Raw genomic sequence first — 72,089 nt, forward strand, 5'->3', positions numbered from 1 at the left:
AAGAAAGTATTTTGAATATAGTACAGGACTGAGCAAATGTGTTCTTGGGAACCCAGGTTTTTGGTGTGGGAGAAGAGAAGTACAAATGTCAAATGTGGGCAGGGAAGAAAAGAAAAGGCTATGGTTTTAGAACAGAATCGAGGCATCATTAGTATGAATCAAGACTCATTATTATTTCTTATTCCTGCCACAGAAAGGACCTGGAAGCAATTAAATCTCTGTACAAAGAGCACACCTAGCATCCAAATTTCAGTTTCTGAATACCATTCCCCATGACACAAGACAAATGAACTGATTACAGGGCAGAAACAGGCCAGGGTAGAAAGGAAAATCGTATACCAGAGAGTAAAGAAGTGTCCAAAAATTAGTGGGTACTATCAAAAGGACATAAGATCCCTTAACAAAGGCACTTCAAAGAGCTCCCAGGGCCAAATCTAGCATCATTTAAACCTTAAAATGAATCTTGATAGGAATAGATTATAACACTGAAGAAACGAAATCGTTCATGAACCCATGTTGATACTAGAAATTTCTTTTTAAAAGGATGAGGCAGGGTGGGGAGTTGGGGAGAGATAACATGGAGAGAAATGCCAGATACAGGTGACGGGGAGGAAGGCAGCAGAGCACACTGCCATGTGTGTACCTATGCAACAATCTTGCATGTTCTTCACATGTACCCAAAAACCCAAAATGCAATTTAAAAAAAAAAAGACTCCACAGAGTCTAAAGACCAAGAAAAAAGAAAGGATGAGGCAAAGGAAAAAGAAGGGGAAGCTCTTTCTTAGAGTAGGCTGCCAACTGACAGGTGTAGAAGCAATGATAGCAATAGATTTCTTTACAACCAGAAAAAAAAAATCAGCAAAGGATGATATAATATTGGGTAGGAGATTGTTGGGAAGCAGAATATTAAGAAATCTGACAGACACCCACTTTAACCAACTGACCAAACTTAGCATTACTAACAGTAGGGCCAACTGTGTCTCACACACACCTATTATACCACACTGAGAAGGACAGAACATTACCTATCTGTGTAATACTCCTGCCAAAAAGGCATACCTAGACCTAATCAGGAAATGGCAAAGCATCAGACAAATCCAAATAGAAGGATATCTATAAAACTGAAATGGATTTTAAACACACACACACACACACACACACACACACACACACACAGAGAGAGAGAGAGAGAGAGAGAGAGAGAGAGAGAATGACATGAAAAACTTTTTAAAAAAGAAAAATAAATGAAAAGGGGCTGGGGACCTTCCCACGTTACAGGAGGCTAAAAGTAAATGAAATGCAGTTCATGACATTTGGTTGGATCCTGGGTGGCGGGATATTTATAAAAATCCTTATTGGGACAACTGGGGAAATCTGAATATGGACTGTATATTAGATGACAGTATTGTGTCAGTGTGAAAACGTTAGAATGGATAGTTTAACTGTGGTAAGAAAAATGTTCCTAACAGTCAACTCTCCTTTAGTTCATAAAACTACATATGTATATGTATATATATATTTATGAAGCTTATGTATATCTATGCATTTATGATACACATATTAATGTAGAGAGAATGGGTAAAATGTCAACAATTGGTGAATCTAATTGGTGCTTACTATACTAGCAAATTTTCTATAGATTTAAATTTTTAAAAATATAACTTTTATACAAAATATAATTTAACTGAAAAGTAATTTAACTGAAATGTTTATCCATTTAAAAAACAAAGATTATTATTTTTAAAATCCAACTATATGCAGTTGATAAGACACTTTTTTTTTTTTTTTTTTGACACAGAGTCTCAATCTGTCACCCAGGCTGTAGTTCAGTGGTGCAATCTCAGCTCACTGCAACCTCCGCCTCCCGGGTCCAAGCGATTCTCCTGCCTCAGGCTCCTAAGTTGCTGGGACTACAGGCACAAGCCACCACACCCGGCTAATTTTTGTATTTTTAGTGGAGATGGGTGTCACCATATTGGTGAGGTTGGTCTCAAACCCCTGACCTTGTGATCTGCCCACCTCAGCCTCCCAAAGTGCTGAGATGACAGGCATAAGCCACTGCACCTGACCTGACAAGAACCACTTTTAAGCCTAAAGATGCAAAAAGATTGACAATAAAGATGATTTTTTAAAAAGAATGCTGAAGTGGCTCTATCAGTGTCAAACGAGAGATTTTTACACAAAAAGCATCACCAGAGAAAGACGACCATTTCAATGATTTTTCAAAAAGTTCAAATCACCAAGTGACTTATAAAAAGATCTACAGTTACATATGTTTAATAAAATGTTTGTTTTTCAACAGATAAAGCAAAATCAACATAACTGTGGAGAAATAGAGAAACCTACATTCATAGCAAGAGATTTCAGCCTGAATCTCGGTTAATGATAGACCAAGCAGCCAAAGTAGCATTCAAATGAGGGGAGGAAAATCCAGACATGCAAGGATCTGAAGCCTAGCATCCATGGATATTTTCTGAAATACTGTCACAGGCTGTCCTCTTGCTAAAGAAAAAATAGTGAATACAAAAGAAATACATGGAATATAAAAGCAATGGCAATCAAGAAGGCAGTAAAAATTCTCTGGAAATTCTTTATTACAGGAAAAAAAACCAGAACTAATATCTGAGATTATCTTAACATGGGAGGTGGATGAAATACAGGAAGAAAACATGCAAACATTTTATGCAAGAGGAAGGTATACATTCTATTACGGGATAGAGAAATGGTAAATACATGTCAAAAATTTAAGATTAACTACTAGAAAAAATATATTGTTTCTGAACCACTAGAGTAAAAAACAGAAACAAGAATAAAAGTAAGCAAACAAAAATCTGATCAAAGACAAAAAGGAACAAAACCAACAAGAAAACAAATAGGGTTAACTATGGAATGTCAGTCTAACATGCTAGAACAGATGGCTTATGTGAAGAGCAGTAAAGCTATGAGCTATTTATAAGAGATACCCCTAAAATAAACTATTACCTAAAAATTGAAAACAGATGGATAAAAATACAAGAAAAAAATGCTACCTAGAAGATGAGCATAATATTAATAGTCGCTTGAACTCTATTTTGTCTGCTATCACCAAAGGAAAAATAAGGGATTTTTTAAAATTATAATTCACAAAAACTGTAATAGGCACAAAGAATTGTGCATTCTCTCCAGGACTTCAAAGAACATAAAGCAAAAAGCCTTGTAAAAATATAAGGTGGAGAAAATCCATAACTACCAGGTCTAACACCCTTAGAAGCCACATGCATACTTATTCTCCAGGTTTCTCCTGATAGATATATTAGCAGTCTTGCAATTCGCTTAGTGTCTGAGTTACTACTTCTCTGATCCTAGTATAAACCTATCCCTGGAGCATGCTGAGAATTGACCTTAGTTACAGGGCTAATGGAACAAGGGATGGTAGCGGTGGGTCTTGAGAAGAACCAGCATCCCCTTCCAAAGCATCTGCCCCAAATGAGGCTATAAAGGTTTTCAAGCTAAAGAAGGTAGTCTATTCAGATAATGAAGGACAAGGGACTTTTACTGGCCAGGGAAGCTCAGCATGACTCGGGGTTGCAGAATTGTCAGTTTTATCTGAATCCAATTAGATATTCCAAGTTGCAGAATCCCATTCTTTCCAAGTCAATGCCCTACATTTTAACACAAGAAATCTTCCAACACCGAATTTAACTATCCTAATTCAACAACCCATGCAATTAAATTTTGTGTCTTATTTTCAGAAGTAGCAGTCTGTGGTAATAAGAAACAGCAATTCTTTTGGGGCTAAAATAGAAGCTCTCTGGTTCTCAGACTGTCATTTGAGCTGAAAGATGCTAAAGGACCTGATGCCACCATTTTCTCTCTGTAAATACTCTAGGAAAAGCAGGAAAATCCACTCTACATCACAGCACATGTAGTCATCATTACTGCTCCAACAGTCAGGTCAAGCAATTGCTTGTGATTCCAAGGAATGGGCTTCTTTTGATATTTCATCACAATTAAACACAGGGCTTAATTGTGATGCCACTGCATGCAATAGATTATCCACATCTCATTTCCCATTGGCAAGTAGGCTGACCACTGCACTTAGGCGCAAACAAATCCCTCAAACAACGCAAACGTGTGTGTGTGTGTGTGTGTGTGTGTGTGTGTGTGTGTGTGTGTGTGTTTGTATGCATGGAAGCTCTCAGCAGGAGCAGGAGGGATCTCCCAGTACTAATTCTCTATCAGTCAGGGTCCAGGCAGGAGACAGAAACTACTAAGTAATTTGAACAGAGAAGGTTTAACATGAAGAAATATGTATAGGACATAAAAGATGTCCTAGGGCTGAAAAGGAGTAGCTGAGGGAGGAACAAACTTGGGAGGGCAGCCCATTCACAAGACTGGGTTGCAGCCCACGGAATGGTGGGCCGGAGCTGGTCCAAACTCTGGGAGCTGAGGCTGCTTGGTGGTCAGCCTCCCACTGGGTGCCACGGGCTGAGCACACTGGCTGGGGACTAGCGCTAAAACTTTAAAGTAAAGTGCCACGTGGTGTCCGCATATTTGCTACTGCAAACCATGGAGCAAGCCGAAATAGGTGCACACTGAAAACAGGAAGAGGTCCCTTCCTCCTGCAACATTCCTCCAGCTCCCTCTACTGACAAAGTTTAACATGTGCGAGATGGCAAGGGAGAAATATTTCCAGGGCCTAGCTCCATTATCCAGGCAATGAAAGGTGGATGTGGAGTCAACTGGGAACTGTTTGCACTTTTCCTTCAACCAGCTCCACAGCTGTTCGGGGCCCTTTGCCTGGAAGAGTAACCCAAACCGTCGTTCCCAATGGGGCTGAACTCCGGGAAGTGCTGCCTGAGGAGTGTTGCTAGAGCTGTCTCTCAGCCTTTATTATGCGGCACGTTAGTCCAGGGACGGACCCCAGGGTAAGCCTTGACATCCTCCATCACGTTTCTCTGAATCTTCTTTGGGCAACAGTGACTTTTACTTTCCCTTGATAGTTTCATTGATTACTCCAGCCAACACTGGTTTTTGTTGTTCATGTTTGCCTACTTACCTAGTAGTAATTCCTGAAGATATAAATTGGCTAGGTGGTGCTTTTAATATCCAAATTCAACAGAGGTATCACTACCTCCTGGTGGAAGTGTATGTCCTTCGGGCACTAAAGCCACTAAACTAGCAAAGCCCAGATTCATGGGGACAGGAAACATTTTGTAAGTTATCACGTGACCATTAGGAGTGTAGGCAAGGTGATGGAGGAGGAAGCTGAGGCATATGGAGGTTAAATAACATACACAGCTTGCACAATTATAAACAGCCGAACTGGAATTTAAAATCAGGTTTGACTCCAAAGTCCATGTTGTTTCCAATACATGTTGCTTCTACCAAGCTACTGTGAAGTGTCGGTAATTAATTAACACAATTTCATACCACAAATATCCAGTACTCTGTCTCTCAGCGTCTAAGAGGACCACCTACATGTCACACACACAACACTGATGGTTGTGCTGAGCTTCCCGCAGCATTCCCTGCCCATTTGTGTGTTTATCATCCAAAAAGCAGCACCATATACCCAAGGATGTCAAAATCGAGTGTCCTTACCTTATCCCAAAGCTGAGACTTTTCCAAGCTTGAAAATACTGTAGCAAGAACTAGTTGATGGGTCCAGAACTTTGGCAGTTGTATGGCCACACACTTCCAACCCTGTGGTAAGTGGACCCTGTGCTAGTCTGGCTTAACTGTGGTTTTGCAGAAGGAAGGCACAGCTGTAATGAGAATGGGGAGTCAAGCCTCTGATGTAGGAACCAGCTGACCTCTAAAGTCTCCTCCAGTCTCAGCAGTTTGTTCTGTAAAACAGCAGCAGCTGTGGAAGAGCTCAGCCCTTGTAGAAAGTTAAAGATCATCAATGCCTCTTCACAATCTTGAGATATCTCTGTTTTACAATGATCTCTGTCTCCATGGAAACACGTGGCTGGGGTTTGGGGAAAACATTACCTCGGGCCTACAGTAAATGTAGAGGCCTTCTTTTGATTTTTTATTAAGGGACAGCTGGCCATAATTTAATAGGGAAAGAAATGGCCATGATGTAATTATTCTCCTTGAAGACGAAACTTCATAAAAGCATTACTTTCATTTGTATAGGTCATTGCCAAGACCAGGCTCCTACGTGGGTTTCAGAGACATGATTGAATTTGTGTAGCTATAAGTGCTCATACAGGGTCAAGTATTACTCATCTACTCATTCCATTTTCCCAATGAGTCGAATGCGGTATGGAGGCAGAATGCACCCTGGGAAATGTGAAGCGAGAAAAAGTGCCTTCAGCTGCTGCCCCATGGCAAGGTGCCTCCCATTCCTCCACGCCTCCATCCAAGATCCCTGGGCCAAGGTCTCATTCAGCTCTGCTTGGCACCGTCTGAAATCTGTTTCCTGCTTCTCTTTTTTCTTTTCTTTTTTTTTTTTTTTTTTTTTTTTTTTTTTTTAAGACAGCATTTCACCATGTTGGTAAGGCTGGTCTTGAACTCCCGACCTCAGGTGATCCGCCACCTTGGCCTCCAAAGTGCTTGGATTACAGGCATGAGCCACCATGCCCAGCCCTGTTTCCTGCTTCTCATGCTCTCAGAGTCCAGGTGTCAAATGGCCAATCTGTTTCACAAGTTGATGCACATAGGAGGAGGCAAATAGTTAGCTTCACCCTATTTAAATATTTGGAGATGAGACACTAACTTCTTCTACCAGGACAGCAGTTACCACAGTGCTTGTATTTATTTAACAAGCATGAATATGCTGGTCATCATGTGGCAGGCACTGTTGCCACCACTCCACAAATGTTCACTCATTAAGCCTCATAAATGCCAACAGGAAATATGTTCTATTATCAGCCCTGTTTTATAGACAAGAAAGCTGAGGCACAGAGAGGGTAAGGAATTTACCTAAGGTCACACAGTTAGTAAGCTAAGGCCAGATTCAAAGGTTCAGTACTTTCACCTATAAGCCATAGGGTAAATGCACCTGATAGCAATAGAATGACCCTGTATGGCAGATGCACCTGAATGTGTATTTCGAGTTAGGGAATCCAGACATGCCCAACCCGGAGATTTATTCCTTGCCTATGGCAAATATCTGAGCCCTAGGTCCATCTCATGAAACACAGACCGTACAAGGCATTGAGGCACTTAGTTACAGGTTAAATGGAGGTTGCTAGGTAGAGGTTGTTGAGAGAGTGTTAAGTGAAAATGTTACATAAACAGCGTGATGTCTGCGGGTGGTAGCAATTCTCCTGGCTGGCCCACTGCCAGTGGACTCTCCCCTGTGCGTAAGCACCTGATAAAACCCCATGTCTTATTTGTTGGTGCTGGGGCTCTTCTTTGGCCTGTTAAACTTGGTGCCTTCTCTATTGAGATTAATGGGAGTTCGATACAACATGCCCACAAATACAGGTTTGGCTTTTACCATTCCAAACGCTCGGAACGGCAAGTCTACTCTCCACTTAAAATTAGAGGAAAGGTCCCTAGTGCCGTCTCAAGAGATATGAAAGAGTTGTTTGGGAAGAACCCAAATAAGGATGTATCATTTCCTTAGAAGCTAGGCCTTTCTTAAGACTTTCTGTTCTGCTGCTCCAAACAAGCAGGGACAGCAATCTCAAACTTCCCCTGTCATCTGAAGTCGGCCAGTATGTGATGTCACCACCTCCCATTGCTTGCTAATGATAACCAGTGGAACTGACAACACCTAAGACTGTTATCTTTCCAGTTTAGCACAAACTGGAAATCTGGCCCTGCTGGGGACTGGCAGATATAGTCCATGAGATGAGACTGCTAAGAGCTGCAGGGTCAGGGTGTATGCCTCTGCCCTGGTCCCTCAGTCAGAGACACAGTCCCCAGCTCCTTTCCTATGTGTGTTCTGCAGCCACAGTGATAAGAACAGAGGGTAATTCGGGGACACTGACCCTCAGCTGAGACCTCCACACGCTGATGTAACAGACCTGTCGTCACCAAAATGTTTAACACTACTGGAAGGCTGAAAAAGTGTATTTTTAGCAAATCATAACTGTTCACCTCTTAAGTGACAAACAATTTGAATTGTTTCACTTGTTTTTTTAAATATAGGCAAATTTATGAATTATGTCTTCGTTATACTTAGAAAAGCTTTATGTACATCAAGATTAAGGAGGAAATCACCCATTACTTACATGCTATCACTCTTTACATTTAAATTTCAAACTCATTTGGAGATTTTTCTTGCATGTGGTGCGAAATATGGGTCTAATTTTATTGCATTTTCCTTTTATTTTTAGTCGGCATGTAATAATTGTACCTATTTATGGGCTACAGAGTGCTTTTCCATGCATGTATACAATGTGTAATAGTGAAATCAGGGGTAATTAGTATCTCATCACCTCAAACATTTCCCTTTTTTTTGTGCTGTGAACATTCAAAATCCTCTCTTCTAGGTTTTTGAAGATATGCACCGCATGATTGCTAGCTGCACTCACCACAGTGCTACAAAACCCTGCAACTTGTTTGTCTGTCAGTTGTAGCTTTGCATCTGTCAGCCAGGCTCTCCTCCCTCCAGCCTCTGGTCTCTAATAACCACAATTCTAAGCTTACTTCTATGAGCTCAATGGTTTTTTTAGCCCTGTGTATGAATGCGAACATCTGGTATTCACCTTCTTGTGCCTAATTTCACTTAAAACAATGTCCTTTGGACTCATTCATGTTGCCATGAATGACAGGATTTTATTCTTTTTTGAGGCTGAGTGGTGTTCCATTGTGTCTGAATACATGTTTTCTTTATCAGTTCTTTCACTGATGGACATAGGTTGCCTCCATGTCTCCACTGTTGTGAATAGAGCTGCAATAAACATGGGGGTGCAGGTATCTCTGTCATACACTGATTTACTTTCCTTTGGATAAATACCCAGTATTCACTTCTGTTTTTAACAGACCGAAAGAGGGTATGTGCCCCTGTGCAATCTGGCGGAGACAGAAGAGGTTCTTATGCCAATACCCGGGTCTAATCCCGGTGCTGAATGACTCTACAGTGAATAGATGTACTAGCCCTTCAGTGAACAATAGCAGAAATTCAAGTCAGGTACTGCCTTCAGGGCCTGCAGGATATTTTATGGGCAGACAGGATTCTTGAAACTTCTTATACTGGCTGAGCGCGGTGGCTCACACCTGTAATCCCAGCACTTTGGGAGGCTGAAGTGGGCGGATCACGAGGTCAGAAGTTCAAGACTAGCCTGGCCAGCATGATGAAACCCTGTCTCCACTAAAAATACAAAAATTAGCTGGGCGTGGTGGCAGGCGCCTATAGTCCCAGTTACTCAGGAGGCTGAGGCAGGAGAATTGCTTGAACCCAGGAAGCAGAGGTGGCATGGAGCCAAGATCACACCATTGCACTCCAGCCTGGGCAACAAAGCAAGACTCCATCTCAAAAAAAGAAACTTCTTATACTTTGCCAGGCAAAGCACATCTGCTCTATCGCTTATACGCCTAGAAAAAACATGCCTGCCATTGCCTGCCCTGTCCACGTCCCCTTCTGAGAGAAACAGCTGTAAACAGCCCTATAGGACAGGATACCACGTGATTCTACCCCATCCCTCCACCTACAGAACTTGTGAACATGTGGCCAGAGGGCAGGCAGTCCATCCAGACTTCTGGTCTGGCTCAAAAAGATGAACTTTTTAAGTCATATTATTTTTCTTGAGAATTGAAAAACTGAAAGCAGCTGGAATAGCTCGAAATCACACGGGGCCCCAGGGTCCCAAAGAAACTGAGCAGCTGCGAAGAGGCCGGCAGGAGAGAGAGGCCGATGGCTGCCCTGAGACTTTCTTCAGTCCTGGCTTCCTCTCAGCTCCAGGTTCTAGTCCAATGTGGCTTTGGTCTCTATTCTTAGATGTCCATGACATTTCCTCTTGAATCCAGACACTAGGAGAGCACCACCAGAGGACAAGCATGGTGGCCCACCAAGTAACAGCAGAACAGGAAACAAAACCTTGACCTCCAAACCAAAACTGATGTGTCTGTCCTCAAAAGCAGGTGTGATCATGAAAATACTGAACAACTAGGTGGCGCGGGCCCCACTGGTGAGAACGGAGGTCTGCCCTATGACAGGCAGGCAGTGAAAGTGCAGGTGCATCCCAGCCGCCTGCTTAAGTCAGGAACGTCATGGCACTTGGCGGAAGGCCATTGAGGACAGCTTCATGTCCTTCCCTGAATGAGACAATGCTGTGAAAGCTCACTATAAATTCTCAAGTGTGATACAATCTTCAAATTGCTCCCACCCAGGTTTGGCTCCTCAAACCTCAGTCCCCGGTGGATGATGCCTGAAAGGAATGGGTGAGGCCTTCTGAAAGACAAGGAAATGGCCCTGGTCTGCCACACAAACCAAGTCCTTAGGTGGAACCAAAGTAGTCACTTCAGATTGTGGTTCTTTATATCCACCTGAATTAGAATGGGCCAGGGCGTGGCCATCAAAGGGAAGTGGGATCTCTCTGAAGCCCTTGGGAGAGACTGTGTCGGTCTTTGTAGGTAAGGAAATGCAGTGCAGATCACCACGGTGAAAACACAGACATTCCCTTTCATGACACAGTCCTTCCAGCAGGCCCTGTTGAGTGGTTATGCCCTGCCAGGGATGTCCACGTCTTTTAGTTTGCACATTCCTACTGCATAATTTTAAGGTTGACATCTAGATTTTTCACCTTAAGCTTGAATAGCTACAAAGAATACGACATCCAGTATATAGTAAATATCATTTTAAAATAAAACTGTTTCATTACCCTCTTTAATGTAAAACCTGGAGAGGGAGATAGACCATGGGAGGGTGAGATGGAAGGAAAACTAGGATGGAAATCCTTTTTATGGAGCCGAGATTTAAATGGCCCATCATCATCCATGCAGAGTAGAAAAGGGAAGAACACTTTAGGCAGAGGGAGGAAGTGCAAAGGCCCTGAGGCAGAAACAGCCTTGACTTGTTTGAAGAAGAGGATGGCAGTGTGTCAGGAATATAGCAAATAGAGGAACGTGTGGCAGGAGAAGGGCTGTGAGGAGCAGGCAGGGCTGGATCATGAGGAACTCTGGAGGCCATTTGTGTCGACTGCCTTCCCTTTGCCTCTCCACGCTCTCTATCCTTATGCCCCCACTTCGAGCCACAGGGGCTCGCCCTGCATGGACTATATCAACAGACTCCATTGACTGCTGACTTCTAGATGTGCTTAGCCCAGGGTGCGCTCCTGCAGTTCTGAAAAGGGAAGAGGGAAAGGATGGGTTATTTATTCCCTTCATTCTCTCCTTGCAGGCCTCTCTGTTTCTGGTTACTGCCTTCTTCCCGGAGCCCGCAGCCCTTCTTGCCTCTGAGTGGTGGTACCACCTGCTGTTGCAGCCTAGGGCACTGTACTAGGGTTTCCGTGGACCCTCCCCACCTTGTGGTTTTCCGATAACCTCCCTACTCTGGTAAAATGTGCCTTTATATAACTGTCCTCCAATTATCCTAATTTGTGTGTGTCTCCTGGGATCTGTTGGTCCACCATGACAAGGTGTGTAATTTTGTTGGTAGTATTCTTAAGTCATTTGGTAATAATCTTTCATCCTGTAAATCTACAACATGGATTTATTTGTTTGTGTATTTTGAGACAGGGTCTCTCTCTGTTGCCCAGGCTGGAGTGCAGTGGTGCAACCTCAGCTCACTGAGACCTCCGCCTCCCTGGGGTAAGGTCTGACCTTGCAGAGGACGGCATGGCAGCCCCCAAAAACCACACGTACACCTCTGGAGGGCCTTCCAGAATTAGAAAACCTGAAGTAGCTGGAAAGTCATAGAAAGAGGAAGAAATGATCAACCCTTGGGCGTCTACTTAACTCTGAGACATTATCTATTGTTCCTCATTCCCGCCCTAATTGATAAGGTCATTGGACTTAGTAACCAAGCTTGGTCAACCTCATGACTCCACACTCTATGACCCCCTCTCAGCTTGCAAAAAAATTCCCTAAACTGTAACTGTCCACTGCCCACCCCAAACCTATAAAATCAACTCCTATCCCATAGCCCTTTGCTGACGCCCTTTTCAGCCTCAGCCCACCTTCACCCAGGTGAATAAACAGCCATGTTGCTCACACAAAGCCTATTTGGTGGGGGGGTCTCTTCATTCAGCACGAATTTTAACACTAGGTTCAAGCGATTCTTGTGTCTCAGCTTCCCTAGTAGTTGGGACTACAGGCAGGCACCACTACACCCAGCTTATTTTTGTAATTTTTGCAGAAACAGGGTTTCACCATGTTGGCCAGGCTGGTCTTGAACTCATGACCTCAAGAGATCCGCCCACCTCGGCCTCCCAAAGTGCTGGGATTACAAGCATGAGCCACTTCGCCTGGCCCATGGATTTCTTTTTTAAACTCTTGTTTCCAAGTGCCTAATACAGTGTTACAGGAAATGCTTAGTGACTACATACACGATTCACAACAGAGCTAAGTATACTTGAGGGACAACTGGCCCATTGAGAATGAAATGCAATTGGAGGCCACGAAGTTCAAGTCGAGAGCCGCATTCCCATGCACACACCTCTCGGGGGAATGCAGCCAGTCACTGCAAACCCCACTCCGCTCTCCAGGTTAAAAAGTTCCTCTTCACCCTGATGTTAGCTGAAAAGTTTCAGCCACAACCATATTTAGTTATATTTGGGGAGAGGGGAGTGGTGGGTCAGAGGCTAAAAAAAACCAAGAGTGTATATATATTTAAGTATATTTAAGTAGCTAACAGTTTACTCCTAACATACTTGTCTGGGAAAGCCTTCATTGGAGATCACGTGACAACAAAACAAAACACTCTTTCTCTTCATTTGAGTGGCCAACTGGTTAGTTTGGTTAAATCTCAAACCAAGAATCATCACGTAAACTTATGGCTTAGTGTCACACCGTGGAAGCCTTAAGTGGCCACAAAACTACTGCTAATGAGGGACTAGTCCAGGCTCATCACTGGGAGTCACAGCCGTCTTGATGTTGTTGTGTTTCAAAACAGGGTTTCCTGCGTCAAGATAATATAAATTTACTGATAAAATGAAATGTACAGACAGCCCAGAGGATAAGCAGGAGGTAAGAGTGAACTGCCCGGTTAAAAACAGGAACATGTGCAGAGGGGAAAGTTTCCCTGCCCTTAGAAGCTGAGCCAGGTTCCCAGTACCCTGACCAGCTGTTCCCATTTGGAAAACCCCCCGGCACAAGATACATACCAGACGTTCCGCACACGCCTCCTGAGAAAGCCAGAAAAGGCTGAGAAGTATATGGGCCCATGAAAATAAGAAGCAAAGAGGAAAGGGTGTAGAAGTTGGTTAAAAATAAAACTTATCAGATGAGAATTAGGTCCTGAGAATGTTATCTCTCCCCACAGGAGGGTGGAAAAAAAAAATAGGCATGTCAAGGAGAACACAGGCCACAGGATGAATAAGCATAAAAATAGGAGGAAACGATCCAGCTAACGTGCCAGACAGCCAGAGGACGCCTCTCATCCTAGAAGTGCTGACTTTCCAGGACTCTCGGCTTCCCCCACGGACTCCCCCAAAAGAATGAGTCAAGGCCAAAAACCCTGGCCAAGGAACTGTTTCTGGGGGAGACTTTTTTCCTCTACACCTTTTTGGACTGTTTTCATTTTTCCCCCATGTGCATATATTACCTTTAAAAAAAAAAGTAAATGGTTATGGAAACAGTTCTTGGAATATTCCTACTCCTAGCATTTTATAGCAAATAGGCTGGTCCCCTAGAGAATCTGAAAACTCCAGATAGTTGGTGAACACTTAAATCCTGCCCCAGTTCCTCCCTACTGCTCCGTGTCCACACCCAGTCCTTGCTGCAGCCGAAAGTGAAGAAGCTTGCTGGGAACCCCTATGCTCCATCCCTGTAGCTTTTCAGAGATCTGTGAACTTGATCCACTCTCTAAGCTCACTTCAAACCATGCACCCACTCATAAGGGATATGCGGTTTTCCTCAAACAAAAGGGGCAAAACAAAGACTACAAGCATACCTCATTTCACTATGCTCCACTTTCTTCTGCTTCATAGACACTTTTTGCCAATTGAGGTTTCTAGCAATGTTACATTAAGAAGACTATTGGAGGCTGGGTGCATGGCTCACGCTTGTAATCCCAGTACTTTGGGAGGCTGAGCTGGGCGGATCACGAGGTCAGGAGATCGAGACCATCCTAGCCAACACAGTGAAACCCCATCTCTACTAAAAATACAAAAATGAGCTGGGTGTGGTGGTGTGTGCCTGTAATCCCAGCTACTCAGGAGGCTGAGGCAGGAGAATCGCTTGAACCCAGGAGGCAGAGGTTACAGTGAACCAAGATCGCACCACTGCACTCCAGCTGGGTGACATAGTGAGACTCTGTCTCAAAAAAAAACCAAAAAAAACCCATTGGAACCATTTTTCTATAGCACATGCTCACTTCATGTCTCTGTGTCACATTTTTGGTAATTCTTGTAGTATTTCCAACTTTTTCATTATTTATTGTCTGTTACAGTGATTTGTGACCAGTGATGTTTGATGTTACTATTGTAATTATTTTGGGATCCCAAACACTCTGCCCATATAAAATGACGAACTTAACTGATAAATTTTGTATTCCAACTGCTCCACCAACTGGCTGTTGCCCTCTCTTGGCCTCCCTGAGACACAACAATCTTGCAATTAGGTCAATTAATAGCCCTACAATGCCCTCTAAGAGTTCAAGAGAAAGGAAGAGTCACACATCTCCAACGTTAGGTCAAAAGTTAGTTGCTGAGGAAGGCATGTAGACAGGCCAAAAGCTAGGCCTCTTGCGCCGGTTAGCCAACTCGTGAATACAACGGAAAAAGTTCTGAAAGAAAACCGCAAGTGCTACTCCTGTGAACAAATAAGAAAGTGAAACAACCTATGGCTGATATGGAGAAACTTTGAGTGGGCTGGATAGATCAAGCCAGCTACGACACTCCCTTTAGCCAAAGCCTAATCCAGAGCAAGTTTCTTCTCTGGTTTTGTTTTTTGTTTTTGTTTTTTTGAGACGGAGTTTCACTCTTGTTGCCCAGGCTGGAGTGCAGTGGCATGATCTCCGCTCACTGCAACCTCCGCCTCCTGGGTTCAAGCAATTCTCCTCCCTCAGCCTCCCGAGTAGCTGGGATTACAGGTGCCCACCACCACGCCCAGCTAATTTTTGCATTTTTAATAGAGATGGGGTTTCACCATATTGGCCAGGCTGGTCTCGAACTCCTGACCTCAGGTGATCTACTCACCTTGGCCTCCTAAAGTGCTGGGATTAGAAGCGCGAGCCACCACACCTGGCCTTTTTTTCCTACGGTCGTCTTTTAATTCATAAATACATTAACACAGCAGATTAGGCGATTTGTAAGGTAAATTACAAATACATTAGAAATCATACAGGAGCAAAATACTCAAAGACTTTAATACACCTGCCAACACTGTGTGACTTCTGTAATTGGGCGTGAAGCCAAGCAATCAGTCATTTCCTGGTTCTTAAGGTGTGAATGTGAGGTGAAAGAATGTGCATTTCTAACCAATTGCCAAATTCCAAAGTCTCTAATACAAAACAGCAGACTTTTCTGTTTAAAGGGCGACTTTTAAAAGAGTTATGAAGTGTACCCCAGTCTTTTCCTCTAAGTCTGCCAAAGATTATCAAACCCTCCCTGCTTAAAAAAAAAATCAGTTTACCTACTCCTCCCTGCTATATAAAGGACCCCAAAATTAAATGTCAATGCCCAAGTGTGAAGTGCAGATTCTCTTCTTTCCAAGTAAAGAGTTACTTGGAATCTTTAACAGATCCTAGCCAAAGGAGCGGTGACTGCGAATCTGTCTCCAAGAGCACAAGTCTCTTTTCAGTTCCATAAAGGCTGAGAAAGGTGAGGAAGCTACAAAAGTTGGAAACTAACAGAGGTTGGCTCATGAGGTTTAAGGTAAGAAGCCGTCTCTATAGCATAAAAGTCCAAAGTGGAGCAGCAAGTGTTGATGTTGAAGCTACAGCAAGTTCTCCAGAAGATCTAAGATCATTGATAAAGGTGACTACACAACAGTGTAGATTAAACAGCCTTCTATTGTTAGAAGATGCCATGTAGGACTTTCACAGCTAGAGAAAAGTAGTCCATGCCCGACTTCAAAGCTTCAAGGAACAGGCTGACTCTCTTGTTAGGAGCTAATGCAGCTGCTGACTTTAAGTTGAAGTCAATGCTCATTTGCCATTCTGAAAAATCCTAAGGCCTTTAAGAATGATGCTAAATCTACTCTGCCTGTGTTCTACAAACGGAACAAAGTTTAGATGACAGCACATCTGTTTATACCATGGTTTACTAAATGTTAAGCATACAGTTGAAACCTATTTCTCAGAAAAGAAGATTTCTTTCAAAATATTGCTTCTCATTGACAATTCACCTGGTTACCTAAGAGCTCTGATGGAGGTGCACAGAGATTAATGTTGTTTTCATGCCTGCTAACACAACTTCCATTCTACAGTCCATGGATCAAGGAATAATTTTGACTTTCAAGTCTTCTTATTTAAGAAATATATCATCTCATAAGGCTATAGCTGCCAGTGATTCTTCTGATGAATGTGGGCCAGTAAACTAAAAACCTCCTGGAAAGAATTCACCATTCAAGATGCCATGGAAGGCATCACTGATTTGTGGAAGGTCAAAATATCAACATTAACAGGAGTTTGGAAGAAGTTGTTTACAACACTCATGGACAATTTTGAGAGGTTCAAGACTCCAGTGGTGGAAGGAAGTGCAGATGTAGTGGAAACAGCAAGAAAACTCCAATCAGAAGTGGAGACTGAAATTGGGACTGAATTGCTGCAATCTCATGATAAGACTTGAACAGGTAAGTTGCTTTTCATGGATGAGGAAAGAAAGTAGTTTCTTGAGATGGACTATTTTTGGTGACGATGCTGTGTTGAAATGACGAATAAATTTATTTTATTTCTTGTAGAGACAAGGTCTCATCATCTTGCCTAGGCTAATCTTGAACTCCTGGGCTCAAATGGCCCCTTTGTTTCGGCTTCCCAAAGTGCTGGCATTACAGATGTGAATGACTGCACCCAGTCTGTTATATAATTTCGTTGATAAAGCAGCAGCAGATTTGAAAGGACTGACTCCAATTTTGAAAGTTCTACCAAAAGTAACAGGCTATCATATAGCATTGCATTTGAGATTGCAGAGAAATCTTTCATGAAAGAACGAGTCAATTAATATGGCAAGTTTCACAGTTGTCTTGTTTTTAAAATTGCCACAGCCACCACAACCTTCAGCAACCACTACCCTGATCAGTCAGCCGCTGTCCACATGGAGGAAAGACCCTCTACCAGCAAAAAGATTATGACCTGCTGAAGGCTCAGATGAACATCAGCATTTTTTAGCAATAAAATGTTTTTTACTAAGGTATACACATTGTTTTTTCAGGCATAATGCTATTGCACACTGAATAGACACAGTATAGTATAAACATAACTTTTATATGTACTGGGAAACCAGAAAAAATTGTGACTCACTTTGGTAATTTTTGCTTTACTGTGGTAGTCTGGATCCAAACCTACAATATCTCTGAGGTATGTACATGTTAAATTAATTTTTAATGACCCAGTGTTTAGCCACTCCTACTGTTGTGTTGACAATAACACAACAGCTATTGTATGTTTGTCTCCCTTTAAAAAAAAGAATCACAAAATGGCCTTTATTTTCTGAAAAAATTCAGCCCTCAGGAGCATAAGCAGCAAATACTTCCAGAAAAGCTGACTTTTCCATGTCCTGTTTTTTATTTTACTTTTATTATTATTATTTTTTAAGACGGAGTCTCAATCTGTCGCCCAGGCGGGAATGCAATTGTGTGGTCTTGGCTTACTGCAACCTCCACCTCTTGGGCTCAAGTGATTCTCCTTCCTCAGCCTTCCAAGTAGCTGGGATTACAGGCGCCCACCACCACACCCGCCTAATTTTTGTGTTTTTAGTAGAGATGGGTTTCAAAATGTTGGCCAGGCTGATCCCAAACTCCTGACCTCCTGATCTGCCCATCTTGGCCTCCCAAAGTGCTGGGATTACAGGCATGAGCCACCACACCCTGGCAATGTGCTGTTTTTCAGAGGTCAAACAAGCAACAGCCAAGAAAAAAATATGGTTTTTCAATATTCATACGTTTTCATGGTATTTAAGCCAAAGAGCTGTGTTTTAAAGAAATTAAAATAGAAACTTTCTACAGGCTACCATAAAAAAAAGTAAGTAGACATGGCTCAAATGGCTTTAAGAATTAAAAATGTAGCTGGGCACAGTGGCTCATGCCTGTAATCCCAGCACTTTGGGAGATGAGGCAGGTGGATCACAAGGTTAGGGGTTCAAGACCAGCCTGACCAACATGGTGAAACCTGGTCTCCACTTAAAAATACAAAAAAAATAAAAAATTAGCCAGGCATGGTGGTGCACACCTGTAATCCCAGCTACTTGGGAGGCAGAGGCAGGAGAACTGCTTGAACCTGGGAGGCGGAGGTTGCAGTGAGCCAAGAGCGTGTTATTGCACTCCAGCCTGGGTGACAGAGCGAGACTTCGTCTCAAAAAAAAAAAAAAAAAAAAAAAAATGTTTGTACATCTCTATTTAATGTCCCTCAGAGGTGACAAAGGTAGGCCATCTAACTTATTTGATGCAGAATTGTCAGTAACAGAACTCCACTGACATCTCAGCTCTACCTTAAGTCCAAGCTGGGAAGTTATGTGTATCCAAAAGAACTCAGCTGCATCTGACACAAGGACATGAGGGGGACAGCTTGCATATTGTCTTACTGTCCCAGTGTGCTGTGGCCTGATGGAAGGTCTCCAAATTGCACCCAGGAAATCTCAGCCGGTTTTCTCTTCCAGATGGTCTACACTGCTTAACTCTGATGTGTGAGTGAGGGCACGCTTCATACAACTCATGCTCAGCATTAGCCCAAGAGGCCAATGCTGGATATAAAACCAGTGTTCCTCCACAATCTGTGAGGCACCCGGGAAAGATCTCATTGCAAAGTCAAGAGAGAGTCCAACTGATGTTTTCTGCTTGTGTGGTTTTTATTGAATAACTGACACTCTTTAAAGATGGTATGACACCCTTGTTCATAAACATAACGTTATATAAGAATATCAAGCAGCAGGCATTTAAAACTCCCCTTCTCCCATCTCTACTCATTCCTGCACTTTTGGCAGGAAGGCAATTCCAAAGACAACAAATACTGAGGAGCTAGAGGTCCTGAGTCAAATCCTGGTGTGCTACTCCACCACTGCGTAACCTTAGACAAGCCACCTAACCATTCTGAGTACATTTCCTCAGCTGTGAAAGAGGAAAAGCTGTCTCACAGTGGTTGCAAAGAATAAATACGTGGGAGCACGTAGCACAGGGGCCAGCATATAGGTATTCTCTGAGTATTTCAAGTCATCTCACCCATTTTTCTCGGCTTCTTTACATCATAACTCTTTAACTCTCTAGCCGCAGCCTTGCAAATGTAAAGGCGGTAAACCATGGTAAATCCGACCTAGCAACACAAGAAACAGCATACTAAAAACCATATCGGGATGAGAGTAGATTGGGTCTGAAAGTAGACTGGGTCTTTAACATAAACCAGCATATATTTTCGACAGAGTTCAACTGTAGACAGCTTCATTTGAAAAGTTTATTTCTACTCTGTTCTGACACTAGTCTCTAACCACCTTACTAACCAGTACTCTTCATATCATTCAAAAGATTCAAGACTGAAGCTAAGTCCATGTTGTATCATTTTTAAAGTAACTTTACTAAGAATATCCCTTCTGCTTGTCCTCACAGTCGATCAAACACATAAGTACCTGACATGACCAAACTCCTATCTTACACAAACTGCTGACCCAGCATGGCGTTTCTCATCATTGCTCTCCAAAACGCAAAACAATTCAATACTGAATGGCCAAGAGAAATTAGGATGACCCAGCCTCTAAAAAACTTGAGTTAAAGAAAAACAAAATCATGTCTGAATGGATAAGTCATGATTCTGACAGTCCAACATTTAATGGTATTAACTACTCTACTAAGGATCTATGTAATGTACTTAGGTAAGACTTTTTATTTCCATGAAATTGGATCTTTGGTTCAAAATTTAATCTCCTTCCAAGGACTCTGCATTATATAAGTGACATAATGGTGAGGTAGCCCCTTAATATTTCATTGCTGGGAATATAAATGAAATTGATCAGATTATTTGCCAAATAATGTTTCTTTAGCAGGGCTAACTCCTCCCCTAAGTGGGCTGTCAAAGAAAGGAACAAAAAACAGACAGTGAGCATTAAAGTTGTATTTTCCAGCTTAATTTTCTAGGACTCAAAGTCAGCCATAAAAAAAAAAATCAGTGCACATAAATAAACTGATTTGTTAGCTTATAGGACCTTTGTCTGGAAGGAATAAGCAAAGTCTTAGAGGTCAGATCTTTTGGTATATTGATTAAATGAAAGATACAAGACATGCTTTTGGAACTAATCCTTCAGAATACTGTCACTATCACTCTTAAGACATTGGTAATCATGAAAAATAAATACAATTTTATAGATTATAAAACTTCTAATAAACTTCCTTTCTTTCCTATTGAATATTTTCAAAATTGTTCAAAAAGGGGAATTTACTCTGTCCTATCTGAAGCTAATGTTATTTTACTCCTATAGTCCCAGGATATGGAAGGGCAAAAATATAATTTGTTCCATTTTCAGATTCATAGTGGTCAGTGAATGACTTATTCATGGTTAAACAAATATGAAACGATACTCTGACCAAAGCTTTCTAAAACTCTTAGCCTAAATGTGTACATCAACAATATTAGAAAGATGTGTGTAAAAATTCTAGCAAGCCCTTCCTGCCAAAGATGGAATAAATCAAATCATTAGAATGCTAATGTAGGAGATTGAGTTTATTCGACAAGTATTTACGGAGCCCTTACTACGTGCCAGGTACTCTTTAAAGGTGCTGAGAGTAGACTGCATTGGTTAAAAATGTGCAAAATTCCTTTCTTCACTGCGCTTACACTCTGGAGAAAGGATACAAGACAATAAACATAATAAATAAGCAAATTACAGAGTAATTTAGAAGGTGATAAGTATTACCTTACAATGAAATAGAGCAGTCATGAGAATGAATGGTGACAAGTCTTATCTGGAAATTCTCCAAAACCAGAAGAGGAAAAAGTAAACTTCTATCCTGGAACACTATATATACATCTCCATACATAACAAGGAAAATGTTTCTGGCTCTTTAATGTTCATGGGATTTTCAAAGGGATTTTTAAAACATGGAAGTAGTATTGAAGACTAGGAAAACTAACATTTGTAAAATATGTGCTCAGTACAGCGTTATTGAGGCAATGCGATCTCTGCTTACTGCAGGAGTAGAAGCTTCCACAGTTCCAGCACATTCCATGATTCTGGCCATACTGCCAACCACAGTGAATCTGCAAAGCCACATGGGCTGAAGAAAGGCTGCTAGGGACAGACAACGTGGAAGAATTCAAACAGTTTTGAGATTTTTTTTATTTCCATTTCCTTTTTTAAAATACAGCACCCTGTTTTTTATTGTGTCAAAGAAGGGTGAGCTCATTAAAAAGGGAAACTGAAAAAAAAANAAAAAAAAAAAAAAAAAAAAAAAAAAAAAAAAAACAGGAACACCCACATTTCCAACTCCACCTCCCTTCTCAAATTGTTCAAGATGCACACGTTTATTGTGTATCTGTAGACCTAGCTCTTTCCACAGTTATCAGAGGTTAACACAAAACTACCAAGGAGATACTTTTCCTTTAAGTTCAAATTCCATTCCAACTAAAGCAACCAAAACAACTAATGTCTAGTTTTCCTAGCTTCTGGGGAATTAGGTTCCCAGGTAAGAACTGAAAATGCAGAAAAAATGGTGTTGCCGTCCTTATTCAGAAAGTCATTATTTTCAGCAAAATGGGGCTGAGGCAGAAAATCCAGGTTGCAGGACTGGGAAAAAATGAGTGTCTGCCCCATGGGACACTTATAAATTGTTCACGATGACAGCAGCCCTTTCTAGAGGTATTAATGTCATTAGGTTGTGATAATTCTCCAGAAACCCCAACAGCCCTGCATTAAGAACATCTGGAAACTGTTCAGATGACACAAATTCCTCTGTTTCCTGCTGTTAAGGCTTCCATGATGCCTCACTGTGGCATCTACCACCACCATTTTTTGCTTTTCAAACCTCCTCCTTTCAAATCAGCAAGCGTACATAAAGTGCAAGTGAGGTTCACTCCCTCGCTGTGCTCCTAGGCTCTTTTCTTGATAGTCAGTATCACCAAATCTATCAGGTAAACCGCTGGCTGAGCAGGATGTCTGCAGGAAATTTCTAGAGTTAACAAATGAGTTCATTCTGCCAAGAGAGCATCTGAAGATCAACAGTCTTGGCAAGAAAACATGAAGTACCACACACAAGACAGGGATGTGAAGAATGCGAGAAGTAGCAGGGAGATTGTTGTCACTGAAGAGGCCATCTTTGGATCTCAACTCTTAAAGAGAATTCAGGAACCATTACCAAAATGAACAAGGCCAGCAGATTTCAGCACACGGTCAGTCTTCAGTGAGGGCAGATTCAGATTTCCCTGGGTGGGGGACAGAAAGGAGAATAGAGGTATGGAGTCACCTCTGATGAGTTTTATGTCACAAATGTCACCAAAAAGCCTCCAGTAAACACTTCCCATCTTATATAAGCTCCCGACAGAGCTTTGCAAAAGGGGTTTTCTGTGGTGTTTGAGAGGTATACAGTCCAAATGGGCTATGGGCTAGGCAATATCATACATGTTTCCTTACTGCAGGATCTCTTAGAGCCGTAATTGAACATGCTAGTGACCACTGTGACTCTTTAAGAGAGGGATAGAGGATGCAACATTTCCCACATTTCTGGGACCAGGAGTTTACCAACTTGGCAGGATTTGTGTTTTAATGTAACATATTTTGGAAAATGCTGCCTTACAATACTGGTTGGAAGGGATAGGAATAGTGCTATGTCATATTCAGTTTATATTACATGAGCCTTGCTTTTATACTGAGAGTCACGGTCTCACCCAATATGATAAATTTGCCATCGTAACTGGGTTCCATTATATTTCCTTTGCAATATGCCAAAATCATGGGCAGAATTTAATATTACATTTGACTGGTTAACATTAATAAGAAAAAGTTAACTATTTCCCATCTATCATAAACCATCATACATTCATTGGGCATTCTCAGGGGAAACCCCTTGCATTGCTTCTGATTTTTCTATGAACCCTAAGGCCAAGGTTTCAGGATAAAACCCATCAAGATATCATTACATATAAAGCTAAGCTATAACATATTGAACAGAGCATATTTAAAAATATGTAACATTGAATAAAAATCAAGGATTAACTTGATCAAAAGTCACAGAAAATTATCAAACACATACTAGTTAAATTCCTGAACTTCTTTTTAGCTTCTGCCCTTTCTTCAGCATCGAAGTACCAGACGGTCATAGCATATCTGTGAAAGATAAACAGATATAAGGAAAGAGGTTTAATGCTACTACTAAAAACACAAATGGCCAGGCACGGTGGCTCACACCTGTAATCCCAGCACTTTGGGAGGCCAAGGTGGGTGGATCACGAGGTCAGGAGTTTGAGTCCAGCCTGGCCAACATGGTGAAACCCCGTCTCAACTCAAAATACAAAAAAAAATTAGCTGGGTATAGTGGAGTACACCTGTAATCCCAGCCACTCAGGAGGCTGAGGCAGGAGAATTGCTTGAACCCAGGAGGCGGAAGTTGCGGTGAGTCAAGATCGCACCACTGCACTCCAGCCTAGGTGAGAGAACAAGATTCCATCTCAAAAGCAAAAAACAAGAAAAAAACCCACACAAATGTCCTATAAATCTCACATTGAAAGTTTTAAAGTTTTCCCTATTATTAGAAGTCTACCCTGATTTTAATTAAAATTTAACTTCTCTGGTTTTAATTCTATTTCAAAGTAATAAAACACATAAGGAATTCCAGGTATGTCCCAGGAATTATCTTGAACATTAGGAATTCAAATGATCCTGTGAACAGCTCTTCCTCTTCCACAAGGATCTCAGGCTCAAAATAAGGGAGACAGGTGATTTTGCAATAAGGCAACAGGTAAACATGACCTCTATAGAAAGGACTAGAAGGAAGTCATTCTGGTAAAGACTAGGAGACCCAAGTGGGTGGCGAGAACACAGAGAAGAGATGCCATCTGAGTGAAGCTTTGAAAAATAACTTGTGTAAATCATAGTATGTTTAAAACTCTTGGCTTGCTTTCTTTAGTTTTGGACATTGAGGCAAAGTTGCAAGTGAACAATAATAATGCCCCAGGGTTCTCCTGCATCCCCACTAACTTGCTTTATCCCATTCATTGGGTAGACTGTAATGGGAGCCATTTCATTCTTGGGTTTTTTTTTTTTTGAAGTTTCGTTTTCAAATGATTGTTAGCTACTGAAATTTCTATAGGACTTAGTTTTTTTCAAGGGTTTCTCATCAACATTTGTTAATGTTTTCCCTGTAAAGTCAGTCATCATGAGATTGGGGACTAACCAAAGACTTCTGCCACAAACAATGGGGTCTAGTTATCGAAAACCATGAAACACAAAAGATGACTTCAGCGGTAGAATTCGTTTCCTACTCATCTGGAAGACATTCCAATTTGGCAGTTAATATATAACCCTGCTTGGGGTTAAGCTGTGTGATTTTGGCAGGAGGACACATACGATCTTAATTTAATTAGGCTTGAGATGTAATCATCATCCTACCAAAACTCTCTCCTCCTGCCCTGAATGCTAGTCTCAGTACAAGCTGCTCTTCATAGCCCTCCAATGCTGCCTGGTTTATTGCTTTAACAAACGTAAATGAGAGGCAGAATTGGGAATCAAGGTTTTCTAGATTGGTTCTAAACAATACTAAGTTGTTCAGTTATTGTGAGAATCTTCATGTGCACATGATAAAGAAAAGATTAATAAAACATCCAGCTGTTGGACTATGGATGCAGCAAGCCCAAGCCAATTTCAAACCAAAAAAAGACAAAAAGGAAAAGTCAAAACCAATTATTCTTTCTTTTCTCAAGATTCTTTCTCTGCTTGCAACTAGCAGCTTATAAACTCATCCAAAGTAACCAGACAGTATTCCTGATATGGGACAGCCAAGATTCTGTAGACATAGTTCAACATTAGGTTTTTTTAAAAGGGAAAGAGAGGTAAGGGAAGGGAGGAAAGGAAGGAAGAGAAAAATACTCTTAAGAAGCTGGAATCCAGCCGGGCGCGGTGGCTCACGCCTGTAATCCCAGCACTTTGGGAGGCTGAGGCGGGTGGATCACGAGGTCAAGAGATCGAGACCATCCTGGTCAACACGGTGAAACCCCGTCTCTACTAAAACTACAAAAAATTAGCTGGGCATGGTGGCGCGTGCCTGTAATCCCAGCTACTCAGGAGGCTGAGGCAGGAGAATTGCCTGAACCCAGGAGGCGGAGGTTGCGGTGAGCCGAGATCGTGCCATTGCACTCCAGCCTGGGTAACAAGAGCAAAATTCCGTCTCAAAAAAAAAAAAAAAAAAAAAAAAAAGAAGCTGGAATCCAATATGCTTACCTAATGGAAAACAATTTGTTAACAGTACTTTCAAAGTGAGGTTAGCTTTTGTGTACTAAAGAATCCAAAGTTTCCCCTTTAATTTTTGTAGACGCCAAACAAATTTGCTATCAGCTGTGGGGTATGGTCAGTCCCCTGCATGCACATAACACAAGTTTAGAGAGTTCTCTGGAACTACAGTTTGTACAACAAGCTCCAGGATGGGAATCATGGCCCCAGCTCTTACCTGGTCGCGTAAGAAGGCTGCACTTCATGTGGGTTCCTGCGATCTGACCAGAAGAACAGGAGTCTGTCAAAAATGGGCTCCACATCTGCTATGAATGATTTCCCCTCTGGAAATATCCGCAGGATCCCGCCATGTAGCTGAAAGCCACAAAGAAGGTAGATTATTTCCTACCTCTCATGTAGTTTATCAACAACCATATTTCAGCCCCATTTAGAAATATGCCATCTGCTAACCACCACTCCAAATGCATGGTACCCCAGATTCTTACTTCAACCTCATACTTTGTACCAATTTTTTTTTGAGATCGAGTTTTGCTCTTGTTGCCAAGGCTGGAGTGCAATGGCACAATCTTGGCTCACTACAAACTCTGCCTCCTGAGTTCAAGCAATTCTCCTGCCTCAGCCTCCCAAGTAGCTGGGATTACAGGCATGTGCCACCACGCCCAGCTAATTTTGTATTTTTAGTAGAGATGGGGTTTCTCCATGTTGGTCAGGTTGATCTCAAACTCTTGACCTCAGGTGATCTGCCCACCTCAGTCTCCCAAAGCCCTGGGATTACAGGCATGATCCCAGCACTTTGGGAGGCCGAGGTGGGCAGATCCGGTATGCCCGGCCACCTTGTACCAAATTTTATTTCAGACTTGGCTAGAGATATCTCCTTATTCACCTTAAACCAAAAAAAGCATTCCCACCCCCACAGTCATAAAGCCCATGGCCATAAAATAGAGTACTATTAGATTGAATCATACAGATTTGCCAATATTTGAGTGTTTTTGACTTAAAAAAAAACAACAACAACAGGTTGGGCACGGTGACTCACATCTAGAATCCCAGCACTTTGGGAGGCCAAGGCAGGTGGATCACAAGGTCAGGAGTTCAAGACCAGCCTGGCCAAGATGGTGAAACGCCACCTGTACTAAAAACATAAAAATTAGCCAGGTGTGGTGGTGGGCGCCTGTAATCCCAGCTACTTGGAAGGATAAGGCAGAGAATTGCTTGAATCCAGGAGGCGGAGGTTGCACTGAGCCGAGATCACACCACTGCACTCTGGCCTGGCCAGCAGAGCAAGACTCCGTCTCAAAACAAAACAAACAAACAAAAAACCACAGCAATTTCACATGGTTCCATCTAGCCATCAACAACTTTCTAAGAAAGTCATCACACATAACTTCCCCTTCAATTAAAATTTACAGCTCTTCTGAACTCCCTTAGCTCCTACCTGACCTCGTTAGTTGGAAGTTACATGCTCTTTTTTCTGAACTCTCAGACCACATAATCTGTACCTTTTATGACATATATCACTCTCTTTCTTGAATTACTTTTTTTTTTTTTTTTACATGTCAACCTATTCCTACCTACTAGAATAACCGTATTAGAGTAGAATTCAAGCCTCACACATCAATGTTTCTTCATAATACAATGTCTGACACTACCAGGAACTCAAATATTTGTTGAATGATTCCAGACCTTCCAATTTATTAGTACCAATCTGATAACTTTATTCTCTTGTCTCTATCAGCACCTCTCAAGATTTTCAAGGAGGCCTAATGGATGTATTCCAGTCATGTTACCAAACAGGGAGAAGAGAAAGGCCTTTTTACTGATTCAGTGGTTTCCCAGGTTTCATTTTTCTGACTCTGGATAAAATATTATTGCTATATGACAGCCAGTATTTGCCTAATGAATGGGAAATGGAGATGCAGAAGGCTCAAAAGCCAAATAAGCTTGAAAAGTTCTCTGACTTCCCAGACTCCTAAATCATTCTTAACTTTTGGAAAGCATGCAGAGTCCAGACGAATGTCTGTAAGCGTGGAACCAGGCTTCATATCTCCATCTATCTATAAGTTCTATAATACAAAAATAAGCCACAAAAACCTTTGGCATTCACAAACCATAGTAACCCATGGCAAGCAGCCATCAGTGAGACACACCACCCCGAGGGAGAGGCCTGTGTGGGAAATCTCTCTTGGGGATGGTTTTACATCCTACAGTTCTATTTTTGTTGAACTTTCTCAATGCTGCTGCTGGGAGGGAAAAGTGTATATCCTATGTCTCCACTGAGAGTCAGAGCAACCCTGAATTAAACTGAAAAAATTCATCCTTAATCCTAACATCAAATGACCTTCCCTTCATCAACCACCCTTCCCAGAGGTAGGGTTAATAATCATCCTACCTATCCCCCTCCAAATTAACTTCATTGTTTTCATCTTAACAACTTGAGTACTAATTCCATTACTGCAGGAGGTTATGAAATGGAAATAGAAATTATTCATCTGTGGGAGACAGGGCAACTATGAACTCAATACAAACCCTCCTCTAACTTATCTGAATTCCTTTTCCTATAGTTTCTAACCCCACACTCTGCTCCCATTATTCAAAAGTACCTTGGCATCCCAATTCTTGTTCAGATAGTAGATGCAGGTGATACAGCGACCATCGCCGTTGGGGTTGTCCACATGGCGAACATAACCTGTTCCATTTCCCGGATAGCAAGCCACCATTGCCTATGGAGAAATCCCAAGTAAGCTGGTTAACAAAGCTGAAACATCCCCTCCTCCCACTGGTGAGCAGGCAAGTAACACAGTCTCCTTGGGTGCTATGTGACATTTATAGGTGGCTTCTGGCTTCTTAATTACATGTATGGTACATAAACTGGGACTCTTCTGTGTATAAGACTAATGGCCAGGTCACACCTATGGCTCTGCCCAGTGGAAAGTTCGACAATATTCCCATAGTTCTAGAACATTTTAGACAGTTTTTCTTAAAGTAACCTATCTACATGCCCTATTTGCATAACCTATTTGTATGCCCTGCCTTTCTTCCATACACCTTTTTGGAAAAGCAGCTTCTAGGTTCTCATGCTAGATCCACACAATCAGAGTCACTAGGTGTGGAGTTTAGGGATTATGACTGTTTAGCAAGTGCCCCTGCATATCACTTACGCTGTTTCAGAACAATGGCTAAAGATACTTGCAGATGCAAAGTGACAAAACCAATCACCAAAGGAGGAAAAGGTCAGGCTTACTCAATAAAATGCTTAGAATAGAAGAAAGGGAGAAAAGTCAATAGGAAGCCACACCTTAACTTGTTAGCATAGAAAACACAGAGAGATTCCTTTCAGGGAAAAAGCTATGCATGTATCTTAATATGTGTTTCTTAATTCATGTCTTCTTCCTGATGATTATCAAATCAGGTGATAATCTCAAGTTCTGTTTCTTTGTCTAAGTGCTACCTGTATCAACCAGGTAGAAGAATAGAGTAGAAAACCACACCAAAAATCCTACTGAAAATTACAGTTAGAGAAAACACACCTCTAATTGTTCCACGGAAAAATTATAACAGATTGGGGAGGTGGGGGGAGGGCAAAGTATAGAAAGTCAGTTCTTTTCTTCACAGGATACTGCCAGGTTTTAAAAACATTTTTATAGGGACGCAATATGTGCAAGAAAATATTAGAATCAGCAACATAAGATGAGGACAGGTGTTATTTTTCCTGTTCTACTCACTGATGTATTCTTAGCACCTAGGACAGTGCCTAACATACAGAAGGTGTCCATTTAAAATGTGATAAATAATGGCCTGGCGCGGTGGTTCACGTCTGTAATCCCAGCACTTTGGGAGGCCGAGGCAGGCGGATCAGAAGGTCAAGAGATTGAGACCATACTGGTCAACATGGTCTCTACTAAAAACACAAAAATTAGCTGGGCATGGTGGTGCACAGCTATAGTCCCAGCTAGCTGGGAGGCCGAGGCAGGATACTCGCTTGAACCTGGGAGGCGGAGATTGCAGTGCGCCGAGATGGTACCACTGCACTTCAGCCTGGTGACAGCGAGACTCCGTCTCTAAATAAATAAATAAACAAATAAATAAAAATAAAATGTGATAAATAAATCAATGAAGCTGGGCGCGGTGGCTCACACTTGTAATCCCAGCACTTTGGAAGGCTGAGGCAGGTAGATCACTTGAGGTCAGAAGTTTGAAACCAGCCTGACCAACATGGAGAAACCCCATCTCTACTAAAAACACAAAATTAGCCAGGTGTGGTGGGGCATGCCTGTAATTTCAAATACTTGGGAGGCTGAGGCAGGAGAATTGCTTGAACCCAGGAGGTGGAGGCTGCGGTGAGCCAAGATCACGCCATTGCACTCCAGCCTGTGCAACAAGAGTGAAACTCCATCTCAAAGAATTAAAAAATTAAAAAATTAAAAAAATAAATCAATGAAATAGTGAATGGTTTTTTCTCTAAAGAGTAAGTTCACATTTTACCTAGATCAATAGCTATTTCTGTCATTTAATAAGACCTATCTTCAAACATCCATGTAAGGATCCAGGCCATGTATTTCCGGATAAGTGGCAGTGTTGCTTCATTGGTAAAATGACCATTTGAGTAGAGCCCCAAACTAACGGGCTAGTGGTTCGATGAATCAACTTCAACGCGGCTACTGAGTCACTCCAATAGTAGCATGAAAACATGAAACTAGGCATCACACACCTTGCATACCAGATCAATAATAAGGCTGAATGGTAACTTGACTTTACAATTATTTTAAAGCTTAAATCACCATCCCTCTCAAACTTCATATCCTCATGCAGCGAACAATCCCCACATCCTGCCTTTGAACATCAAAAGGTCAATGTGATGTCATCCTCAGAGCTCAAGTTAGGCTGTTAGAAGGTGAAACTGTGAGGCAACGTCGGTCATAAAGATTTAGCAAATGATGGTACCACTAAGCAAAGCATGGCTTGAGGAAGGGTGATTGGTAGCGAACAGAACTGATGAGTCTAGCAAGAGAAAAAGAGCTAAATAAAGTCACCTATAATGACTGAAGAATTACTCACCCCTGGAATCAGCTATTAGGATTCTAAGAGCCACCACTGAGCCAATAATGAAAGTCACTTAAGCCACAGACAATTACAGGCTGGATTCCCTACTGTCTCAAGCTCCCCCTACTGTGTGTGTCTGAAAAGAAAAAGTACGCCATCAATGCTATAATCTTACATGCTTCAACAGCTCTTCTCTAAGGGGAAAGGTTGGTCAGTGGTCTTGATGCCCGCCATAGTTCACTCTGCAACTGTGATCCCAGGCTGTCTATTTCCTATAAAGAGGGGATTGGGTTACACAGCTGTCAAAGGTCCAAGAAGATCTAAGACTTGAATCTAAGTAAGCAGCAACCCTTGAAAAAGCAACCCAGTTCTTCAGGTCATTAAGGAGGTTTCTCTGCCTCAGAACTCAGCTCAGATTAAAATATTGAAAAAAAGATGGATACAAACTCACGAAAGTACATCCTCTACTAAGAGCTGCATCTATAAAACACACAGAGACAAAGAGCCAATTCCAGAGGACTTCCTATTAGGACAAAACCCCTACATGTCAGCAAAGTGTCTGACTGCTTAAGGGGAGGAACAGAGATAATTTTTCTGGCCAGAGTGAATATTCACCCTCTCTCCTGGTTCCAGAAACCACACGCATCAAGTTGGAAACAATGGAAGGAAATCATTTTCTAGCAGTGGGCCAGTTGAGGCTACATTTGGCAGATTTTATCAGTGTGTTCTCTGGATGAGTGGGTCTTTGCTTGGGCACATTCCCAACTGTTTGCTCTTCTTTGACAGGGTCTAAAACCGTGAGGCTAAGGATGCACAAGAAGCAAGCCTGACTTCAATAACTAGCCATTCACTTCTGTGCCAATCTGTGCACGGGGCAGTCACAAACTCCGGAAGCAGATCAGTCCAACTGAGTTGCTATCTAAACCTCATCAAGCCGGGGAAGGGATTTAGAGTGTTTAACAGAGGAGAAACCTTCAAAGCTTTATTGTTAAAAGAACGGGCCACAGTAACTTAATGATCATATAACAAACATGCCAAGCAATAAACTGACACATATCAAGAGGACGCCTTCTTTAGTACAGGCTTTTTATTTATTTGAACTTCCAGACTGGATTAATATTTGAAATTTACAGAAGTTTAACAACACATTAGTGTCACCTACAGCAGCACACACAGTATAGTCCTATAGGTCTATTCTTGGATATGCAGATAAATCCACGTGTTCACTTACATGTTCACCATTCCCTCCACTGACATTATATAGTGTACCCAAGCCACCCCACACCATCCCCATTCCCAGAGGCCTCTCCTTTGCTCTGTAGCAATAGGAAATTAGTGGAGAGGTGAATCAGGCGGTCCCAGGCTGGCGCTACACTAGAATATGTGTTCTAGACACATATGCAGCCATGTTCAGATAAGAAATGTAGGCTGGGCACAGTGGCTCACACTTGTAATCCCAGCACTTTGGGAGGCTGAAGCAAGTGAATCACATGGTTAAGAGATCGAGACCATCCTGGCCAACATGGTGAAACCCCATCCCTACTAACAATACAAAAATTAGCCAGGTGTGGTGGTGTGCACCTGTAGTTCCAACTACTAGGGAGGCTGAGACAGGAGAATCGCTTGAACCCAGGAGGTGTAGGTTGCAGTGAGCCAAGATTGTGCCATTGCACTCCAGCTTGGTAACAGAGACTCCATCTCAAGAAAGGAAATGTGTATGTATTCTTTAAAGATAAACACAGATACATAGAACCATAACAGTTCAAACCCAATATAAAAATGTGCTCCCAAAATGCCTCAGTGAAAAAGAAGACAATGGTTCTGTTAAGAGTTACTGGTGGCCGGGCTAGGTGGCACATGCCTGTAATCCCAGCACTTTTGGAGGCCAAGGTGAGAGGATCACAAGGTCAGGAGATAGAAACCATCCTGGCCATGGTGAAACCTCGTCTCTACTAAAATAGAAAAAAATAGCAGAGCGTGGTGAAATGTGCCTGTAGTCCCAGCTACTCAGGAGGCTGAGGCAGGAGAATTGCTTCAACCTAGGAGATGGAGGCTGCAGTGGGCCGAGATCGCACCACTAAGCTCCAGCCTGGCGACAGAGCAAGACTCTGTCTCCAAAAAAAAAAAAAAAAAGGTACAGGTGAGCTGACTTCATAAAAAAACCTATCTCATCAAGCCTAAAGGTAAAGCTGAAAAATAAAAGTCCACCGTTTTCATTCCAATACCTAAACAGAATGCTCTTGCATGCCATCAACTGCAGCTTGATTGCATTTAAAAACGATTTCAAAAACGGCATCAGCAACCTCCACCATCCCCTCAGCAACGACGATCATTTTTTCAGACTCACAGGTGAGAAGGGGGTACAACCATCCTGTGGTTAGGCTTACCACTTCTCTACTAACAGTTACCAAGTGTATTTTCATACAAATGTATTTTACATTGCTCATGATTTTGGAGACAGATTCGCTAGTATGACTCAGTCTTGAACAAGTTATAATAAAGTGGCATTTTATGCAAGATTTAACTCAGCAAATTCAAATATTAATTACGTCTCATTTTATTTGCAAAATTTGCAATAAATGAAAATCCATTGTTTAGGATTTGTTGAGAAGAGCATGATTTCAAAACTATCTGGTTGGAGGAGCTTTAAACTAGTACTCTGATCTACCCACAAATGCTAGATCCCCTCTTGCTGCTAAGGAGAAATACCAGCCAACCTTTTTAAGGATTCATTTTGAATTAAGCATGGTCTTGAGCAAAGCGTACTTTGAATAAAATGCAACCTAAGTATGAGATAATCTGCATTTAACTTATTTACACCCTGATTTGTTCATCTGTAAAATGGGTTTATAAAGACTGAAGGAGATAATCCATGCAAAATCCTTAGTGCACAGCCCGGCACACACTAAATGCTTAATAAATGTTAGCTTTTTGTTTTTTGGTTTTTTTTTTGAGACACAGTTTCGCTCTTGTTGCCCAGGCTGGAGTGCAATGGCACAATCTCGGCTCATCGCAACCTCTGCTTCCCGGGTTCAAGTGATTCTCCTGCCTCAGCCTCCCCAGTAACTGGGATTACAGTCATGTGCCACCATGCCCAGCTAATTTTGTATTTTGAGTAGAGATGGGGTTTCTCCATGTTGGTCAGGCTGGTCTTGAACGCCCGACCTCAGGTGATCTCCCCACTGTCGCCTCCCAAAGTGCTGGGATTACAGGTGTGAGCCACCACACCTGGCCAATGTTAGCTATTTTTAAAGATGATGTGGCATGTTTGTCTTCTGACTGGAGCTGCAGAATGTCTCTTCTTCAGAGATCCAATTTTACTTAAGTGTTTGTAGTTTATCTGCGACTGGCAAAATAGCTTTCGACGTTTGCCAGTAACAAATGATTGAAGCCAATCAGGGATACATGAGTCATGTGTGTGTTATGCCACCTACACTGGGGGGACTTGCTGTTATTTTCAGTGAGAGTAAATCTTCAGATTTTATGAGAGTAGCAGGCAGTCAGATTTTTATGTAAACTCTCCTAAATATTGTTGATCCCAATTTTTTAATCAGGGCTATAAATAAATACACACACACACACACACACACACACACACACACGCGTGCACATACACATCAGGCTATATTTTGAGATCACTGTGTGAGGCCTTCCAAGAAGTAAAGCTACTTTGAGACAGCTCCTGAATGGGCACTTTCCCCATTTCTTTCCACCAGACTCAAACACATCCTGTCCAAAAACAATGCCTCATCCTTAATGTCATCCGCATTCTAATTGCATCCTCACACCTCCCTCCATCAAGTCCTTCCCCCATGTCCACCCAGTGCAGAGCCACAGAGACCCAGGATCCTTCCCTTCTCTACCATAAGGCACAATGACTCAGACAACTAGTTGTGTAAAGAGTTGGGGGCCGGATGCAGCGGCTCACGCCTGTAATCCCAGCACTTTGGGAGGCCGAGGCCAGAGCATCACAAGGTCAGGAGTTCGAGACCAGTCTGATTAACGTGGTGAAACCCCATCTCTACTAAAAACAAAAAATTAGCTGGATGTGGTGGCGCACACCTGTAATCCCAGCTACTCAAGAGACTGAGGCAGGAGAATCACTTGAACCTGGGAGGTGGAGGTTGCAGTGGACCGGGATCGCGCCACTGCACTCCAGCCTAGGCAACAGAGAGAGACTCCATCTCAAAAAGTAATAATAAAATAATTTTTTAAAAAAATTCAGAAGGTCAAATATTAAGCTACTCAGAAAAAAAAAAAAGGAGAAAAAAAAAAGAGTTGGGAAGAAATACATGAGACCATGTACCTTCTTCTGCTTGGAAAAACAGTCAAGCAGCTCATCACAATGTAGAATGCGATAGCTGAGGTTTTCTGGCCAGAAATGGGTCTCATTTATATTCGGGTAACAACAGCCTAGGTGACAAACTTGCCAATGTTTTAGTCAGCTGTGGATAGAGGAGCTGAAGGCTACACTTCCAGGGCTGTTTTTCTGGTGGTTTATGTTCAGCACATATTTTAACACACACCTTGACTGTAGCCAGTGAGTGGGGCATCCTCATGACTGCATACTTTAGGTCCCGCCTTCATCAAGGCACCCTGCTAAGTAGGGGCCCCACTTGGTGATTCATCTGAGGGAGGGGAAAGGGGATTAGCCACCACAACAAAGGCACTACATGTGCTAGCAGCAGCTCTAAAAACCGAAATTCTCCTATTTAAAAAGAAAGAAAAACCAAAAAAACCTTTAGGTATGCAAACTCCTATATGCAGGCTATTGAAGGAAGGAGTGAGAAAACCTGAGACATGCTCTTTACAAATTAAAAAAAAAAACCCTAATGACAGATTAAGCCGAAATGTCCAATTCCATTATTTTCCACTTGGCTCTGACAAGGAGTGAGAGAAAACAACTCAAAAAATCATTTGCAACTTAAATCTGGAGGATGTGAAAAGCAAACTCCTTCGATCATCTCCCTTGTTCAGGGATATGTGATCTTCAAGGAAATTTTGTGGGATCTACTGTTGTCAAGCAAATTCAATTCCTACCGAACAATGTTCACAAGGCCTCTTTACAAGACTATGGCAACTATGCAAAGCTTTCTCCAAGCTTTAAGAAAATGTCAATGACACAAAGTTCACACTTGCCGCCAGCTGGTCTTCTCCTTTATACAGAATGAACAAAAAGGTCTCAATGTGATGATGAAGCAGCGCTAACTTCTAAGCATTCAAAGTGCTTCAGAATTTTTATGCATTCAAACTTCACCTAGACAAGCATGAAGAAAACAGTTGTAGATAACATAAGCTCTTAGAACAGGAGGAAATTTTGTCAAAGCCATCATCAGTTATCTTGGCATCTCGCTGGTTATCTGTGTCGTTGGTTAAGAGCAAGCCTAGCTACTTGCAATTCTGTTTCCTGTCTTCTAGTGCCTCTAGTTAGAGACTGATGTAACAAAACGAGGGGGAAAGAAAAAATACACTTTTGGTGGGCTGTATGTAACACGAGCTGGAAACACATCCAGCCACCACGTTCGCCCTCCCAAAGCCTCAGCATCGCACTGGACCATTTGGAAGATTCAGAATACCAGACAAATACCTGTCAGGTAGGTAATCCTTTCAATAAACCCAGAATTATTCATGAAAATGTTTTTTACTACTCTCTTTCCACAACACAGACTACTTCTGCCTTTGTCTTTTGCACCCCAAATCCACACTAAAAATAATTCCTCTCGCAGAACCTACTTACCCAGAACACTGCTACACATCACCTCACCTCCCAAGGTGGAGCAACAGTCATCATGCACCTACACCTGAATTTTCTAATACTGTGGAAACTTCAGAACTTCTGAAAATAAAAAAATAAGAAGTAATAACCAACTCTCGGTTGCTTTAATGAAAAGTGGGTCTGCCCAAACCCTCCTGGTCAGGGGAGAGCACTGTGCCCGAGTAGCAGAGAATTTACCATCCTCACTTTAAAACCTGTCCTCAGATGAACTTGGTCCTAGCTTCAGGGCCATCAACTACCCAGACTCTGGAAGCAGCGATCTCCGTGATGATAGCTCTACCCGGCACAATAGCCCTTTGAGATTCTTACATTAAAAGGATGTAAGAAATATGCACGCACACAGACGTCTGCACAGAATCCCAGGAGGTTCAAAGGCCTCTAAAGTCGAGCTGTGCTGGGTCGAGATTCTACTCCAGGAGACCTGCACTTCACCCAGGACCTTCCGAGTGAATCGCCCTCCCCCAGGAAGCCACTGAAAGGCTCAGAGGCCAGGAATTTAAGAGACTATTGTCATTCCTTTCTGCGTTGTGGTTTAATTCTTCTCCTTGGAGGGGATTCAGCCAGATCCCATGCAATTAGGCACAGTAAACAGGCCCGGCAACATGGCCATACTCATACAGGGTGTTTGAGTTTGGGCAGGCCGCCCTTCCCGTGGAGGACTGGCTCTAAGCCAGCCGGGTGATGGCTGAGTGACAGGGCTACGTGCGCTGCGTGAGGGTGGCAGCCAGCCCACACCCGAGCACACCGCCAGGCAGCCTGAGCTGGGAACTGACACTGGGAACCATCCCCCTCCCCCATCACTACCCCAGTCACCAGAGAAATGTTTCAACAGGGTTTCCTCACAATTATAAAATCAGCAAGTCAGTCTAGCCCAGGGATCAGGACATCAAGAAGCATTTAACCATTTCCTTTCTGATGCCTTTCCCCAAATATTAACAGCTGCTGTTTCCTGAGAACTCTTATAGCCGGGTGGCATTTTGCACATATCTTGTTTAATTTCCTGGTTACTGGGAAGGTGAGCAGCAGTGTGTGCCCTGAGTCACACTGCTCACAAGTCCTCGGTAGAAGTCATGAACCCTAGAAGTTACCCTATGGACCTAGAAGCTATCACAGGTGTATCTATAGAGAAACATAATATTCAACTTCGTTTGATATGAAAACAGCCTTATCAGAACAATAAAACATCACCTATGGCTCTCTAAAGGCTTTGCACATAACAGAGACAAGGAATACTTGTGATTGCAGGCCCATCTGAGAATGGAATATGGCTCTCTTCAAGTTTTCATCTGAACTTAATCCTAAAATACTTAAAAGAATCCTTGATAATGCAAAACAATTGGTAAGACAAGACTTTATTAATGGATAATGTATGAAAAAATATCGTTACCAATCAAAACATGTCATGAAAAATGCCTTGAAGCAATCATCTTAAAACAGGAGAAACCTACATTTGCATTTCAGCACTTGGAACAGATCTGCTGAATGAAAGAAATGACACACAGCAAGTCAGCGCAGATTAGAACTCATAAAATTCAGTAGCTATATTTATTTACTAAACAAACATTTGTATAGTGCTGTGTGCCTGACACTGTTCTGTGTGCTTCACACATCTGACCTTCTTCACTCTTCCTACAATCCGATGAGGTAGGAACATTATCTCCATTTTACAGATGAGGAAATGCAGGAATAGGGAGCTTGGGTAACTTGCCTTTTTGACCCAATTAGTCTGGCTAAAGAGTGTGAGGTCGTAAAGTCACGCTTTACCAAGGCAGTTTATCTAATGGCTGACATTAATGAATTCACCCCCACCTCATTTTTGAAGGTACTAAGATCTTTGGTTCTACCTGAAATATTTGACTCCACCTACCTCATCCTTGCCTATCACCCTTCCAGCGTGATAGAAAAATCATAAAATACAAAAAATTTCAAGAATATTTTTAAAAAGAGTTTGCTTGGTATTCAGTCTGTGAACTCACAGATCCAAAGGGGGAATTTTAAAAAGACAAGAGGCCAAGGAAATTGACCCTAGTTGTCCAAGTTGTCTTGTCTTTTGCTTTGGTTACTCCCAGTGCACGGCCAACCTAAAGCCCACCATAAAATCTCCGTAGCCCCTGCAGGGCCCACGTGGGCCTCAAATGCAGTTATCTTGCCAAAGGCCAGACATTCACCTCCATTCACCATAACAGAAGGGAACTGGTTCCAAAATTTGCTTCAATTCTAGTTCTGGAAAATTTAATTTGTTGATACAAATAATAGAGAGGTTATAAACGTGTGTGTTTTAACATGTTGATTTTTCTCAAAGATTTCCCAAACGAACTAAAAATCTGGTTGTTGTTGTTTTTGTTTTAGCAATAAATAATTAAAGTCTGATCAACTGACCTCTGACTTTCTTGTTAGCAGGGAAACTGTAGGACGATACGCCACCATCCCTATTTAATCTCCTCTTAATGCATTAACTTTACTCAGTAGTTCTCAAACTTTAGCATGTGTGCAATCACCTGGAGAACCCGTGAGTTTCTAACTCAGGAGGTTTGGGGAGAAACTAAAGATTTTGCATTTACAGCAAGTTCCCAGATAACGGTGATGCTTCTTATCCAGGGACCACAGAGAAGCACAGCCATTATAAGGCAAAGTCAAGAGTTTTTGTGCAATGCCTCACCCTAAATGATAAAGGTAAAGAGGAATTAGTCAACTGCACTAGTTAATTTGGGGAACAGAAAGTGGATGGGTAGAGCAGTAATGAGAATTACTACAGCAGTTTCTGGCACCAGCTTTGCAGTGTCATTCATGAAGCTGGCAGGAAAGTTTCCAATCGTAACTTTCTAGCATTGCTGTTTTGTGTTGGGCTCTGCCTCTGAGGATTACTGTCATATCAGTGCCGGGGTTTGACTGTTGGTACGCGTCTACTCTCTCCAGGAATCAAATAAGAGGCACTGAAAGCAACTATTTTCCCTCTCGCATGGAAATGCAGTCTCAATTTTAATTCCTTATTCTAAAGGTCGAGATATAGTTTTATTGTGCCTATGTTATAGATGGTGAAGGTCGGCTCAGAGAAATGACTTACCCAAGATCATAGGAAGATGAAATAAAATCTGAAGTGTCCATCCTACTGTCAAGTGGTAGGTGCTGACCAAATTGAAGCTCAGAACTGAAACAAATATCTAACTCATCCATAAAGAAGTGGAAATTGAGGACCATGAAACTTAGCAGGGGCTGAGCTAGGACCAGAACCTGGGGCCCTAAGGTTTTTGATTTTTTGTTTTTATTTAAGCACGGAGACTACACGATTAGAATTGGGACTACTACACTCTAGCAAAAGTACGTAAAATAGATTACAGGGAGAATGAGAACCAAATGGCCCTGGCTTCTCTCTGATCCAGACCTGTATGTATGAGCTGCCAGGATCCAGGTATGACTCAGGTATTTCCAGGGTAAAGCCTAGAATTTTGAAACTGAGGAAAAAAAAAGAAAAAAAGAAACTTACAAAGTTAAGGTCCTCCTTTGAGATGGTCTCACATATCATGTCACTCTAATAAAATATTTAAATACTTAGGTATCAAATTAGAGACCAAACTGTAGCCACCCATCTTCCCCCTTCATTTCCCCCCACTCCCCTCCCCACCCCCCAAAAAAATTTTAGGTTTTTTTTAACACCCAAATATCCGTTGAAATCAAAGTTCCTTTTGAAGATGAAATTAGGCCAACAAGCACCTATGAAGTATAAGAAACTGTTCTAGGCACTAAAAGTATAAGCTTAACAGTCTCTGCATTCAACGAATGTCTAAGCACACAGTGGGCAGCAAAAACAGCCCAATAAATTAATGTACTGGGGCAGCCTGGATTGAGCCACCACAGAGTTCTGGGGAGCAGAAGGGAAGACTTCCGGAAACAGGCACTAGAAGGCTGGAGAGATGGATTCTGATGAGTGGAAGACAATGGGGAAGCTCATTATGCCCGTCAAGTCAGTTTCTAGCATTTCAGGGACTGGGAAGAAAGGAAGGCAGTGGTGGGAAATTATTAAGTGTAGAAAGGTCAGATGTGGTCAGATACAGAGGGCCTTCAAAGCTGGCTAAGTTTATAGTGTTTACAGCATTGCACGGTAGATAATGAAGACAGAGGATGGTTGGATTTTTTGATTTTTTGTTTTTATTTAAGCACGGCAACTACATGATTAGAATTGGGTTTGGGATTACTACACTCTACCAAATGTACATAAAATAGATTACAGGGAGAATGAGAACCAAAGGCAAGTGATTTATGGTTACAGTAAGTTAGTTAGTTTCTTTAAAAAAACTTCCCCCCTCAAGGATTTTTCTACTAAGAAAAGGAAGAAAATTCAAGGTTTTTTTCAAAAAAAAAAAAAAAAAGACAAGACTTAAGGTTCTATAGTGAACCTAAAAAGCAAAACTAAACAAAAAAAGCACAATAGGTCCTTCACTAACAATACTGAATGTTCCTGCCTGAGTCTTTCTACAATATTTTGTGTTTAAAAGGGGTTTTATTGCCCTGGCCACTCACACCTGTAGTCTCAGCACTTTGGAGGCCTCACGACAAGCCTGGGCAACATGGCAAAACCCCATTTCTACAAAAATAAATAAATAAGTTTTGTTTATTCCACTCCAGTCATTCAGTTTAACCCACAAAACAATATGAACATGAAAGAAATCATTTCCCCGCCCCAAAAAAGAACTCAGCAGTCGTGTGGGCGCATTAAGACTTCGGAATGATAGGGCCCTCAGGTCTGACCAGATAGATGAGCAGAAATGAGAGGGAACCTGGAGGGAGGGTGTGGGCTGAATCTTTGTTCTGACAACTTCAAAACAACTTCAGGTTCTCGTATTAGAATAAAAATTGATGTTACTGACACCTGGAATTGAATTTTTCATTTTGTCTTCTTCCCACTGACAAAGAATCAAGGCTACTATCATATTATTAGATTCTTTGTATTCCAGAATTATTTTTGTAAGGCAACAGTAAGTATTTTGGCCTCATTTTGGAAAGAAAAAACAATGTTTAATATGAGATAGGCACATTTACTCCAGAACCTGAGAATCGTTTATCATTGTACCTTCTAAAGAATCAAAAATTGGCTTGATTTCATAAGGAGGTATTGACACAGTACTGACCACGAAGAACACTCAGTAACGAGGTACCAAATGAATCCAATGCAAGGTCTGAAAGCCTGCATTATACACCAGCAAACCCAGGGTCTGTCAGGCTGGGACCTGGGCAGGAAAACACGTAGTCACTACAGACTCACCAAAAACAGGGACAGAAACTCACCCACAATCGTATCGAAACAAGATGCAAAATTAAAGTAAGTGTCATACTGGTTTAAGATGGAAATAGTCAAGAGAAAGGGGGTACAAATTCTATGTATAATTAACCAAGACAACTAATCTTGCTTGGCAAACAGACACACAGCACTGAGTCTGAGCCAAATCAACAGCTCCTGGCAATCTGCCAAAGCTGAACTCCTTAGTCTGGCATCATAAAATGATTTGTCTGTTGTATTTACAATTCCAGTGCCTCTGGGTTCAGCTACCCGCTGGGCACCCCCAGCAGATAACCAGCAAAATACATCTGAACTATCATGACTGTCAGAACATGTGCATTTGACAAACACTGGAGAAAAGCGACGCCCGTTTCTTAGAGCAATATTAGTGAACAGCTACAAAGTGTTGCTAGGAATTGTCAAGTCTGTTGCTGCAATAATTAACAAAAAATTAATAACCTTCTCCATAGTGTTAACCTGCAAGCGACTCCTTGGTCTTCAGTGGGAACGGATCAAAATGTCATTTCATTTACCTAGGGCTGCAAAGTTAGGTCAAAAGCAGAGGCCTTGCCAAACCAAACATGAGCGGCCTTCCAAGCTTTATCATGAAGTACACGAGATGCTGGGGGTGCCTGAACTCTGCTCATTATAGGTTGGGTAGAACTCCACCCTGACCTTTAAGCTTCATCAGAGAAGTCTTTCATACATGGTGTGCGCTCTTGGGATAGGGTCATAAAATGCAAGGCTGTTTGCTACTTATGAAATGACAAGTTTTTCCAGCCAGATTCAGGAATCAGGAAAAAACTTACCAATTTTGCTTGAGCTGAAGCAGAAAGGTTAGAAAGGGAAATAATTCATGACACTCCAAAGCCTAATGCAGAGACAGGTTTGCATAAGGGTGTTTATCAATTTTCAGTCAGAATTATATTTAAAATTCCCAAATAAAATGGTGATGCTGATGAATTCACCTACGGACCCTGGGCCCAGACTACCTGACTCACGGAACAACTCCAGCCAGTGTAGCTCCTTCTCTATTTTTATTTTCCAGGCTGGAGTGCAATGGCGCAATCTTGGCTCACTGCAACCTCTGCCTCCAGGGTTCAAGCGATTCTCCTGCCTCAGCCTCCTGAGTAGCTGAGATTACAGGTGTATGCCACCATGCCTGGCTAATTTTTTGTATTTTTAATAGAGACAGGGTTTCACCATGTTGGACAGGCTGGTCTCGAACTCCTGACCTCATGATCCACCCACCTCAGCCTCCCAAGGGGCTGGGATTACGGGTGTGAGCCACCGCATCCAGCCATCCCTTCTCTATTAAAGTACCTTTTACCCATCCCTTCTCAAGGATCTGCTCAAGATATCATCTCTCCAAATATAAAAACAACTGCTGAATGATTGAGACATTGGAGAGATGTGCTTTCTAATATCTCTCTAGCCCTAAAACCCATATTATTAAAGTCCTGTATAGTTTTGATCAGTTGTTCTGGCTGCTTCATTTTAAGTTAACAGAGAAATTGGAGAAAACCCAAAGAGAAACAATGGCTAATGACTGTAAAAGTGTGCTTTTTAACCAGAAAAAGAGAAGGAGTTAGTGGCAACCACTGCACACTACGCTCAACTCACAGCGTAGTTCTTCGGTGGTCTCATAATGACTTGGCACCTCCATTCCCCCCTGTCCATGGACAGGTCCACCACAGCGTGCAGCACTGAGTGACCTGTGAATGAATTAAATCGATATCCCCTGATTATCCACTTCACTGAAGCAGATAAGGTTGTAGTGAAGTGGCCAGTGGCCCAAAATTGAGCAAAAGAAATTACAAATTAAACACACACCCTCCCCTGCCTTCTTTGTTTCCAAGTGTCATTCACAAAAAAGACAAAAAAAAAAAAAAACACCTTGAAGGCTTGCCCACTGGAGGGACTTGTTTCACTGTCACTAGGGCTGCATTCTGTAAATTATTACTGTGGAGTAATTTCCTTCCTCCAGGAGCTATTTTTCTTTTATTTATTTATTTATTTTGAGATGGAGTCTTGCTCTGTTGCCAGGCTGGAGTGCAGTGGCACGATCTTGGCTCCCTGCAACCTCGGATTCCCGGGTTCAAGCGATTCTCCTGCCTCAGCCTCCCAAGTAGCTGAGACTACAGATGCCCGCCACCACGCCCAGCTAATTTTTGTATTTTTAGTAGAGACGTTGTTTCACTATTATTGTCGTTGTCCAGGACAGTCTCGGTTCCTTGATCTTGTGATCTGCTTACCTCAGCCTCCCAAACTGTTGGGATTACAGGCGTGAGCCACTGGTCTGGGCAAGTTACTTCTAATACAAAAGCTTTTAGAGGAATCCCTTACATCCTTACAGAAGGATGTTCCAGAGCTTCAAACTCAGCACTCCTCCCCAAAATACCTTGTTCACAGATAGATTTTTAAGATTCTAATTGCAGAGGCATCATTTATGGCATCCAGCTCTCAAAAGAACTATACCTCTCATGGGCCCTGGCAACCATATTTGTGACACATGGTTTCCACATGCCTCCCACTGTGCCTGACTAAGGCAGATAGGTCCCTTGAGCCAAGGTGAGACAATCAGACTTTCTCCCAGGCCCTGAAAATAGGGATTTGGGGATGTTCCTCAAGCCTCTGCTCATCTGGAACTGAAGGCTGAGGCAGCCATTGTGGAGCAGCCATCTTCAGCCATGTGCATGGGCGGGCAGCAAAAGCTGGATTGAAAGGAGGGGAAGAAATGAGCACAAGCAGGGAAGCAACGATGGAGGTCATGAGGCTCCTGAGAAAAGAACACATCGGCTGGGCGCAGCGGCTCACGCCTATAATCCCAGCACTTTGGGAGGCCAAGGAGGGTGGATCACGAGGTCAAGAGATCGAGACCATCTTGGTCAACATGGTGAAACCTCATCTCTACTAAAAATACAAAAATTAGCTGGGCATGGTGGCGCGTGCCTGTAGTACCAGCTACTTGGGAGGCTGAGGCAGGAGAATTGCTTGGACCCAGGAGGCGGAGGTTGCGGTGAGCCGAGATCGTGCCATTGCACTCTAGCCTGGGTAACAAGAGCAAAACTCCATCTCAAAAAAAGAAAAGAAAAGAGCACATCAGTTGTCCTGGATTCTGAGGACTTTCTGGTTCCTAGTTCATGCTTCTAGGCTTCTGAGGACTCTGACTGCATTTTTTGCACTTCGATCCTGAGAGATAACCTGATCTTCATAGTACATATCTCATTTTTTCCCTAAAGTAGCTTGCAACCATGATAAGCTCCATTAAGTAATGGATATTCCTGACCTCATAGGAGAAAGGTGGGCCAAAACTGCTATTGCTCAACAGCAAAGGAATAAACACACCACCTTGCAACACATCTTCTTTTATTCATCAATTTTTTGCTGTTTCATCATTCCTCTTTATTGTTTCCAGGGAAGGACTAATCTGTCTGTTCACAACGCAGTCCTCACAATGCCATCTTCCAGAGTTAGTCTGGTCAGGAATCCTAAGAAAAAATCCTGTCAAGAAATATTTTCCTAAAAATAACAATAGGAAAACACGAGCACAGTACTCCATTTCTTCTTCTAATGTATTCAACTGACCCACTTCAATGTTTGAGGGTATTTTTTTAAGCCTGAGAATTAGTCAAGTGTGAATGAGACAATCCTACAATTCAAAGGCATACGAAAGTATAAATTCATCATTGCACCACCACACCTGCCCAGTACCCCACACCGAGTGAACACCCCATAAACATTCGATGAATAAATGAAAGGATGGGGCCAGGCGTGGTGGCTCATGCCTTTTAATCCTAGCACTTCGGGAGGCCGACGTGGGTGGATCACCTGAGGTCAGGAGTTCAAGACCAGCCTGGCCATCATGGTGAAACCCCATCTTTAAAAAAAAATAAAAAAGAAAAAAAGAAAGGATAGAAGTAGGAGAGCATAAAAGGAAAGAACATAGTCTCTGGAGTTAGACAAACCTGGGTTAGAATCCCGAATTTCCCCTCTGGAGACTTAAAACAATGATGAAGAAGAAAACTTCTGCTAAAAACCTCATATACATCACCTTATTTAACGCTTCTTCCCCCAACAGCTTTAAGGCACTATTTCCCCTCATTTTACACCTGGTGTAAACCAAGCAACTTGCCTAAAGCCACAAGGTTAGTAACTCTGAGCCTAAGCTCCTAAACCCGAGTTAAATTCTTTCCTACCACTGGCTTTGAAACTTTGGGCAAAGTATTTAATTACTCAGTATGTTTAAGACTCTGTTTCTGAAGACGAAGCAAGATAGTATTTGTAAAGTGCTTAGCATAGTGCCAGACAATACAAACAGCTCAATAAAAGGTAGTTATTATTACAGTCACTAGTGAGTCTACAGTGAGCTATTTGAATCAGAGGCACTTTTGGTTCTATAAATCATACATACTCTGGAAAACAGCCATTTTCAAGATCTAGGCAGCCAAAGAAAAAGGAGAAAATTATGACCAGTATTTATCTTGGATATGGTCTAAAATCTCCAAAAAGGAGTAGCGGGATAAATCCCTTGTTAACCTGAAAGCAATGATCATGCTTGAAGTTAGGGGGCGCCATACTGCTGTACATTACAGGAACCACTTCTGCCAAGGGGTCTTCAACACCCTTGGATTTTTTACTTTCTCTTTTTTTTTTCTAGAGAAGTCTCTTTCTGTCGCCCAGGCTGGAGTGAAATGGTGCAATCTCGGCTCATTGCAACTTCCGCCTCCCGGGTTCAAGCAATTCTCCAGCCTCAGTCTCCTGAGTATCTAGGATTACAGGCGCGCCACCACACCCAGCTAACTTTTGTATTTCTAGTAGAGACGGGGTTTCACCGTGTTGGTCAGGCTGGTCTCGAACTCCTGATCTTGTGATCCACCCGCCTCGGCCTCCCAAAGTACTGGGATTAGAGGCGGGAGCTGCCACATCTGGTTCTGACCCTTGGATTTTTGTCCAACAAAAATGAGGTAGGTAAATTCTGACCATTAACAACTTTTTTGGCAGGGAACAGGCCCATCTAATGTTTCTTTCCATATTTTTCCACAATTACAATTTTAGGTCCAGTATATCTTTCTGTTTTACTACCAATGCCTTTGTTATTGCTTCATTGAGAAAAAGGGCAATATTATATTATTCAATGATCTTTCTAAGTCCAGCAAAGAACCAAAAAAAGAAACTTGGGTAAGTGTATTAATAAGCATAACCTCAAGAACTTTAAAGTAACTAAAAACAATTGGTCCAAAATAAACGTACATATTGGCAATTGTTGAAATTGGGTGATGGGAGCTCATTATATTAGCTTCTTATGTTTATGTATGTTTGAAAATTTCCTGGCTGGGCGTGGTGACTCACACCTATAATCCCAGCACTTTGGGAGGCTGAGCTGGGTAGATCACAAGGTCAGGAGATCAAGACCATCCTGGCTAACATGGTGAAACCCCATCTCTACTAAAAATTTAAAAAAAAAAAAAATCCTTAAGAAAAACAAAAATAAATTTAAAACATTAGTTTTTCTTGAAAATATACATGAAAGATGTACTAGTCAACTGGGTCTGTATCACTGCTCTGGAAAGCAGCACAAAATAAGGAACTCAGTTGAGGGATGAAAAGTGACTGAAGAAAAAAAGGAATAAAGGTGAAAGCAATATAAATCATATAGGAATGGAAAGTGTTTCTACAATACTTTAATAATGAACTTCAAACAATAAACCCAAGACCACGAGGCAACACTAAGGAGATTTCTGCATACAAGCAAAGCACACTTAAAACAATTTACACGAATTATTCAAGCCTGGTTTGCATTTGGTTCTCATTGGCCAGGGAATGTTCTAATGGAAAGGTGATTTATCTGAAGGGCAGAACTAAGAGCTTTGTAACAAACCAGCCAAAGTAAACCTGGAAATCTGGGTGTGGGGCAGGATGAATTTTCTTTTCAACTCACGATCACCTTCTGACAGGGTCACCTGGAAAGCTTTTCATTCCACCAAAAGATAACCTATAATTGATGAATCATATCTACAAGATCTTTTTTCCCCTGAACCTAACTTAGTGTTTTTCATTCCATTTGAGTTAAATTCTAGTCTGAAACCCTACCGCTAAATAAAAACATTTAACTTTCAACATGTTAGTGGCCTCTTTGTACCAATTAATCTTGACTTCCCTCAGAGCAAATTCCACTCTTAGAATGATGAGGAAAAATTCCTAACACCTGAGTTAAGAAGAAACATTCAAAACCCCGACAGGAAGCCATCTGCTCTTCCAGGTTGAAGCTATCAGCACCTCAGCGACACTGAGGCTGACCCGTCCCCTCCCCCAGCCCCACCACAGAAGACAGCAAGGTGACTTAATGCAAAAACCAAACTAGTCAAAGACAAATGACTAATCCACCACCAAAATGGCAGAAGAGTAAAGAAACACTTTAACATCAGTCTTCTACCGAGTTCAGCTAACACTGAATTCTTCCCCAAAGTAAAATTCAGAAAGCAGCATTTTCTCCTAAGATTTACTTTACTTCCATGCGTTAATAACGATGCTTTCAGATATTCTATTCATGGCCTCTGGCTTGGAAGGTGTACAGCAACCTATGACTCTTCACCGCACTCGTATCCACCGCCACCCCTTCACTCCCACACGTTTCCAGTCCTCACCACTTGGCCTTCATTGGGAGTGTTCCTCTCAGTGTAATAGAGAAATGAGAGAACAATGGTCTGTTTTGAGACAGAATCAGTCTTGAGACCGATTTGAGAAATACTACATTTATTGTCAAAGAGCGGTGCATAGGTGAACGTCCATCCTCCCTCTCATGCCAATATGCTTTGCTTCGCTGTTTCAGTAAAAGTTTTCCATAGTTATGAATGCCCATTAACCAGACCATAAGATAAGCGCAAGTCACTCAGAACTGCCACTGGAAAACTGGCTCAACCATCATTTAAGGAAAGACCCAGAAGGCTTATCCCAAAGTAATGTACATGCACCGACATCGCAGTACCTACATGTTCCCGTTTTTCTGCCAATCTACCTGTAAATGTTTCCAAGATAAATTACCACCCAGGGAGTCACTTCCTGCTATGTGAACAAAAACACGGTTTCTTTCCGGAGGTGCTTGACTACTCTCTAGTGAGCACTTAACTGGTTGTTTTGAGTGGACTTCGCCATCAATTGATAGGAAAAGGAACGTGGTGGGGTAGGGCTTAGCACCAGGAGAGAATTTTCAGTCAAGAAGATGGTCTTATAGCGTGCTGGGTCCCAGAGGGCAGAGGCAGCATTCAGAAGTGGAGTTTTACCCTTTCACACCTGCCCAACTCCACAAACCAACTGCCACATGGCAAAATCACAACTGCCTCCAGAATTCTGAGTGCTTTTGTAGAAATCTCTTCTGACCACAATGAAGGGCAGTACTAGGTGGCTTTAAAGTAGGCATTTAAGATCTTAAGAACACGTGTGTCTTAGATGATACACAGTGTTTCTAATACCCTTTCCCTCCTTTGGATCGTTGAGAACCTCTTGTCTTAAAATCGGACGAAAGCCACAGCTTGTCCGGCTTTTGCCGCCCCACCAGAGCCAATATTTCAAAGTCAACAGAAGGTCATCATCTTGATTCACCTGAGCCCCTTAACGTGGACTTTCGCTCAGAAGAGCTGGGGCGAGGGGTGGGGGGAAGCAGCGAGGAGAGACAAACCAGGCTGACTTCTTGGTTAAAAAGCAAAGTTCTCGCTTGCAGCCCTGAGAAGGCGACACACAATGGACTCCAAGTGCCTCCCGTCCCCGCGGGGGCAGCTGCGGCAGGGCGCCGAGCGCGTCCTACCTTAGACCTCTCCTTGACGTAGTATTTCCCCAGCCGGCTCCCGCAGTAGAGGACCAGCCTGTCGATGAGGGACAGGAGGAAACTGATGGCCTCGCAGCCCTCCTCGTTGCCCCCGATCCACGTGATCTGGTCGCCCCGCAGGTGTCGCTTGGAGACGCCGGCTCGCGGCCCCGCCAGCTGGCCGTCCCGCAGGGCCCCGGTGCAGTGCAGCTGCTTGACGCGCTCTAGGACGCAGTCGCCCACCACCTCGCCCAGAAAGTTGTCCAGGTAGCAGAAGCCCACCTCGTGCAGACAGGGCACGATGTACTCCAGCGCGATTTTCTCCAGATCCAGCCTCATGATGTGTCCCAGGGGCATCTCGCCCGCAGAGTCGAGGTCCGGGACCCCCAGCGTGCACCCAGAGAGGGAGCAGGATCTACACGAGCGCGAAGCCGAGGCGCGGGGAGCGTGGCCCGGGGTTCAGCAACCTGCGCCTGCCACGGTCCCCGAGCCGCCGCAGCGCCAGGGACAGGGGAAAGTTGCTCGCAACTCTCGGGAGAAGGGATCTGGGTTCGGAAACCAGAGGGAGTGGTGCAGGGCTCCACAACCCAGCGCCGGACTCGCCCGGCGAGCAGGGCGGCGCAAGGAGTCGGAGGACGCCTTTTGGAGATGGGAAACCACCACCGCAGCGGCTGTGGCCAGACTCCGGGAGAGGCAGAGGTCTGGCCCTTAAGCCGGCCGACTCCGCGCGTCACGTGCCCCGCCCCAGCCCCGCCCTTTCCCCGCCTCGGGTCCGCCCTTCCCCCCAGCCAGTCATCCCCGCCTGCTCTAGCCCCTCCGCGAAGGATCCCGGAGAGCCCGGGGCCAACGTTAGTTGTTTGTCACCAGGGGAGCAGCTGGAGAACAGGCTGAATTTTTAGAATGCGCTGGATTTGCATATTGTTTTGCATAAAATCACATAACAAACTTGAAAACCTAGATCTCACATTGAAAATGTAAATGGAATTAACTGCAACATCTCATAGACTTTTGAGCAAAATAATAACCCCAAGAAGCTGAGAGCGGTGGCTCACGCCTGTAATCCCAGCACTTTGGGAGGCTGAGTTGGGCGGATCACCTGAGGTAGAGAGTTCAAGACCAACCTGACCAACACGGAGAAACCCCGTCTCCACTAAAAACACAAAAATTGGCCGGGCGTGGTGGCACATGCCTGTAATCCCAGCTAATGGGGAGGCTGAGGCAGGAGAATCGCTTGAACCCGGGAGGCAGAGGTTATGGTGAACCGAGATTGCGCCATTGCACTCCAGCCTGGGTAACAAGAGCGAAACTCCGTCTCAAAATAAATAAATAAATAATAAATAAAATGTATTTATTAAGCAGTGGTCTTAGTGGTCTTGTTCTATCTTTACCTAGTGTCTTTTCTTTTTTACCCCATTCCTCTGCTGTTTAACCCAGTTCCAGCCACTGAGAGATTAGGAGGTATCTAGTTTTAACTAAAATTAACGCATTAACAAATATTTCCCTCAGCCCCTACTGTGTGCAAGGCACTATGTGCTTGAGGAGACTCAGATGAGCACAATGAAGAAATGCTGAGTCATCTCTGATTGAACTCTGCAAGTGGTGTATTTTGCTTTGCTTGATGTTTTCATCCACTTATCTACCAAGCTTCCTATTAAAATACGATGTTCTGAAATTTTACCTCCAAAATTAATCACATGCTTCTGTAACAGTCAGAGGTATGTCCCCCAAATATACGCTGTATTCTAGGTCTCTCACTTTTCCCACAAGCAGCTGTACTTTCACAAGAGAGACAGACACCACAGAGGAGACTTTTTGGTTATCCACAGATAAGGTGATTTGCTCTATGGAGTTTTGATTCCCTTTCCTACTGAAAACTAGCGATCAGAATCAGGAAAAAAAAGATTCATATATTGCATGCAAAGCTATTTGCACCGTTTTTACTTCATATTAGTGTACACTTGGTGTACACTAATATGTACACTAACTAGTGTACTAATATGTACACTAATTAGTGGTGTACACTAATTAGTGCACCTCATTTAAGTTGAAGAAAAGAATGTACAGGTTTTTCAGGTATTGCTTATTTAGGACACAATCCCCTACAGCTTTTTCACTTTTACTCTTCCTCCAGCAGCCCTCTCCTCTCTGCCTCTGAGGGGAGAAAAGGAGTGACATCCAGGACAAGAACTAAGAGCAGAAGAGAGGTGCTGCTACAGGTTAGAAAGAAGTAGACAGAGGCACGTGGTTGAGTATGAACCTGGGGGATGTTGAGGGGGAGCAGTCAGTGGTGGAGTGTTTAAGAAACTTTGGTGAAGGTGGAGGGGGTGGGAAAAAAAATCTTTGATGAAACTTCTAGTTATATTGAGAGAGGTTCTCTGCCAAGTCAGTGATTAGTTGGCACCTTTGGTATTACATTTGAGCAGGAGGTACCTCTCCTTGGGGTAAAGGCTTGAATGGGCCGTCACTGCTCAAGAAGCTGTTGTCTAAATTCCCAAAGCAGCTCCATGATGAGTGGAGACCATCATCCTTGGAACCCCAGTGCTTAGCATATAGTGGGTGCCTAATAAATAGTTACTGGGAACTCAATGTCTGACCCTGAGCCACGGCAGTCTCCACTCAGATTCAGTATGTCTGGGCTTATCTGGAAGGATCTATTTGCAATAAGGGCTGTGGAGCCTCCCCAAAGAGAAGTCAGGAGAAAAGAGTCAGGCAAGTTAGCCTGACCCAGCACAAAACCTTAGAGGCCAGTGGAGGGAGCAGTCAGGAGTTCTGCAGGGTGTTTGCCTCTGGGCTTCGTCTCTCTATCTGAGCAGTGAATGTTTGCTGGGAAACAGAGACGTAAAGTGAAACCTGGAGGACTGTTCAATTGCAGCAAGGAGTGAAATGAAGTACAATACCAAAAAGGACGAAAGCCCTCCTCTCCACTTCTGCTTGAACCCTGCACAGAAGAAACTGCTTTGGCTCCTGCAGTGACCTCCTCCGAGGGCGCTATGTGTAATGGGGTGACCAGGAGAAACCTAGTCTAAGGCAGCCTGAGTGTGGACCCTGGTTGGCATTGTGTTGCGCATTTTGCAGCTTTGGGGACTGCGTAAACCTCAGTAGATATCCCTGAAAAGGGACAGAATCAAAAAGGAGGAAGGTGACAGATAATCCTTAGTAACTGGCTGAAATTTTTCTAGCTGAAGGTTTTTTGTAGATACATCTTTTATTCCTAGGAATGATAAGGAGGGAATTTACAAAGGAATGAAAACCTGTAATCGCTGGTGGGGTGTGGAGGTCAGTAAAATACAGAAAATGATATACTCACCTTCCAAAATGAACATGTTGACCTAAGACTTCAAATCCCAGGACTGGGTAAATTTAGTTTTCTATTCAAATAATATTTCAATAATCCAGAGTAAAATTGTAACTCGATATAACTAGAGCAATAGTATGAGTTCTAGTGACAACATTCTAGATTACGCTGGTTGTAAAGCATGGGCAGTTCAGAGAGGAATTCAACCCCTTGGTGCCATCCCTGCTTGGCAAGGGCACTCATTAATCAATCAAGGACCTCTCAATCAGCTCAGGGCTGCCAGCACTGCATTTGGCAGAGGAATCAGAGATACCGTGACTGGAAAAATCAGAGTGTGTGACTGCACGGAGGGACATAGACAGACTGGAGCCAGGCACAGGCTCTGGGTCTGAGCATCAGAGAGGGAAAACCCAGGCTAATTGTTAAAGTGCATTTGCTTTAGTTATTTGTCCACTAATTTGTGTCATAATAATGAATATTAAAATACCTTTCCATAATAACTAAAACAAATTAATTTCCCTGTAATTTAATTACAGTAACATTGTCTTCCGGTGTGCATCTGCAGTACAGATGCAGTCAATTCCAAGCATGTGGAGGAACAGCAGAGAAAGAAAAATGTTGAGTTTCCCTACCTTTGAATTTGAACTGGAAGGGATCTTAGTGGTCACCCAGTTCACCTTCATTTTCCTACAGATGAGGAAACCAAAGAGTCTCAGTTGAGTGGAAGAGAAGCTTCTGCATTCTCAATTGTAATACTGTCCTATTTATGTATGTTGTTTTATTTTAATGAGGTAAAATTCACAAAGTGTAAAATTAACCATTTTATAATGAACAATTCAGTGGCATTTAGTACAGTCACAGTGTTATACAACTACCACCTCTCTGGTTCCAAAACATTTTCACCACCCCAAAAGCCAACTGTACCTATTCAGCAGTTATTCCCCATTGCCCCCTCTCCCAAGCCCCTAGCAACTACCAATCTGCTCTCTCTGTGGATTCACCCATTCTAGATATTTCCTAATAATGGAATCACATACTCTGTGACTTTTTGTGACTGGCTTCTTTCATTTACCATGATTTTTTTTTGTTTATCCACTCATCCACTGATGGATATTTGGGTTATTTCCACTTTTTAGCTATTATAATAGTGCTGTTATAAACAGGCATGCATAAGTAATTTGAGTACTTGTTTTCCATTCTTTGGGGGAATATACCTAAGAGTACAATTTTGGGGACATATGGTAAATCTTTAACATTTTTTTTTTTTTGAGATGGAGTTTCGCTCTTGTCGCCCAGGCTGGAGTTCAATGGCACAATCTTACTGCAACCTCTGCCTCCCAGATTCAAGCAGTCCTCCTGCCTCAGCCTCTCAAGTAGCTGGGATTACAGGTGCTTGCCACCACGTGCAGCTGATTTTTGTACTTAGAGACAAGGTTTCATCATGTTGGTTAGGCTGGTCTCAAACTCCTGACCTCAAGTGGTCCGCCCACCTTGGCCTTTCAAAATGCTGGGATTATAGGCGTGAGCCACCGTGCCCAGCCTATGTTTAACTTTTTAGGAATCACTAAACTGTTTTCCACAACAGCTATTACCATTTTACATTCCCAACAGAAATATGAGAGGGTTCCATCATGTTTGTTTGTTTGTTTAATTTCTGATGAAAACTGTCTACATATCTTCTTTTTTTTTTTTTTTTTTTTAATTCAGCTTTTTGGCCGGGCGTGGTGGCTCACACCTGTAATCCCAGCACTTTGGGAGGCTGAGATGGGCTGATCACTTGAGGTCAGGAGTTTGAGACCAGCCTGGCCAACATGGTAAAACCCTCATCTTTAAAAATAATAATAATAAATAATAAATAAAAATAAATAAAGTTCAGCTTTTTATTGAACATATTTTAAAAAAGGTTTAGTCAAAAAGACCGAAGCCCATGTCATCATCAGACTCCTCGGATTCTTCTTTCTTTGCTTCCCCTTTCTTCTCTGCAGCTGGAGCAGCAGCAGTGGAGGGGGCAGGACCTCCTACGGGTGCAGCACCAGCTGCTGGAGCAGGCCCACCACCCCCACATTGCAGATGAGGCTCCCAATGTTGACGTGTGCCAGGGCCTTTGCAAACAAGCCAGGCCAAAAAGGTTCAACATTTACACTGGCTGCTTTAATGAGGACTTTGATCTTATCCTCTGTGATAGTCACCTCATCATCGTGCAGAATGAGGGCTGAGGTGATGCAGGTGAGCGCTGAGACAGAGGCCATGGTGGGGCGAGTGTGGGGCTGATGCTGCCAGACACGGTGCTAGTCGCAGGATAAAGTGAGGGCCTCACTCCAATGCAGCCTTAGCTTCCTCAGGAGGACAGAGCATGTTGGCAGCAGCTGAGGAAAGGGGCCTACATATCTTTTTTTCCATCAAAGTACTGCCATACCTGAGGTTCCCTTCCTCCTAGCTGTACCTGCATATTTATTTGTGTGTTTTTGCCATACTATATCATCAGAAGCTTTGTCATTATTTTGCATGACTTCAATGTGAGCAAAGGCAATCTTATCTATTGATGAATCAAACATTTTTACAACACTTGGTACTGTGCTAAAAGTTTACAAACATTACTTCAATTAATTCTTATAATACCACCAAGAATAGATACTATTATTCTCCATTGCAAAGATGACAAAAATGAGAATAAAGAGGCTAAGGAACTTGCCCAAGGTCACTCTGAAAGAGTATACCAATGTAGGGCCAGGCACGACGGCTCACGCTTGTAATCCCAGCACTCTGGGAGGCCAAGGCAGGTAGATCAGAAGTTCAAGACCAGACTGGCCAACATGGTGAAACCCCATCTCTACTGAAAATACAAATACTTGCCGGGCATGGTGGCGGGTGCCTGTAATCCCAGCTACCCAGGAGGCTGAAGCAGGGAATTGCTTGAAGCCAGGAGGCAAAGGTTGCAGTGAGCCAAGATCACGCCACTGCCCTCCATCCTGGGCGACAGAGCGAGACTCCATCTCAAAAACAAACAAACAAGCAAACCATTTAGGACAAAATTTGAGAGATTCCCATGTAGTAACATGGGGTGTGGAGGGAGAATCATTCTGAGCCACACATCTGGCATAGAAACAAATGTTTCTGCCCTGAAGTAGTCTTTTTCTTGTTATAACTCTAGTTATAACACTTTCACCTGTAACGACTATTTTAATTATTGGTTTCTTTACTGATATTTGGTGCAGAAGGGAGATAAGCAAAACTTCCCATAAATTATTTAGTACACTACATTAAGAGTCATTTTCCAAACTACAAATTAGGTTTTGCCCCTTGTTGCGTTCCACTTATGGCCCAGGATTTCCAGTAATCAACAGAAATTCAGTGATGCACAGGTCTGTTGAGAACAGTTGGTAATGAGCTGTCCCTCCATGTGCTGGAGTGTGTGGTCCACCCCTCAGGATGCAGGAGTGAGTTCATTTTAACGGAGCTGATGAAATAAGAAGACAGTGCCTGAAATATATTTCTGGTCTGGAGCTCACTGGTATAAAGTGAGTTTAGAGAAGGAAGGATCTGATGATGTTCCTCTCTCTCTTTTTTTTTTTTTAAAAAAAAGATGGGGGTTCACCATGATGGCCAGGCTGGTCTTGAACTCCTGACCTCAGGTGATCCACCCACCTCGGCCTCCCAAAGTGCTAGGATTACAGGCGTGAGCCACTGCGCCCGGCCGACGTTCTTCTCTCTGAGGAACATCCTACCTCTTCCAGGTAGATGAGTATGGCAAAGAAAGTTACTTTATCAGTTCTTGTTTCTCAGCACGGAGACAATTTCCGCCTCTCTCATCTGCTCTTTGATCATCTGGCCGTGTACAGATTCTGGAGAGTGTGACATTATTAGGAATGCTCATAATACCTTCCAACTCAGCTCTCATTTAAGCTGAAAATATCTAAAAAGCCTTTGCATGGCTTATACAAATAGTGTCAAATTGTGTCTTTGAACAGCATTCATTGTATCTTTTTTAGAGTAAACTTTTTATTGTAGAGTACTTTTAGACTTACAGGCAGGTCGTGAAGGTTGACAGGCAGAGTGCCTGTAAGCCGCACACCCAGTTTCCCCTGTTGTTACCGTCTAGCTTCAGCATAGTACATGTGTCATAATTTATGAATTAATACCGATACATTATTAACTAAAGTCATGATTTTGTTCAGATTTCTTTGTTTTTACCTAATGGCCTTTTTCTTTTCCTGGATCCTGTTGGAAGTTTGCAGAGGTAGAAATAAGTTTGTAGGTTTTAAGGGAAGTGTATACCAAGTCAGTCTTCTTAGCCTGTAGCCATGCAGAAACTTGTCCGAGATCCCCAGTGTGGAAATGAATGGTTGCTTCCAGAATGTGCCTTCTTCCCTTCATAACAGTGGCTGAGGGTCGGTGGCACCATTGCTATGAGGCCCCCTTTCTACAGCCAGGGGTCTCTGGGGTTCGGGTAGCTGATCCCACCCATTCCTGCTCCTGGCCTGGAAGTGGGAGGTAGGCAGTGCTAGGCTCCACTGGCCCTGGACTTCCCAGTTTTGACAGACCGCTGTGCTTTTCTTCATATATTTACCTTCTCCCTCCCTTCAGAGAAAGAGCCTGATTGCTCTAAGGCAGTGGGTCTCAAACCCTAGTGGCCGTTAGAGACCCGGCCAGCTTGTTAAAACACAAATTGCTAAACCTTACCCCTAGAGTTTCTGATTCAGTAGGTCTCGGATGGGGCCTGATAATTTGCATTTCTGATAGTTCCCAGGAGCTGCTTCTGCTGGTCTGAGACCACATTTTGAGAACCACCATTCTAAGCCAGTCAGTTTATGACATTACCCTGGTAACTGTTAGTGGTCTAAGGGTGGGCGGGTGACCTGCACTGGCCAAATCCATGGTTGAAAACTCTGGTTGTATCCTAGAATCACTTGGGAGCTTCCGAAAAACAACTCACAGCTGGGCCCCACCCCAGTTTAATAAATTAATATTTTAGAAGATAAAGCCTTAGGTATCTGCAGTTTAAAAAGAAAAAATAAATAATGCTACATAATACAAAATAAAAATAAAATAATAGCAATAAGGCCGGGCGCAGTGGCTCATGCCTGTGGCACTTTGGGAGGCCGAGGTGGGTAGAACACAAGGTGAGGAGTTCTAAACAAGCCTGGCCAATATGCGGAAACCCATCTCTACTAAAAATACAAAAATTACCTGGGTGTAGTGGCGGGCGCCTATAGTCCCAGCTACTTGGGAGGCTGAGGCAGGAGAATCACTTGAACCTGGGAGGCCAAGGTTGCAGTGAGCCGAGATCATGCCACTGTGCTCCAGCCTGGGCAACAGAGTGAGACTGCGTCTCAAAAAAAAAAAGCAATAAACAAATACAGTCATGCGTTACTTACCAAAGGGGGATACATTTGGAGAAATGCATCATTAAGGAATTTCCTTGTTCAGAACATGATAGAGTGCACTTACGCAAACCTAGATGGCATAGCCTACCATTCCCCACGCTCTACGGTGTGCCCTACTGCTCCTGGACTGCAGACCTGTACAACATGCTACTCTACTTAATACTGTAGGCAGCTGTAACACAATGGTATTTGCGTATCTAAACATAGCTAAACACAGAAAAGGTACAGTCACAATACTGTATTATAATCTCATGGGACCACCATCCTATATGTGGTTTTTTGTTGACCAAAATATTGTTATGCAGAGCCTGACTGTAATGAATACAGCTACAGCACTTTGGTGACTTCAATGTGCAACAGTACTGGGAACCCACTGGCCTGTTTGAACTGAAGAGAAATGATATTAAAAGGAGAGGTCTCTTTCTTTCTCTTTTTTGCTGCACATGAAAAAGGAAACAAGCAGCCCAGTGGCCTCTGGCAGCCGTCACATCCCCATAAAGGGAGCCAGTCTCAGGATGAAGCCAATGCAGAGGAAGGCAGAGCAGAGTACTGAAAGAACTTGGGACCTTGGTGACATCACTGAGCTGCCTATCTTACTGTCCCTGGAGCCTGTCCTACCTCTGCACTTCCAGTTATGTCAGATAATACATATCCTTATTTGTAAAGCCAAATTAAGTCACGGTTTTCAGCTACTAGCAGTCAAAAGCATTCTAACAGATAACACCAAAGAAATCTGTGGTCACCTCATAGCCATAATAACCAGTCCTACCCTTAAAGACACTTTGCCTGGGTATCTTGTATTCTGCACATTCCAGAGGACCAGCTTGCCCATCAGAAGTCTGACACCATGGAACCCAGAAGGGGCAACGGGGTGGCTCTCGGGCAGTCTGTGTCTGCGGCTCCTCTCCACTTCTAGCCTGCTCATTTCCAGCTCAGAAATTCTACTAATGGCGTTTTTTCTTCCTCATAAAGGAAATGAACAGGATAAGACTTGGCATTTTACCTTAGAGTTAAAATAAATAGTTTTCTTTTTTGAACCTAAGTGAACAATCACATAATAGTCAAATTGGAGGTTACAATTGTATTATTCACAAATGGTTTCCTTAAATTGCAAATTTGTTTTCAGACAATTTCTTTCTTAATATTTATAACAGGAAAATGTTGGTAGAACATAAATAACACTGGAAGCTAGTTGGAACAAAGTAAATGTCCAGCCAATGTTTTATTGTATAAATTTAGTATAATGGGTTATAAAATGGAATATAAGGTAAGAGTCTCCGTGTGTGAGACGGGGGGGGGGGGTGTCAAGATGTTATTAATGATTGTTTTTGAGTAAGTGGGAATACGGACCTTCTTATGTTCTGTTGTTTGTGTTTTCTAATTTTTTTCTAATGGGCACATATTGCTTTTATTTATTTATTTATTTTTTTGAGGTGGAATTTCACCCTGTCACCCAGGCTGGAGTGCAATGGTGCAACCTCGGCTTACTGCAACCTCTGCCTCCCGGGTTCAAGCGATTCTCCTGCCTCAGCCTCCTGAGTAGCTGGAATTACAGGTGTGCGGCACCACGCCCAGCTAATTCTCTGTATCTTTAGTAGAGACGGGGTTTCACTGTGTTGGCCAGGCTGGTCTCAAATCCCTGACCTTGTGATCCACCCGCCTCATCCTCCAAAGTGCTGGGATTACAGGCGTGAGCCACCGTGCCCGGCCACATATTGCTTTTGAAGAAAGAAAGAAAAAGGACTTTTTAAGGCTATGGAATTGTTTTGCTACTTAGAAACAAATCTTTCATTCCTCCATGGGCTGGCCGTTGGCTTGTTTGAGCTAAGTACCATTCCCAAAATCCTGTGTACTGCTTGGCTGGAGGTGGCTGAAATCCTGTGAACTACGTTTCCCAGATTCCCTTGCCAGCTGGCCTACTTAGATGCTTCCAATGGGAAGCACTGGTGGGAAGCTGCATGAAATGAGAGAGAGACCAATTTTTCTTGTTGCTGTTTTGTTTTATTTTGTTTAAGCTCTGGCCAGGGGGGCCGCAGTGACTGGCAGCTGCGGGGGCTCCAGCAGCCTTCAGTAGTTCCAGCACCCGCATCGGGGTCAGGCAGTGGCCAGCTCCAGCAGCTTCAGCAGCTTCCTGCACTGTCAGATGCCAGATGCTCCTGGGCTCTGATAACATCACCACCTCCCTCCTATTCCTCCTGCCTTTCAAGTGGCAGTGACTTCCTGCAGATACTTATCTGTAGGTTAGCACATGTTCCCCTTTTGGTTCCTCCAAACTTTCCAACACTTGTAAGACTGTTTCCTTATGTTAAATCCCCTCTATTTAAAAATGCCAGAATGAGGCCAGACATGGTGGCTCCTGCCTGTAAACCCAGCACTTCGGGAGTCCGAGGCAGGTGGATTACCTGAGGCCAGGAGTTCAAGACCAGCCTGGCCAGCATGGTGAAACCCTGTCTCTACTAAAAATTCAAAAATTAGCTGGGCGTGGTGGCACATGCCTGTAATCCAGGCCACTTGGGAGGCTGAGATAGGAGAATCTCTTGAACCCTAGGGGGCAGAGGTTGCAGTGAGCTGAGATCCTGCCATGGCACTCCAGCCCTAGGCAACAAGAGCGAAACTCCATCTCAAAACAATACTAGAATGATGTCTGTTTTCTCACCTGTAGACCAACTGATATGTTCTCATATCCTCAATTTCTACATCAAATTCACCAGCGAACTTGTCAGTTCTTCTGCCAAATTGTAACTCCAGCCCCTCCTCTTCCTCTTCTGTCCACAGCCATCACCAGTTCAGACCACCATCATTTCTCACTGCTGCGGCCTTCTCTCAGATATCCCCACTTCTACAACTGAAAGGAATGGCAAAAACAGCAACTACTTTTGCACCAACCTAATAAGACATCCAGCATTGTCCATCTCAGCTCCTTGTTTATTTCCTACTTAGTCCCTACTAAAACTTGACATTTTGGTCTGTTTGTTTAAATAGGTCTGTTTTATGTCTCTCTCCCACAGGAGTATGAGGGCAGGGACCTGTTTACCACAGTATTTCCAGTGCCCAGCACAGAGCCTGACACAAATCAGCTGTTCACTATATGCTAAATGAATGCTCTGCATATTGAACTGTTTCCATATTCATACATAGAGATGAAGGAAATTTGATTTAATTTCAATAAATTCTGTATTGTTAGATGTTTCAATTGCTATGTTTCTCTAGAGAATAAGCCACAACTTGATTAAAATCGTAAAAAGAAGGCCGGGCACGGTGGCTCACACCTGTAATACCAGCACTTTGGGAAGCTGAAGCAGGTGGATCATGAGGTCAGGAGTTTGAGACCAGCCGGGCCAACATGGTGAAACTCCGTCTCTACTAAAAATACAAAAATTAGCTGGGCGTGGTGGTGGGCACATGTATAATCCCAGCTACTTGGGAGGCCAAGGCAGGAGAATCACTTGAACCTGGGAGGTGGAGGTTGCAGCGAGCGGAGATTGCACCACTGCACTCCAGGCTGGGTGACAGAGTGAGACTCTGTCTCAAAAAAAAAAAAAAAAAAAGGGCAGAAGAAAAAAGTAAACATTTTTGGAAAGCAGACCAAGTGGATAAAAAATAAAGAAAGAGCTGAGAACATTTTCTAAAGATGTCATAGCAAAATTTCCCCCAAGTCTAATTTGGCCCAGATCCAAATTCTTCTGTTGACAAATTTGCTTTGACCTAAATTAATTTAACTCTATTAGCTAAAGTTGATACAGTTCTCTAAACTGGTTTCTAAGTCACTTTTAAGGCTCTGTGAAGGACAACCAGAGATTTTCACATATAATCAGATCTCGTTCTAGAACGTTTTGGCTGTTGCCTTCTTTAGTTAGGCATCTGTCCCATTCGTTCAGTCAACAAATGTTTTCTCACATTCTTTCTGTGTGCCAGGCGCTGTACCAGTGCCAGATGCACAGAAAAAGACAAACAAGATCCCTGTGCTTCTGAGGATGACAGGCAAACAAAGACAATAAACAAGGACATACATGAATGAGCACAACAATTTCAGGTTGTGATTGAATGCTATGAGAAAGTGAAACAGCTAAATGCAATAGGTGTGGAACGGTACCACCAAGATTGTAGTGGGAGAAACTTCCCCTGAAAAGACAACACTTGCCGTGAGGTCAGAGTTACCAGAAGGAGCCAGCAGGGCCACATTGAGACTTTAGAGGTCTTACATGCACACGAATGTTCATTGCAACACTATTCACAATAGTAAGGACATGGAATCAACCTAATTGCCCATCCATGACAGACTGGATAAAGAAAATGTGGGACATATACACCATGGCGTACTATGCAGCCATAAAAAAGAACCAGATCATGTCTTTTGTGGGAACATGGTTGGAACTGAAGGCTATTATACTTAGCAAACTAACACAGCAACACAAAACCAAATGCCACCTTTTCTCACTTATAAGTGGGAGCTGAATGATAAGAACTTATGAACACAAGAAGGAAACAAAAGACACTGAGGTCTACTTGAGGTAGGAGGGGGAGAGAAGGGAGAAGAGCAGAAAAGACACTACTTTCTGGGCTTAATACCTGGGTGAAGACATAATATGTACAACAAACCCCTGTGACATGTGTTTGCCTATGTAAAAAAAAGATTCGCATGTACCCACACCTAAAATAAAAGTTTAAAAAAATTATTTTTAAAGAGACACTTTAGAGGTCTTAAACATGGTGATACTATAGTGTCTTCTCTCTCTTCTACCCTAGCTAATTCAAAATAAAAATAATCAACTAAGGCTTAAAATAAATGCAAATGCCCATGTGCAGTGGCTCACACCTGTAATCCCAGCACTTTGGGAGGCTGAGGCTGGTGGATCATTTGAGGTCAGGAGTTCAAGGCCAGCCTGGCCAACATGGTGAAACTCCATCTCTACTAAAAACACAAAAATTAGCCAGGGGTAGTGGCATGTGCCTGTAATCCCAACTACTCAGGAGGCTGATGTTAGAGATGACTTGAGCCTGGGAGGCAGAGGTTGCAGTGAGCCTAGATAGCACCACTGCACTCCAGTCTGGGTGACAGAGTGAGATCCTGTTGCAAAAAAAAAAAAAAAAGTGCAAACAAGATTGACAAAATTCTGCTTTCTTCCCAGTCACAGCTACTTGAATACTTTTATGGAAATATCTAAAAACTCTTTTCAAATTATTTTCTTGTTTTAGCATCCTGCTGCTTCTCCAAATATATGTCTAATCTGTTAACTGAGTTATCTAGCACTTGGAGCCATCCATGCAAAAATCTGCAGAAGAGCATTTCAGGAAGAGGGAAGAGCAAATGCAAAGACTGATGTGAGAGCCTGGTGCATACAGCCATAGGCCAAATAACATGTCCTTGGACTAGCCATGTCTGTTCTTTTACATGTTGTCTATGGCTACTTTCATGCTTGCATGCCCCGAGAGTGATTGATTGTCTCAAACTTTGTTTCCTTTGTGGCCTCGCTCTAGCGTAGCCCATCACAGCAGCACAACAGTGCACTAGACACGGTGTCAGGCAAAACCTGAAATATGTGGTCCATTACAGAAACAATTTGCTGACCCCTGGGCTTGCTTATTTATTTATTTATGAAGTGAGATTAGGAGCTGTTGGAGAATTTTCAGCTGCGGAAGATATATTACTTCATTTTTATTGTTGAAATGGTGGCATTGACAGTGGTGTAGGGAATGGATGTGGGGTAGGCACCGCAGGGGCAGAGAGAGCAGGTTGAAACTTTGGTGGTAGCTGCTGGGCTTGGATTTCGGTGGGAGCCGTCAGCATCAAATCTCCTGAAGGGATCAACCTTCCTGTAGTTACAACACGGGCTCATTTTTCTCTTCAAAGGGCTTTAAGCGTTCTTCACACAGTGTCCAGCTCTTCTCAGTAGAGGGCTTGGTCCCACAGGACTGCCTCCACTTTGCAAGCAGTTGGTTGTCACCTATGCTTCTGATCAACTGGCTATAAATCGGGGTTCCCACCATCCGCTCCTCCAGTTTGACTATTTGCTAGGATGTCTCACAGAACTCAGTGAAACACATTTTGTGAACAGACAGATGAAGAGGTGGACGGGGCAGGGTATGTGGGAGGTGGTACCGAGCTCCCAAGCGCGCTCCAGGAACACCACCCTCCCAGCACCTCTGTGCATTCAGTGACCTGGAAGCTCATCGAGGATTGTTCAAACGTTTTTACAGAGCTTAATCTCCATCGCCCCTCCCCGTTTCCTGGGAACTGGAGGGTGGGGCTGAAATATCCTACTCTCTAATCCTCTCCATGCTTGGTCTTTCTGGTGATTGATCCCACCTGACTCACCTCATTAACATTAAGTCTGGTATGATCAAAAGGGGTTCCTTATAAATAACAAAAGATGTTGTTATCACTCAGGAAATTCCAAGAGTTTTAGGAGCTCTATGACAGGTACTGAGGACAAGGATCAAATATATAAATTTTTTCTTTTTACTTGGTATAACAAAGCAACTTTTATTTGGTGTTCTATAAGAATTTATTCCTTTTTTTTTTTTTTTTTTTTTGGAGACAGAGTTTCATTCTTTTTACCCAGGCTGGAGTGCAATAGAGCGATCTCGGCTCACTGCAACCTCCACCTTCTGGGTTCAAGCAATTCTCCTGCCTCAGCCTCCCAAGTAGCTGGGATTACAGGCATGCATCACCACCCCCAGCTGATTCTGTATTTTGAGTAGACGTGGTTTCTCCATGTTGGCCAGGTTGGTCTGGAGCTCCTGACCTCAGGTGATCTGCTGCCTCGGCCTCCCAAAGTGCTGGGATTATAGGCATGAGCTGCCGCGCCTGGGCTAAGAATTTATTTCTTGTTATGCCACAGATACCTTTTGAGTCTTCCCATTGATTATCCCTCTTACTTTAGAGGTCTTTCACAGTGTTTCTGCCAACTTTAGGCCTTAGGAAAAGCCTCTGAAACGATGGCATCCCATTCTGGTACCAGATTTCTTGAAAAGCCCCCTGGAGCCTCTGTAAGCCCTCAGAATCACAAGGAACACACCGTGGCTGCTGGTGCATGTTCTTCAGCTTCTCCTGGTGACAAGCTGGTGAAAACTCTGGGAAGCTAAGAGTAGGGGGCTGGTGCTGAGACTACTCTTTGCCACCCAACCCCACTCCAACCCACACTGCACCCCAACTCTAAGGTCCTCATGCAAGGCACACAGCCTTCTGGGCTTGGCGGATGCACCTACCCATGTGGGCTTCTCTGCTGGGGCGCTGAGTCCTCATATCAGGCAGGCCTGTGCCCCGTTAGGGTGATCCCCAGCAAGGCAGCCTATTTTCTCTAACTTGAGTTGGCCGCCTTTCTGGTAGCTGGTACTTCATTCTGACTCTACTTTTTTCTGCCAGTATAGTTGGCTCTCCACACCTGCGGGTTCCACATCCTCAGATGAGACCAATACCAGATCAAAAATGTAGTTACACCTGCAATGTTTATAACATGTCCTGAACATATGCCGGCTTTTTTCTTGTCGTCATTCCCAAAACAATACAACAACTATACACGTAGCATTTACTTTGTATTAGGTGCCGTAAGTAATCTAGAGGTGACTTAAACATACAGGAGGGTGTACTTAGGTTATGTGACCCAAAAGTATCTGAGATAGGTCTCAATCGATTTAGAAAATTTATTTTGCCAAGGCTAAAGACACGCCCGTGACAGCCGCAGAAGATCCTGAGGACATGTTCTCAAGCTTGGCTGCACACACTTTAGGAAGACATGAGCCATCAGTCAGTATGTGTAAGCTGTACATTGGTCCAGTCCAAAAAGATGGGGCATCTCAAAGTGAGGGCTTCCAGGTCATAGGTAGATAAGGGACAAAAGGCTGCACTCTTTTCAGTCTTTGATCAGCCTGTCACTGAATACGCAATTTACATGTGAGAGGCAGTGGCGGAATAGTCACTTATGCCTTAGTATGGCTCAGTGAATCTGCATTTTTACATAAACAATAGGGAGGAGGAAGCACTCAGAATGCAGATATCAGGTGAGCAGAGAAATGACTTTTTAGTTCTGTCCTTTGTCTGTACCTGTGAAGATAAGTTATCAATTTACGTTGCCAGGGTAAAATTCAACAGACCCATTTTAGGGAAAAAGAACTTGATGCCCACAAGGAATTTCCTTGTGAAGAAATTGTGAGGGAGGTGTGTAGCTTTTTTTAATCTTTGCAGTTATCTTAGGAATAAAATGAGAGGCAGGTTTGCCTGACTTGACTCTTCATTTGGCTGATTTTGGAGTCCTGAGATTTACTTTCCTTTCACAATTATATGCAAATCCTATATCATTTTATATCAGGGTGTATTAATCCATTCTCACGCTGTGGGGTTGATAGCTCATACCTATAATCCCAGCACTTTGGAAGGCTGACAGCAGGTCACCTGAGGTCAGGAGTTCAAGGCCAGCCTGGCCAACATAGTGAAACTTCGTCTCTACTAAAAATACAAAAATTAGCTGGGCGTGGCGGCACGTGCCTGTAGTCCCAGCTACTTGGGAGGCTGAGACAGGAGAATCACTTGAACCCAGGGGGGCAGAGGCTGCAGTTAGCTGAGATCATGCCACTGCACTCCAGCCTGGGCAACAGAGTGAGACTCCATCTCAAAAACGAAAAAGAAAAGATTTTAATTGACTCGTAGTTCCACATGGCTGGGGAGGGTTCAGGAAACTTACAATCATGGCAGAAGGCACACCTTCACAGGGCAGCAGGAGACAAAATGAATGCCAGCAAGGGAAATGCCAGACCTTTAAAAAACCATCAGATCTCGTGAGAACTCACGATCACAAGAACAGCAGGGGGGAAACAGCTGCCATGATTCTTCCTCTCACTGGGTCCCTCCCACAATATGTAAAGATTATGGGGATTATAATTCAAGATGAAATCTGGGTGGGGACACACAGCCAAACCATATGACAGGGACTTGATTGGTATCTGAGGGGTCCTGGAACCAATCCCCCACAGATACAGAGGGAAGACGATTAGGAAGAAAAGTGGAGGGGACTGCAGGGGGTGACGGAGGTTGAAGTGTCTGACAAAATTTCTTAGTTGATCAGGAGTGGCTTTCTGCCATATTTCTTTTGTTTATGCTTAATAGAACTATATTATAGGACATAATTTTAGATGTCAGCAGTACAAGTAGTGAAGATAGTGATGAAGAGAATGAAGAACTGAATGAATTGCAGGCATTACAGGAAAAAAGAATAAATAAAGAAGAGGAAAAGAAAAAAGAAAAAAATCAAGTTAAAAAAAAAGAAAAAGGTCTTACTCATCCAGTTCAGCAGAAGAGGACACTTCAAAACAAAAGAAACAAAAATATCAGAAGTAAGAAACGAAAAAAGAGTAAATCAAAAAAAGGGAAACATTATAAAAAGGAAAAAAAGAAGAGAAAAAAGGAAAAGCATTCTTCTACCCCAATAGTTCTGAATTTTCCAGAAAGTAACTGAGACTTTGGCTTAAGCCATTAAATTTAAAAATTGTTTGTTAAAATGTGTTTGCCCTTCCTTGGAATTTGCTATCTATTATACATTGCAATAAATCACAGCCTTTTCCATATTTTAAAAAAGGGAGAGAGAGAAGAAAGGAAGGAAGGAGGGAGGAAGGGAGGGAAGAAGGGAGGGAGAGAGAGAAGGGAGGAAGAAGGAAGAAAGATCTAAAACAAGCCTAAAGCTGTCTCCTTACTATTTAAGTTTGGCCAAAAGGTTTTTCTGTGTGTCATAACTATAACAAGAAGAGATGTAAACAGACTGTAGCCTACACTTGTGCCAATCACCAAGTGTTGGCTAGTCAAATGTAGCAAACTGTTTCAACTTTGTTCAAAGAAGGCAAACACTGAGCTGTAACCAATTCAGCTGTTTCTGCACCTCACTTCCGTTTTCTGTATGTCACCTTCCTTTTTTTTGTCCACAAATCTTCCACCATGTGGTTGTGCTGGAGTCTGTGAGCCTATTCTGGCTCAGAAGGCTTCCTGATTTGCAAATTGTCCATTGCTTAGTTAAATTCCTTTACATTTAATTTGGTTGAAGTGTTTTGTTTTTTGTTTTTTTTGTTATGGAGTCTTGCTCTGTTGTCCAGGCTGGAGTGCAGTGGCATGAGCTCGGCTCACTGCAACCTCCACTTCCCAGGTTCAAACGATTCTCCTGCCTCAGCCTCCTGAGTAGCAGGGATTACAGGCATATGTCACCACATCCAGGTAATTTGTGTATTTTTAATAGAGACGGGGTTTCACCATGTTGGCCAGGCTGGTCTCAAACTGCTGACCTCAGGTGATCCACCTGCCTCGGCCTCCCAAAGTGCTGAGATCACAGGTATGAGCCACTGCACCGGGCTGAATTTGAAGTTTTTCCTTCATCAGAAGGAAGGAAGGAAAGAAAATTAGAAAAGCAAATAGAATCATGTCTTACTAAACACAGTGGTACTACTCTTAAGCTTCTCCATTTTTTAAATGTTCAATGCCTCCTTTGCTTGTTAAAAAGAAACGTACATAACTTCACTTCTTGATTTATGTGATTGTGATGCTTCCTGCTAACCTGGCGTACTCCCCATTTGGCCTCCTCAAAATTTCTCCAAACCTTTCCAGCAGCAGCATCAGTTTTGTCTGACAACTGGCAAAAAGGAAACACATAAAAAGTGAATACTCAGGCAATTTTCTAACGATAAGAACTGTTTAGAGGCCGCCTGCCTCCAAGAAGACTGAGGAGCTAAGAGAATGATCTAGGAATGTCTTCAATATATTGCTGTCTTCTTGATAAACATGAGATGAATAAGAGTCGCTGCATTTCAAAGTAAAGGTCAGAAAAGCCAGGGAGAGGAGGATCCACTAGTCTGAAATCCTTAGAGGCACTTCAAGGGCTGGAAGAACTAGGCTGATAAAGGCAGGGAGTTGTGATTAAATGGATGACGGAGGCTTGAACTTTACCTGCAACGTTTAGTCTTCATCTGAAAGTGTGAGTGGTTTTGGAGCCTTAAGGAGAAGCGGGTGGGGGGCTACACATGATTGGAGACTCATGCATTGAACAGGGAAGCAGTGGATTTCAAAGTGGTGGAGCATATCGTAATCACCTATGGTACGTTTGTCAAACTCTCAGTTTTGTTTCATCTCTGTTCTCTATTGATGAAAAAGAACACCCCACTGCCCATGTTCTCTTTTTTAGTTTTAAACAGTTTTGTTTTCCTCAGAAAACTAAAAATAGAACTATCATATCCCTCTCCTACCACTGTGCAATGGAGCCTCTGTTACTCACAGGAGAGTATCTGTCTCCCAGGTGGGTTAAGGTTAGGAGTGTATCCAAGCTTTGTGGGTCCTAAAACCGATACAATTTTTGGGAACTTCTTTAAGAAAATAAATACAATCTCTATAAAAAAATTATAAAACATTGATGTGAGAAATTAAAGAGGACACACAGAAATGAAGATATTTCAGGTTAATGGATCAGAACAATCAATATTATTAAAATGTTCACACTACCCAAAGCAATCTAGGCATTACAATCCCTATCCAAATACAAATGACATTCTTCACAGAAATAGAAAAAATAATCCTGAACTTGATATGGAACCACAAAAGATCCAGAATAACCAAAGCTATCTTGAACAAAAAGAACAAAACTGGAGGAATCACATGGTCTGACTTCAAATTATATTACAGAACTATAGTAACAAAAATAGCATGGTACTGGCATCAAAACAGACACATAGACCAATGGAACAGAATAGAGAACACAGAAACAAATTTACACATCTACAGTGAATTCATTTCGACAACGTTCCAAGAACACACATCAGGGAAAGGACAGTTTCTTCAATCAGTGGTGCTGAGAAAACTGGGTATCTGTATGCTAAAGAATGAAGCTAGCCCCCTATCTCTCGCCATATGCAAAATCAAATCAAAATGGATTAAATAATTAAATCTAAGACCTTAAGCTATGAAACTATTCAAAGAAACATTGGGGAAACTCTCCGAGACATTGGACTGAATCAAGATTTCTTGAGTAATAACCCACAAGCACAGACAAACAAAGCAAAACTGGACAGATGGGATTATATCAAGTTAAAAAACTTCTGCACAGCAAAGAAAACAATCAACAAAGCGAAGAGACAACCCACAGAATGGGAGAAAATATTTGCAAACTATCCATCTGACAAGGGATTAATAACCAGAATATATAAGGAACTCAAACAACTCTATAGGGAAAAATCAAATAATCAGATTTAAAAATGGGAAAAACATCAGAATAGACATTTCTCAAAAGAAGACATACAAATGCCAAACAGGTGTATGAAAAGGTGCTCAACATCACTGATCATCGGAGAAATGCAAATCAAAACTGCAATGAGATATCATCTCACCCCAGTCAGAATGACTTTCATGCCAAAAGTACACAATGATGAATGCTGGTGAAGATGTGGAGAAAAAGGAAAGCTTGGATACGGTTGGTGAGAATGTAACCACTATGGAGAACAGTCTGGAGCAGTTTAGTTTTTTTAGTTTTAGTTAAACATTTAGTTTTCCTCAGAAAACCAAAAATAGAACTACCATATGATTCAGCAATCCCATTGCTAGGGATATACTCAAAAGAAAGGAAATCAGCATATTGAAGGGTATCTATACCCCCAATTTTATTGAAGCACTATTCACAACAGCCAGATTTGGAGGCAACCTAAGCGTCGGCCAACAGATGAATAGATAAAGCAAATGTGGTTTGTAGGCACAATGGAGTACTATTCAACCATAAAGAACGAGAGCCTGTCATTTGCAACAACATGTATGGAACTGGAAGTCCTTATGTTAAGTGCAATAAGCCAGGCACAGAAAGACAAACTTTGCATGGTCTCACCTATTCATGGGAGCTAACAAAAAAATTACAACAATTGAACTCATGGAGATAGAGAGTAGAGTGGGATAGGGAGACTCAGAATGGTTAGTGGGTACTAAAATATAGTTAAATAGAAAGAATAAGAGCTAGTATTTAATAGCCCAACAGGGTGACTGCTGTCAACAATAACTTACTTTATATTTAAAAATAAGTAAAAGACCATAATTGTTTGTAACACAAAGAAAGTATAAATGCTTGGGGTGATGGATACCCCATATACCCTGATGTTATTATTATACATTGTACGACTATATCAAAATATCTTATGTACCTTGTAAATATATATACCTACATACCTAATGACTTCCAGTTCCATCCATGTTGTTGCAAATGACAGGATCCATTGTGTACTATTTACGCACAAAAGTTAAAAATAAAAAACCTTAAAAATTAAAATTTAAAAAGAAGATAAATACAAAATAGAGAATATAAATGCCTATAATCAACATAAAACTCATTCAGAGCACTCCAGGGCCACATGCAGATCGGCATCACTCATTTTAGTAATGGCGTGATGTTTCCTTGTGTAAATGCACTGTAATTTACTTGCCTACCCACATTGAGAGATCTGTATATTGTTTCCAATCTCTTGCTATTACTGTATATCCAAGGCTGCCATGAGTACCTTTGTACAGGTATCAATTCCCATGCTCAGGAACATATCTGAAAGACAAATTTTTAGGAGAGAAATCACTGGGTTAAAGGGTTTGTGCATTTCTAATTTTAGTAAATGTTACTAAATCACTCTCTATAGACATTGTTCTAGTTTATAGTCCCACCAGCAGAATATGAGGGAATCTGTTTCCCATACCCTGGCTGATACAATGTTAATATCAATCTTGTTTTATCTTTGTCAGTTTGACAAGTAAAAAAAAAAAAAAATCTCTCCTTTTTTTCCGCCATCAGTGAGTTTGAGCACTTTTTCCCAGGTCTGAGCAGCATATGTAGGCTTCTGATTATTGTTGTTTTGATGATCTATTCATATTCTTTGACAGTTTTTTTTTTTTTTTCC

General features: G+C 42.6%; 1 protein-coding gene, 1 long non-coding RNA gene and 1 pseudogene across 3 annotated transcripts; 1 reads left to right on the forward strand and 2 right to left on the reverse strand.

The window, feature by feature from the left end:
• Positions 1–21,687: 21,687 nt before the first annotated feature.
• Positions 21,688–50,230, reverse strand: EGLN3 (egl-9 family hypoxia inducible factor 3). 2 transcript variants are annotated; one of them, XM_017526777.2, is made up of 5 exons: positions 49,518–50,230; positions 28,223–28,342; positions 25,840–25,976; positions 23,431–23,504; positions 21,688–22,603 (listed from the first exon to the last, which is right to left on the reverse strand). In XM_017526777.2, the coding sequence occupies exons 1-5, from the start codon at positions 49,872–49,874 to the stop codon at positions 22,572–22,574; spliced, it is 720 nt and encodes a 239-aa protein (XP_017382266.1). In that variant the 5' UTR covers positions 49,875–50,230; the 3' UTR covers positions 21,688–22,571. The 2 variants fall into 2 exon arrangements, with proteins under 2 accessions (XP_017382266.1, XP_017382267.1); XM_017526778.2 differs by having other exon boundaries at positions 21,691–22,603; positions 49,800–50,225.
• Positions 50,231–54,678: 4,448 nt separating this feature from the next.
• LOC108303032 lies at positions 54,679–55,061 on the reverse strand (annotated as a pseudogene).
• A 4,656-nt stretch (positions 55,062–59,717) lies between these two features.
• LOC108303033 lies at positions 59,718–61,389 on the forward strand. Its single transcript, XR_001824654.2, has 2 exons — positions 59,718–59,751; positions 60,972–61,389. It is a non-coding gene; the product is annotated as an uncharacterized LOC108303033 (long non-coding RNA).
• The last annotated feature ends 10,700 nt before the right edge of the window (positions 61,390–72,089 follow it).

Source organism: Cebus imitator, unplaced genomic scaffold (genome assembly GCF_001604975.1).
Source record: "Cebus imitator isolate Cc_AM_T3 unplaced genomic scaffold, Cebus_imitator-1.0 Scaffold44, whole genome shotgun sequence".
Lineage (NCBI taxonomy): Eukaryota > Metazoa > Chordata > Mammalia > Primates > Cebidae > Cebus > Cebus imitator.

Bases quoted from the DNA above. Each gene is read 5' to 3' on its own strand.
- EGLN3 (XM_017526777.2), bottom strand. From the start codon at position 49,874: ATGCCCCTGGGACACATCATGAGGCTGGATCTGGAGAAAATCGCGCTG. The intron at 28,343-49,517 runs GTAGGACGCGCT...ATTTCTCCATAG, and splicing joins ACGTCAAGGAGAGGTCTAAG to GCAATGGTGGCTTGCTATCC. The intron at 23,505-25,839 runs GTAAGAGCTGGG...TATCTTTCACAG, and splicing joins CAGCCTTCTTACGCGACCAG to ATATGCTATGACCGTCTGGT.